The sequence below is a fragment of the Ochotona princeps genome, chromosome X (genome assembly GCF_030435755.1).
Source record: "Ochotona princeps isolate mOchPri1 chromosome X, mOchPri1.hap1, whole genome shotgun sequence".
NCBI lineage: Eukaryota > Metazoa > Chordata > Mammalia > Lagomorpha > Ochotonidae > Ochotona > Ochotona princeps.
The window spans coordinates 35,741,693-35,813,781 of NC_080865.1; the positions used below are offsets into that span (position 1 = coordinate 35,741,693).

Below are 72,089 nucleotides of genomic sequence, written 5' to 3' on the forward strand. Positions count from 1 at the left end.
AAAGATCTCATTCGTATTTGAGAACGAAACCAAATACTTCCACAGCAAAGAGAAATTAGAAGAATATGCCAGCACAAAACCAGCTCTACAAAATCTCCTTAGAAATGCACTAAATCCAGAAAAAAAGGAGGTGAATCATAAGCAAAGATGGCAAACAGGAAGATCTCCCCACTAAAGTCCACACAAGGAAGGGCAATAACACAGATATCAACACCCACAAAAACAAGTATGGCAGGGCATAATCACAACCTCTCAATTTTAACTCTTAACACAAATGGCCTGAACTCACCAATCAAAAGGCATAGATTAACAGAATGGATTATCAAACAGCACCCAACTATCTGTTGCCTACAAGAGACACATCTAACCAGAAGAGATTCGAAGAAGCTGAAAGTGAAAGGTTGGAAACAGATATTTCATGCCAATGGACGAGAAAAAAAGGCTGGGGTAGCTGTCTTAATTTCAGATGATGTGGTCTTCAATCTGACACACATCAAAAAGGACAGGGAAGGACATTATATATTGGTGAAGGGACTGATCCATCAGGAAGTAATTGCCATTGTGAACATATATGCACCAAATTCAAACGCACCTAGCTACGTGAAGCAATTACTCACGGACTTAAGGGGAGACATAGATATGCACACAATAATAGTGGGCGATCTTAACACCCCACTAACAACTATAGACAGATCAACAAAACAAAAACTCAACAAAGAAACAACAGAACTCATACAAACAATAGAACAACTGGACTTGGTAGACATTTATAGAATTTTTTATCCTAAGACCACAAATTATACATTTTTTTCAGCAGTGCATGGCACCTTCTCCAGGATCGACCACATGATAGGACACAGAGCAAATCTAAATAACTTCAAAAAGATAGGAATCATACCATGTACCCTCTCAGACCACCACGGAATGAAACTGGAAATCAGCAATTGAAAATGCCCCAGGAAATACAGAAACTCTTGGAGGCTGAATAATATGCTACTAAACGAACAATGGATCAGAGAAGAAATTAAAGATGAGATCAAAAAATTTATGGAAACCAATGAAAACTCTGACACAACATTCCAAAATTTGTGGGACACTGCCAAAGCAGTGCTACGGGGTAAACTCATCGCAATTGGAGCTCATGTCAAGGCCCAAGAGAGACGCCAAATACAGGAACTAAACACACACCTCCAGGAATTGGAAAAACAACAGCAGAAGAGCCCCACACACAATAGAAAACAAGAAATCATCAAAACAAGGGAGGAAATCAACCAGATAGAAATAAAAAAAACCATACACAAAATCAATGAATCAAAAAGCTGGTTTTTTGAGAAGATAAACAAGATAGACACCCCACTGGCCCGACTGACAAAGAAAAAACAAGAGAAGGCAAGAATTAACAGCATCAAAGATGAAAAAGGCAACATAACAACAGACACCGCATCCATTAAGGCCATAATTAGAAATTACTACAAAGCACTGTACTCCAACAAATCAGAAGATCACCAAGAAATGGAAAAGTTCTTAGACTTCTACCACTTGCCAAAACTTAGCCCAGAGGCAACAAACGACCTGAACAAACCCATAACTGAAGTAGAGATTGAATCAGTGATTAAAGACCTCCCAACAAAGAAAAGCCCAGGCCCAGACGGCTTCACTCCAGAATTCTACAAAACATTCCTAACAGAGCTGACCCCAATCCTCTACAAACTCTTCAAAACAATAGAAAAAGAGGCAACCCTTCCGAACTCATTCTATGAAGCCAACATTACCTTAATCCCAAAACCAGACAGAGAACTAACAGAGAAGGAAAACTACAGACCTATCTCTTTGATGAACATTGATGCTAAGATTCTCAACAAAATCCTAGCCAACAGAATTCAAAAACACATCAGACAGATCATTCATCCAGATCAAGTAGGATTCATCCCTGGAATGCAGGGATGGTTCAACATTCGAAAATCTATAAATGTGATACACCACATCCAAAAACTGAAAAACAAGAATCACATGATAGTATCAATAGATGCAGAAAAAGCTTTCGACAAAATCCAACATCACTTCCTACTAAAAACCCTAATCAAGGTAGGCATAGATGGAAAAATCCACAACATAATTAAAGCCATATATGAAAAACCCAACGCCAGCATCATACTGAATGGAGAAAAGCTGGAACCCTTCCCACTGAGATCTGGAACAAGACAGGGATGTCCACTTTCTCCACTACTATTCAACATAGTCCTAGAGGTACTCGCTGAGGCCATAAGACAAGAAAAAGAAATCAGAGGAATCCAAATGGGAAACGAAGAAGTTAAACTCTCACTATATGCAGATGATATGATTCTTTATGTAGAAGAGCCAAGAGACTCAATACAGAGACTGTTAGAACTTGTACGAGAGTTTGGTAGAGTGGCAGGGTACAAAATTAATGAACAAAAATCAACAGCCATAGTGTATGCGAACAGCCCCAAGATGGAAAAAGACTTAACCAGCAAGATACCATTCAAAATAACAGAGAAAAGTATGAAATATCTGGGAATAAATCTAACCAAAAATGTAGAAGACTTATTTGAAGAAAACTACAAACCACTTAAAAAAGAAATTGAACAAGACCTCAAAAGATGGAGTAACATCCCATGCTCCTGGATAGGTAAAATCAATATCATTAAAATGTCTATACTGCCAAAAGCAATATATACATTCAACGCAATCCCAATCAAATTGCCCAAAACATTCTTCATGGAACTGGAAACAATGATCCAAAGGTTCATCTGGAAGCACAAAAAACCACGGATAGCTAGAACTATCCTGAAGAACAGGAAGTTAGCAGGGGGAATCACAGTTCCGGACCTCTGGACATACTATAGGGCAGTGGTTATCAAAACAGCGTGGTACTGGCACAAAGATAGAGAGGAAGATCAATGGAGCAGAATAGAAACGCCAGAAGGAAACCCACACAGATACAGCCAAATAATCTTTGACAAAAAGACAAACGACAATCCAGGCAAATGGGAAGGTCTGTTCAATAAATGCTGTTGGGACAACTGGTTGATAGCCTGCAGAAACAAAAAAATAGATCCACATCTCTCACCATACACTAAGATCAGATCTAAATGGATAACAGATCTAAACCTACATCCAGAAAGCTTCAAACGTTTGGAAGAAAATGTTGGAAACACACTGGAACATTTAGGGGTAGGCCCTCACTTCCTAAAAAAGACTCCAGATGCAGTAGAAATCAAGACCAAAATAAACAATTGGGACCTCATCAAACTAAGAAGCTTCTGTACAGCTAGAGAAACAATCAACAAAGTAAAAAGGCAACCCACAGAATGGGAGAAGATCTTCGCACACGACATAGGTGATAGAGGGCTGATCTCCAGAATATACAAAGAGCTACAAAACAACCAAAATGTCAAAACAAACAAGCCACTCAAGAAATGGGCACGGGAAATGGGCAAACACTTCACAAAGGAACAAACCCAACTGGCAAATAAGCATATGAAAAAATGCTCAAGTTCCCTGGCAATAAGGGAAATCCAAATTAAAACATCAATGAGGTACCACCTAATGCCAGTAAGACTGGCCCACATGAATAAAAGCACCAACGACACTTGTTGGCGAGGTTGCGGGGAAAAGGGAACCCTACTCCACTGCTGGTGGGGCTGCAGGCTGGTACAGCCTCTATGGAAATCAGTATGGAGAATATTCAAACAACTCAAATTCAACATACCGTATGATCCAGCAATAGCACTCCTAGGAATATATCCAGAACACTTGTTCTATGAGAAACCAACATGCACTCCTATGCTCATAGCAGCACAATCAGTAATTGCAAAAACATGGAAACAACCAAAATGCCCATCAACAGAGGATTGGATAAGAAAGCTATGGTTCATCTACTCCATGGAATACTACTCAGCTATTAAAAAAAAACAAAATGCAGTTCTTTGTGGCCAAATGGGCCAAACTGGAAACCATAATGCTAAGGGAAATGAGCCAATCCCAAAAGGTTAAATACCACATGTTTGCCTTGATTTAAGATGATATGATGTTATGTATAACATGTTATGTTTTGAATGTTATATGTTGTGTATAAACTAAAATTGAAGTATAGGTGAGGTGGTCACAGAAGGTGGCTGGGAACTCGCATTTACTTTTAACATATTGGTTACTCATTACTATGTCAATTAATTCCATAATGATGTAAATTTTTGCTGATGGTATGTTGGAGCTTTCAATTGACTGGGATGATACTCTGCTGGCTCTGTCTTCAGACCAGAGAGGGTATACCTAAGAAGCCGTTGAACTTGACGGGACAATAAGATACTGGACTCTATGTTTGGTATATGCTTGCAATGGGGAAATCTCAACTGAACTTGAGCTGTGGTTATGCAACAAGGTGGAGGAATCCACCATGGTGGGAGGGTTTGGGGAGGGGTGGGGAGAACCCAAGTATCTATGTAACTGTGTCACATAATACAATGTAATTACTGAAGTTAAATAATAAATAATTAAAAAAAAATACGCCCAACAGTAAAATATGGAAATAGTAGGGGCCGGTCAAGAAAGGTCACCGTTCCTAATAGAACAGAAGGTGAACTAAGCAGGGCTGCCCCATGGACTTGCCAGTGTGTGCGAGATCTGGCATTGAGAGAGGTTCTGATGGAGGAGCTTGGCAACTCCTCTGTTGGGACACAGTCTCTGAAGGTAAGCCCAAGAACCAAGATAGGGAGCAGCCCAGACCAGGCCAGGGAATGGTACCCACCAGCATACATTTGACTCAGATCTGGGGCAAACCAGGCCCTGGCAAATCTGAGAGCCAGAATGGTGTGTGGGTCAGGCCGGTCAGGGCGCAATACGAGCCCACTTAAATTAGGGCTGGGACTGGGGGCTGCCTGGGCTGGGCTGGGCTAGGCTGTAGTCTCCAGCAGTGTGAGCTGGAATTGGGGGCGGCGTCTGACCCGGCCAAGCTACAGCACCCACTAACTAATGCCAAGGTGAGGCAGGCCATGCAAGAATGGGCCGCAGCACTCAAATCAGCATGTGTAAGACTGGGAATGAACACAGTAGGAGGGATGCATGAGACTCCCCTGCTGGACCACTACTGCCACTGGTGAGTGTGAGAGCTGGGATTGGGGGCAGACCAGGCTGGGCAGTGCTGCAACACCTGTTAGCCTTATGTGAGCTAGATCAGGGGAAAGCCAGAATTGGTTGACTGTACCGGTGCATGCATAAGCAGAGTGGGTGTGGATTGGTTGAGCTTTGCTGCAGCATCAGCTGGCAGAGGCTGGCACGGGGGGCAAATTCTGTCAAGTTAAACTACAGAACCACCCAGATAGTGCAAGATCTGGGAGTAAGAGTGGGCCCAGTAAGGAAATAATGGGCACCTCTCTTTAGGGTTGCCACTCCGACTGGTGAGCTTAAGAACCAGGACTGTGACAGTCATAGCTAGACAGAGAGTGGCACCTGCTGGCATTTGTGTAGACTGGATATTGGAGCTAGTTTTGTTGGACTAGGCTTCAATGCCTATTGACATGTACAAGAGCTGAATGGGATGTGGGACAGACTGCACCAGTCTGCTGTACATATTGGCAAGCATGGAAACCAGGGCAGGGGTGGGTCTAGTGGGAGTTATTGGGAGTTACCCCAACTAGGCTGCAGCTCCTACTGGTTTACACGGCCAAGTGTGTGCTGGGCAGAACCGGGCTGGGCTACAACATCCATTAGTTTATGTAGAGGACAGGGCTGGAGACAGAACTGACTCAACAATCACAACCACCAGTGTGTGTGTAGGCTGATTTGGTTGACAGACTGTGCCGGACCATGTATTGGCAAGCACACAGAAGAATCAGGTCTGGGATCACCTCAGATGAAGTTTCTTTAGGGATCCCCCAACTGAATCGCTGGATTCAGAACTTCAGCCATGGAGAAAATTGCAGGGTCCATGGTCTGACCATGGAATGCTTGTGTCAGAGCTGGGTCTCCTCAGTAGCTTAGACGAAACAGTGGACAGCATAACCAGTTGCACATGGAGGATACGTTGGTACATTAGAACCTGCAGGGGACACCTGGTACCATAACAAAGGCCAGAGGCCAGAACAAATCTATCAAGTACCCCAGCCAAGGATTGGTGGTAGTGAAAATCTAGTCAAACGGAGACTCTAAGGTGGACTATGTCAGCCAGTGGATTCTGGAGAGATTTCATTGTGCTTGGAATGGCGAGATTGGCAGCAATTCAGAACTGTTGAAATATCAAAACCTCTTGAGTAGAGCCCTTGGAGCATGCCCCACATTGGGGACCCTGGGCTGGTTGACAGGATGGGCGTGGCTTCTCCCTTGATCTCTCCCCTTCCCCCAGATACAGGAAGGAAAAGAGAGAATGTGAAAACAATGGTCTTACCCACTTTTCTCTAGCCCTGGATGGTTTGTGCCCTAATGAACTACGTAAAGATTATCAACAAAACAAAAATAAAGAGGAAAACATGGATACTACACACATTTTATATTAATGTGGAAGAAATATCATAGGCTTTGATGTATGTCTTTTAAGTAGTTTACTTTTAGGAATTGTCAGCATCTTGTTGAAGTATGCAGTGTAACTGTGTGTAATATGCACTTAAATGCTGCACTATTGCAAAACAAGTGTATTAGCGAGTTATTTGCCCTTACCTTATGCCATTATGCTGATATCTAAGAATATCTCTGTGACATCTGTTCTCCAAGGGGCATTAGTAATTCCACCTGGAACTCTTTTTTAAAAAGATTTTTTTATTTATTTTTATTACAAAGTCAGATATACAGAGAGGAGAGACAGAGAGGAAGATCTTCTGTCCGATGATTCACTCCCCAAGTGAGCCGCAACGGGCCGGTGCGCACAGATCCGAAGCCGGGAACCAGGAACCTCTTCCAGGTCTCCCACGCGGGCTGCAGGGTCCCAAAGCTTTGGGCCGTCCTCGACTGCTTTCCCAGGCCACAAGCAGGGAGCTGGATGGGAAGTGGAGCTGCCGGGATTAGAACCGGCGCTCTCCTCCTCTCTGTATATCCGGCTTTCCAATAATAATAAATCTTAAAAAAAAAAAAAAAAAAGAATTGCATAGCAGACTGTGAGGGCCCTAACCTGCTAGTTAACTTCTGGCTTTCCTGTAAAGGATAAATTTGCAATTCACTGAAACATAGCCAAACTTCGCAAAACCTCCAGAGGAGAGGTCTTAAGTCTTCAACACAGGCTACAGTGGGATCTGAAGACTAAACTCTTCCCTAGAGTAATCATCCTAAATTTAGACCAGCTGGAAGCAGACACTGAGGAGAAAGACATTGGTTGCCTGACTCTACACTGGTAAATGTCACATTTGTGAAGATAAATGGAAAAGACTCATCTGGAGTCCTGGGGAATGATCCGTTCCTTAATTCCATTTGTTAGAAAACTAGTCCTAATATTGAGCACAAATTTATCTGCTCGTACCTTCTACCAACAGGTCAATACGTTACCCTGTTAAATCACAAAAACTCATTTATTTCATCCACCATGTGATAGCTCCTCAGATACTGGCAGAAAATGACCAAGTCTTCCTGAGTTTTCTCAGACTAAACACAGTGGGAGCAGGTGTATTACATCAACACTAAACAGAATTAGATTTTAGTAGCTGCCTTCTGCATACTAGATAAATCTATTACATGAGTATGTATCTTGTATGTAATTACGTCTCTTATTGTTATCACTTTCTAGATCTTTATCCTTTCTTTCTCTTCTATTTCATTTATTTATTGATGTGTGTGTGTGTGTGTGCCAGCCATATCATGTTGGAGCTTTTTTTTTTAAAGATTTTATTATTTTTATTGGAAAGCCGGATATACAGAGAGAAGGAGAGACAGAGAGGAAGATCTTCCATCCGTTGTTTCACTCCCCAAGTGAGCCGCAACGGGCCGGTACACGCCAATCCGATGCGGGACCAGGAACCTCTTCCGGGTCTCCCACGCGGGTGCAGTGTCCCAAAGCCTTGGGCCATCCTCGACTGCTTTCCCAGGCCACAAGCAGGGAGCTGGATGGGAAGTGGAGCCGCCGGGATTAGAACCGGCGCCCATATGGGATCCCGGGGCGTTCAAGGGGAGGACTTTAGCCGCTAGGCCATGCTGCCAGGCCCGATGTTGGAGCTTTTTTTAACAATTGAAGTGAGAGGGGATAGTGTTGTGGTATAGTGAGTTAGCCTGCTACCTATAATGCTGACATTTGATGGACACAGGTTCTAGCAAGCTGTTGTTGGTACACTTCTGATACAGCTCCCTGCTAATGCACCCAGGAAAACAGTAGAATATGGCTCAGGTGGTTGCATCCCTGCCACTCAAGTGAGAGACTCAGATGGAGCACGAAGTTTCCAGATTTGGCATGCTTGGACCAGCCCAGACCAAATATTATTTCAACTATTAGGGAAATTGACGCATGGGCAGAAGACTTCTATCTCTGTAACTCTGCCTTTCCAATATTAATAAATAAAATTTTAATATTTTTAATCTATTTTTACTGAGAAGGCAACGTTTTAGAGGGAGAAGGAGAGACCGAGTAAAAGGTGTTTCATCTGCTGAATCGCTGCCCAAATGGCCACAATGGCCAGAACTGAGCCGATCTGAAACCAGGAGCCTCTTCTGGGTCTCCTACTTTGGTGCAGAGTCTTCGGGCCATCCTCTACTGCTTTCCCAGACCCCAGAGTACTGCATCAGAAGTACAGCAGTTGGGATGTGAACTGGCGCCCATATGGCATGCTGAGCTTGGAGGTAGAGAATTAGCCCCAGGCCCTTTAATTTTGTTGTTGTTGTTGTTGATGTGTGCTACAAAAAAAAAAAAAAAAAAAAAAAAAAACAACCCTAACATTATGCACAAATGCAGACTCCTGTGACATCTGGCTTAAAAGTTTCATTTTAGAGTGAAGTACCTAAAACTCTTTCTACAACCCTAGTGAGTTGCAGACTTCTGCAGGCTGTCTGTAGGGGAGAAGCGGTATGGTGCAGTAAGCAGAACTTTGAGGATTGCCTTAGGAAATTTGAATTGTCAACACCTCAGCTCTTTTTCTTTGGATGTCAGTTAATGGTTTTGGTTTTATTTAATTTTATATGCTTTGTTAATTGACAAATTATTTGCTTTGTACAGTGTGATCCTATTGTTTTAATATACAGACTTTATAAAATAATCAAACTAAGCTAATTAGCATATCGACAATTAGCATGTTTATAATAATCTATTATTTTTTACATTTTAAATGATGTTCACATAGTTGATCATACTGGGAAGGATCCAGGGTTAGAGAAAAAGTGGGTGTGATCATTGTTTCCAAACATTCTATTTCTTCTTCCCATTTCTGGGGGGATGGGGTAGGCAAGGGGAGAGGCTGTTACTCAGCCCTCCAACCATCCCAATACCTGAAGATGAGCAATGGCCACCCGATATCAAACCAGGATCATTATGTGGCACACATCCAAGGGTTCTACCCACGTGGATGTGATAATTCTGAAATGTTGTCCATCTCGCCGATCTATGGATGAGGAGACCCTTCCACTTTCCAGTGGCTGACAGAATCGACCTCATAGTCTCCATTCACCCAGATATTGCTGTCATCATGTGGCTGGGGTAGTTGTCCATGTGTTCTGTTCTCTGTTCTCTGCTATGGTACCAAATGTCCTCTGCAGGCCCCAATGGGCTACCATATCCTCTATATGCACCATGGTCTGCCATCAACCACTCTACCCTTTACACTGAGGAGGACCAGTTCCCGCAGGTGAGTCCATGGACCCAGGCCAGGTTACCCTGGCCCTTCCAGACCTCCCACCGCCGAGGCTCACAGATTCAGCACCAACCCTCACAGGTGAGCCCAAGGACTCGGCCAAATGGTCAAGGACTCACCAGACCCATCGCCTCTGGGGCTCAAGTGTCTCCTACCCACCATGCAGGCAGACCCAGTGACCCAGGCTAGGATATCCGAGCCCCACCAGACCCCCATCCCTGGAACTCATGAACCCAGCACCTAACTTAGAGGTTGGCCGAAGGACCCAGGCCAGGTGATCCAGACCCTACTGGACCTTCCACACCCAGGGCTCATGGACCTGACACCTGCCGCCATACAGGCAGGCCTAAGGACCCAGGCCAGGTGACCTGTAACTCATTGGACCCCCCCACCCCCACCCCTGAGGTTCATGGATCCAGCACTCATCTCACTGGCAGGTCAAAGGGCCCAGGCCAAATGACCCAGGCCCCACCGGACCCCCACCCCCAGGTCTCACGGACCTGCCATCCACCTCCCCCAGACTGGTATGACTCATCTTACCTCAGCATTCACCAGTGGGTGCTTCAGCCTGGCTCAGTCCAGCCTTCCCCCCAGTTGCAGCTCATGCTGCTGGGCACTGCAGCCTGGCCTGGCCCAGCCAGCCCCAGTCCTGGCTCCAGTGTGAACTGGCTGGTGTTGTGACCCTACCTGGCACCTCCTGCACCCTGTCCTGTTTCTCAGGTCTATCAGTGGGATGTTATGATATGATATTAGCATATCAATAACTAATATTTATAATGATTTTATGGTAAGCATTTAAGGCCGATTTATTTAGCATTGTTCAAGTGTTAACTGTAGTCACCCTGGTGTTCACTAGATCGTCAGATCTTACTCATATAAAGTGAAACTTTGTATCGTTTGACCTAAGTATCCTCATTGATCTCCTTACTCCAACCACTCCTCTAATCCCTGCTTCTGTTAGTTCAGTTTTTCTCGGTACAAAATATATGTGAGATTGTGAAACACTTGTCTTTCCATACCAGGGCCCACACTGTTGGTCCTATCAATTAGATGCACAAGCACAAGATTGGAACCTGCATCAATTTGAAAGATGTGGAGACTGAGTCTGAAAAATACTTTCCTGGATGCCAAGTCCATAGTGAACTTGGAGCCTGCATCATTGGGGAGTAACCTGGTAGCCATGTAGGGCTGAAAGCTGGGGTCTTGAGGCAGGCCTGACTCCTGGGGCTGTAAGGACCATCTTGGTAGCTTGAACCGTGAGGTGGCCAGTCCCAGATCCTGTGGTCATTGGGCTGTCTTGGCCCTGGGGTCTGCTGAAGAAGTCTTTGTCACTTGCTACCAGGACTAAGGGACCATGGGGATGAGCTTGGAGTCTGGGTCTTTTAGTGCTAGCCTCATGCTGGGGCAGCAGATAGTAACTTGGAGTCTCAGGCTGTGTAAGTTGACCTGACTCTGGAATGTTCCTGAAGCCTGGAGTGATGGGAGCTAACCTGGGGCCTGGGGCTATAGAAGTAGTCCTGGCATTGTCATAGGTATAGAATCTCATCCTGGAGAGTGCTAACCTGGTGCCATGGGGGTGAGTCTGGTTCTGTAACCTTCACAAGGTTGAGTGGGTACTTCCTTCTCTGTCTTGCACACAGGAAATATCCTTGCACACTGCCATCAGAGCTTAGAAGAGCAGTGTTGCGATTAATGTAGAACTTTCTTTTCTAGCCCTCTTTAATGTACCCTTCCTTATGTCTTTGCTACAGATTGGTACTGTAATCTCTCATTGTATTCCTTGGCTCTTGTAAAGGTATTTTTACGCTTGGAATGCTGGCAAGCCCTATTCCACCATCTTTCTGAACCTACTCCCACTGAATGTTTTGTATATGTTGATTGTTTTCATTCTTAAAATGAAGCTAATCATGTAAGGGTTCCAGAAGCGTTAGTGAAATAGCATTTACATTGCTTAGCACAGGCCCTAGGTATAGTATGAATCCAACAAATGGCAATTCTGTCTCTTTCAATTAAAGGATTGGCGTAATAGTAACACCACCTTGTTACCGTAAACGATGAAAGAGGTTTATGTGTACAGAACTCTAAAGGCCTGTGCCCCATGCTATTTGAAGGTGACAGTGTAAAAGAGTGAAAAGGATTGCAGAGCTTTATGGTCAGTGCTGTGTGCTGCATTTCTGAATCGGGTCTGATGAGGTAGTGTGTAGAAATAACAGTGGGATTGGCTGCATCACTTAACGGAAAGTACATTTTCTCGGAGGAGGTCTGAGTCAGGCAAAGCCAAGAAATAGTAACAAGGAAGTAGACTTAAAGTTACACTAAGGAATGGGAAATTAGTTGGGGATGCTGCTCTCAGTTTGGACTGCTGTATAAAATACTATCAACTAGATGGTGTATAAACATCAGAAATTTAATTCCTACAGTTCTGGAGGTGAGTTCAAATTAAGGTGCCTGCAGAGTTGATGTCTATTGAGGGCCTGCTTCCTGTAGATAGATGGCTGTCTTCTTGTGTCCTTACATAGTGCAAGGGGGGAGGGACCTCTACTTACGTGAAATTTTTGAAAAGGGCCCTAGTCTGACAAGGTCTTTGCTCTTACGACCTAATCACCTCAGTAGGGATGATCTTCAAATACCCTCCCATTTGGCATTAGATTTTAATATATAAATTTTGGGGAAAGCATATATTTAGACCATAGTAGGTGGCAAAGGAAAACTGTTAGTTATTTAAAACAGTTAAAGTTCTAGTTCTTACAATATTATTACGATATTATTATGATATTATTATGCACAGCTAATTCCTGCAACCTGGTTCTTTACCGTGAGCTGAAAACACCAGACGCAATGAGGTATCTTAGGAGGTTTATTCAAGTGGGGCAGGAAGGGGACGGGGTGGTGGGGAGGTGAGGAGGAAGGGGCAGGAAGGGGGAGGAAGGGGTGCCAAGCTGGAAGGAGAAGAGAGAGAGAGCGCCACACCTGGGGGCCATTTTGTCACTCAGGTGAGCAAGCAAGGTGTGGGGGCAGGGATTGGGAGGGATTGAGGACAGGCCCCAGGAGATTGGTGCCTGAGACTGTCACAGGTGATTGCCTAAGAATGATTGGTAAGCTGGCGGAGTTGGATATGGGGCTGGGAGATTGGGGGTGGGATTCTCAGGTGAAATGCCTGATTGGTGGATGGCTGGACTGGCTGGAATTTCATGAACTGTGAGGAAGAGGAAATGGCACCAGGTCCAGGGTGGGATATTCGAATAACTCCTTACAAGAACAAGGCAAACAAACAAGAACAACAGCCAAAAAAAAAAAAAAAAAAAAAAAAAAAAAAACCCTCAGTATTACCATCACAGTCCTATCAGATCTCAGGTATTGAGTTTCTCAGGTTTTGAGGATGTGTCTTCAAACATTCATCTTGAATCTCCCCAGAAACCTTGTTCTTTTCTCTGCATATAGTTGAGGGTGCTTGAGATTCAAAGAGGTTAAATTACTTGTCCGAGGTCACACAGCACCTAAACTAGTGCATGACAAATCCAAGATCCCAATTCAGAATCCAAAACCATTTTACTCAACGAAGAAAAAAATGTGATGTGGCGTGCCTAGATACACACTGACTGTCCTGATGGATTGAGCTTATACTTCTTCGGTGTCCTTGAGGAGTTCCGGGCAAATCCTCTGAGTTGCTCTCATGTGGATGATAATGAATATGTACTTTGAATGAGTATTTTATGAATGAGTCCATGTGTATAAATTGTCATGAGGACCTCAACCAAATATTGAGAAAGAGACAAAACTGTCCAGTGACACAATCTGAGAAGGAGTTAAAGAATTAAATGGGAACTAGGAGACTGTTCCCCCGCCCCAACACAACAGTGTTCCTAAAGAGAAGACTCATGGACACTGGAAAAAAGCTACAGAAAAATAAGACAGCAGGTGCAAATGTTCCCTAAAATTTTGGCACTAAAGAGGTCTCCTGTGGCCTCAGGGAGAGCACGTGGGGCTAAAAGCCAGATTGCAATAGATTAGGGAGCTAATGGAAAGTTAAGACATGGAAATTGTGCGTGGAGGCTCCTCTGGCTAGAAATTTGGCGGAGAAAAGAAATGAGACTGCTAGTTTGGGAGGAGGCAACCCAGAAATCGGTTTGCTTTTTATTCTGCCATTGGAGGGATTTGAATATGTTTAGAGGTGGAGGGGCTGAGCACCAAAGGGGCAGAATTGAATGCCACCGAGCGTGATGGTTGATGGAGTGTAGTCCACAGGGGACCCAGGAGGGAGAAGAGGTTTGTTCTCTTCCTGTGAGAGGAAGGGATAGTGTGGGTAGAGAGAGAAATAGGGGCAAAGAAAGGACGCAGAGGGGAGACTAACTGCCTAACAGCCTCTATTTCCTTTCTGAGGAAAAAAGAAGTCTGTTTTTTGTATTGTTTTGTTTTGTTTTATTTTTGGCAGAAGTGCCAGAGTTTCAGGTTGGAGCTTTTAATTGATCGGGATGATACTCTGCTGGCTCTGTCTTCAGACCAGAGAGGGTATACCTAAGAAGCCGTTGAACTTGACTGGACAATAAGATGCTGGACTCTATGTTTGGTATACGCTTGCAATGGGGGAATCTCAACTGAACTTGAGCTGTGGTTATGCAACAAGGTGAAGGAATCCACCATGGGGGGAGGGTTTGGGGAGGGGTGGGGAGAACCCAAGTACCTATGAAACTGTGTCACATAATACAATGTAATTAATGAAGTAAAAATAATAAAGAAATAAATAAAAAAGAAAAAAAAGATGGAAGTTCGAATGGCTCTCTAGGAAGCGCTTCTGATTGGGAAGGAAAGAAAGAATTGTATTTTTGAGTGTAACAGTGACTAATTGAGACAGAAGCTCTTATGAAAATTCTGGGTCTGTTGCCACTTATGGTCACCGCACGTTACCACGAACAAGTCACCTACTGTTTCTGTGCCTAAATGTTCTCATCTGTAAGATAGGAGTGCTATCTTTAACCTCATATGGTTATCGTGATGATTAAATGATATATAGCATTTCGAATATAGGGACAAAATATAGAATTGGTCAAGCACAGGTCAGGCGTGAGCTATAATTACACTGTATGTAGGCTCCAATTTTTGCTTTCATGTCATCATCTTGGCAGGGTAGCCCATTGAAGCCTAAGAGTCAAGAATGAATGGAGCCAAATAATTCTAGATGTTCTTTTTTTCCTCCATTTTTAAAGATTTCTTTATTTTTATTGCAAAGTCAGATATACAAAGAGGAGGAGAGACAGAGAGGAAGATCTTCCTTCCAATGATTCACTCCCCAAGTGAGCATAACAGCCTGTGCTGAGCCCATCTGAAGCCAGGAGCCAGGAGTTCTTCCAGGTTTCCCACGTGGGTGCAGGGTCCCAAGGCTTTGGGCCGTCTTCAACTGCTTTCCCAGGCCACAAGCAGGGAGCTGGATGGGAAGCAGGGTTGCCGGGATTAGAACCAGAACCCATATGGGATCCTGGCACATTCAAGGTGAGGACTTTGACCGCTAGGCCGCCGCACCGGACTCTCTGTCTCTCTCTCTTCTCTTTTTTTCTTTTTTAAGGATTTATTTATTTTTATTGGAAGGCACATACACAGAGAGAAATATCTTCCATCGATGGTTCACTCCCCAAGTGACTGCAACGGCCAGAGCTGAGCCAATCTGAAGCCAGGAGCTTCTTCCGGGTCTCCCACGCAGGTGCAGGGTCCCAAGGTATTGGGCTGTCCTCGACTGCTTTCCCAGGGCACAGGCAGGGAGCTGGATGGGAAGCGGGGCTGCTGAGATGAGAACTGGTGCCTATATGGGATCCCGGAGTGTTCAAAGTGAGGACTTTAGCCACTAGGCTACTGTACGAGACCCATCCTTTAGCTTTCTAAATCAGAAAAAAATAATAAAATAAAATGAAATAAGTCTGTATGTGTCAGTCCATCATTTATTTATGGCTAAGGTTAGCTCCCACATTGCTCATGGGCTCCAGAAGCTGATCTGGTGTTCAGGGATATCCCTACAGATGCTGGAATTGATAGGGGAGGTTTCATGGGCCTCGGCTTCAGCCTCATATCTGCTCCTGTTCTCAGGCCATGTAACAAAGCCAGCTTTTTGTTACAATATGTATGAACACATTTTCAGGTATATACTCCAGTAGTGAGATTGACGAATCATGGCAATTCTATTTCTAGCCTTTAAAGAAATCGTCCATGTGGCACAGTGGCTATGTGGACTATTATTCAACTATGAGAAAGGATTGCATTCTACAGTTTGCATGAAAATGGTTACAACTGGTGGGCATCAGGTTGATTGAAATAAATCAGACATAGAAGCACAATGTCCTCCTTTATTTGTGGAGGCTAACTTTTTAAAATCAAAACAAAACATGAAAAAGAAAGAAATGCCAATGTGTAACAGCATTGCTGCAAATATAGGTTTGTCATAGTTTGATTTAGATCTTTGTCCAATTTTTTCTAAGAATCATATACTACTACTGCTACAGTTTTAATGATCTGTGATTATTTTACAAGTTATTGTATATGAGTGAAAAAAGAAAAAGGAAAAGGAAAAGAAAAGATGATTTCAGTGGTTTTGGTCTCATAGGTTGTTGAGAGAATGAAATTAATTAGCTCATGTACAACATTTTGAACAAGGCCCACTAATGTTCAGCCAGTAATTTTTTTTATTAATTACGCTGCATTATGTGACACAGTTTTATAGGCTCTGGATTCCCCCAGTCCCTCCCCAATCCCTCCCCGTGCCCTCCCCCTCATGGTGGATTCCTCCACCTTGTTGCAGTATTACAGGTCAGCTTAAGTCATGATTCTTTCTTTGCAAGCATATACCAAACATAGAGTCCAGCATCTTATTGTCCAGATAAATTCAACCTTTTCTTGGGGAAACCATCTCTGGTCTGAAGGTAGAGCTGGCAGAATATCATCCTGATCAATTGAAAACCCCAACACAGCATCAACAACAATTCACAACATTATGGCATTAATTGACATGGTATTGAGTAATCAGTATGTTTAAAAAAATGCAAGTTCTTAACTACATCCTGTGACTACTTCATTGACATTTCAATTTTAGTTTATGACACAGAACTGGCTGCTATCCACCTTAAAATGACTATAAGGGTACTAGTCAGCTGTCTCGTGTCTATTTTCATTTTAGTATTTAGCAGTTTATAGTGTTGAAGCATAATTTTGCTGAATTTGGCAGATTTTCGGATAGTCTAAACTGGCTTATAACTCTAACAAGGCATATGTCAACAGTTGAGGCACAGAACAGTTTTAGGAGGGGTGTGCAGAGAAATCTTCAATACCCTAGTGAGGAGTAACTAATCTTTGTGTCCTACCTAGTAAGGTATATGGCAGTCCAAGCTGACCATTTCCTGTTTGTCTCTAAGCTTTCCTTGTTGATCTCTATCTGTTCTAATTTTTTTGTTTGTTTGCTTTCTTTTGGGGGGGTGGGTGGCTCCGGAGCGACCATTGATGGTCATTGCAAGATAGGGTGGGGACCCAAAGTTGGAACTAAGTAAGGACCAGAGAAAGCTGCTCTCCCTAGTCCCGAAGGAAGTTTACTGTTCTTCTGTTTCTGCGGACCGCTCAGGCCTCCTAGCTCTTGTTCCGATGACCTTGGATCCTGTGAGGAAGGATTTGGTCAGCCACTAATTTAATGTTACTAGACAAGTCACAATGAAGGGCGGTAGCTTTTTATAGTCATTTTTCTAGAGCAACAGCCTGCGGGTGCTGATCCCCCGGTACCTTTATCTTAGTGTTTTTTCTATATTTCCAGGATGCATCGTGGAGTTCAAAGAACCTCTTCCTTTGTGAGATGGAAATAGTATTTCCTGCCTCATGGGACTAGTGGCAGGTATAAATGGGCACATTGGCATGATTTTCAGATTCTCAGTAAATGTTGCTCCTGGCCACATGCTAGATAGACCCTTGCTACAAAAACGAATTCTGGAAAATAATAAAAAATATTTGTAAAAAATTCAGTAAAGTATAATTGTGGCCCCGTAGCATCAGCCTTGAAACTTTGTCAGAAAATCAGTCTCAGCCTAGCACTAGATTGTGAGATCAGAATCTTTGTTAACTGGATCCCTTGGTGATCTGTGTGCACATTAACATGTGAGAAGAATAAGTCTGTGGCTTCCAGGCTATCTAGTTCCACAAACTTTTTTTTTAAGATTTATTTATTTATATTGCAAAGTAATATACAGAGAGCAGGAGAGACAGAGAGAAAGATCTTCCATCTGATGATTCACTCCCCAAGTGAGTGCAACGGCCAGAGCTGGGCTGATCTGAAGTCAGGGGCCAGAAGCTTCCTCCAGGTCTCCCACACGCGGGTGCAGGGTCCCAAGGCTTTGGGCTGTCCTGGACTGCTTTCCCAGGCCACAAGCAGGGAGGGAGCTGGATGGGAAGCGGGGTTGCTGGGATTAGAACTGGCACTGATATGGGATCCTGGCACTTACAAGGCAAGGACTTTAGCTGCTAGGTTACCATGCTGGGCCCTACTTCCCCAAACTTGTAACACTACTACTAGAGAGGAAGAAACTCACTTATTTTATGCTTTAGTTTTCCCAGGACTCGTAAATCTATCTCTAGGCTCTTTCCGCTATATAAGGATCTGCAGCTCAGCCTCTCTTGGTATAATACAGGATGGAGAAAAAGCAAAAGGCTCTTCCTTTGCCTCCTTAGAGAAGAGTTACATTGGGTAGCTATTTTCATACTAATATTATGGCTAACAGGGATTAGAACAGGTGCCCATTTGGGATGAATTGGAAGCATGCTTGCATTTCACTATTCGTATTATTTAATAAATAATTGTAAATTATTATGTTTCCGATCTTCTAAGGCCCTTATACATTTTAACACTATTTTGTATGTTAATGTCATGCAATCCTCCCAAACATTCTATGAGGAAGAGATTATTATGGCCCCTATTTTTGCCCCCATTTTATAGATGAGAACACTGAGCTACAGAATCCTGAAGGCATTTGTCCAAAGTCACACAGTGAGTCTGGGGCAGGTGTGGGATTCCAACTCAAGTGGTTTCCCCTCCTGCTGTGTTTGAATCCACAGTAAGTCTATTTGGTCATATTCTAGCTTCAGCCACAACCAGGGGACAGATAGGGAGTTCATTGAGGACGTTTTCAATGTCACATCAGAATTTATTCAGTCCTTTTCCACTAAAGGCATTGCAGACTCTGTACTAAGAATTTCCCCTCAATTTCTAAAATACAGTTTCTGCTTAGGACAACTTCTTATACCTTGATTCTTGAGCGTTCCTTTTTATTTTTCTGTAATGCTATGTACTTCTCCACCTCTTTTGCGTAGTCCCAATCCACTGAAAATCATCTGCCTTCCGTGACCGTAGATTCTATTACTCTTTCTTCCTGCCTTCTCCTTGGTCCTTCATCCTATATTGGGTGCTGTTATCTGTTCACTTCTCTGTAAATTCTTCAAGGTCAGACACTGGTAACATTTCAGGACTTCCCCACTGCTGCCTCTGAGATCATAGCTTCATAAATTCCCTGAGTGTCATTGCTTGGAAGGCCCTTAGAGACTGTGTAGTAAACCCCTCCTTATATAGGCAAAGATCCGGAGCCCCAGAGACTTGAGTCCAGAATCCAGCTTTCTTTCACTTTTAGTGGTTTCCCCCCTGGTTAATTTCTCCTCTCCTCCTTCATTAAAATCCCACCTCCCTTCTGATTGGAGGATTATAAAACAGAACAAAAGAAAACAATCAATCAACAACAACAGGACCAGAGCTGGGAAGTGGTTTTCCCATGTGTCTGAAATTCCTGTTTTCCAACATTAACTTTTTTTTTTTGTCAAAGTACAAGTCTGCTAACTCATGCACAAAATTTGATGAGCTGAGCTGCATTCAACTGTGAAAGACTCAAGAAACGAAATGTGTACTGTGCTTCCAACCACTTGACACTCCCTCTGTTCCCACAGACTGGGCTGGACTCAATTCCCTGGCTTTCTGCCCTCTCGCCTCCGCTTCAGTCCCCAGAGCCTTGGGGCTCCTGCCTTACCAGCGGCAGGATCGCTGTTAACCCCCCAGACTCACAGTGTCCCTTTCAGGGGCGGGGTTTCTTTGCATAACCACGCCTAGATAAACAGAGTAGGCCAATAATGGTTCTAGGATTCTCACGGGGGCGGGAAAGTAGGCGTAGCTTGCTAGCAATTAGAGGGGCTGGTTTAGGGGCCGTTGTCACTACACGTGGATGGAAGTGAAATGAGTCAAACACACTTCTAACTGCGGCGGATTTCTTCGAGTGTGAGTATGATGTGCAGGCTGGCTGCTGAGTGGGAGGGGGCTGAGAGATGAGACTTGGGTGGCATTTCTTATCTGTGTTGAGGTGCTTTGGTTTCAGAATTTCGTTGTGGCAAAATCCACCTGAGCATCCAATACCGGCAAGTCTGGGAATACTTCTTGGGAAGCTGAGACCATAGAGAGGACGTACAGAATTTCAGCAGGCTGTCCCTGCTAGGGTGTTAGAGAGAGGCTGGGAAGGTACCCCACGGGCATCTATCAGTCTGTCTGTGTGTCCAGAGAGCGCTGAGATGTCAGGAACAGAGCAAGATATCCTTAGTGCCTTGGAATGTTAGTTCCTGCCTGTAAAGGCTATTACTGACTGGTGGCGTCTGGGAACATGCCCGGACGTGTCCCACTACCTTGAGCATCTGGTGTTGGGAGATAAGAAAGAGAAAGAGCCTGAAGTTGGGTGTGGGTCAGACATGCGGAGCAGGCAAGGGAAGCTGAACTGCATGCAGGCCCACCCACGTGGCTCTTGGGCAAGTCAGGGCTTGTATGAAGAGCCCTCTGGCTGCCTCTGTATGGGGGCTTTCAATCCACCCCCTCACAAGCCAGGCTGGGTTTCACTTGATCCCTCACTCCTGGAAGCTGAGCACAGGGCAGTGATATTTTGATCCTGCCTCACCCAAACACTGGCCAAGACCCAGGCAGCTGTGAGAACTGAGGGACAAGAAGAGACCCGCCAGAATCCTGACTGGGAAAACAGGCTGCAGCCTCTGGTTTGGACAGGTGCTGACGGCGCGGGCCAATGTCGTGCAGAGTGGCTGAAATGGGAAAGTATGGAGCATCTCCCATAGATAATAACTCTCCTTCACCTCCAAAATACCTTCAACGAAATACGGGAGACTCAGAGAGCACCTGCCAGGGCCATCATGTGTGAAACAATGAGATACCTAAAATAGGCTGTGCTCATTGGAGGGAGGCAGAGTCAACATGGGTATGTAAGAATGCAGATAAATATCATATGAAAGAGGCTTTACAGGTGCAATCAAAATGCTCTGAGGTTGCCCAGTAAAATCTATCAAATTGAGCAAAAGAAAAGCAGAAAAGGTTTTTTAAATTTTTTTTTCTGTTGAAATGATCACATTTACCAGAGTTCCAGAGCCCAACTTCTTGAGTTCAGATCCTATTATCAATTTGCATGACCTTGGACAAATTGGAATTACTTCCTTCTTGCTGAGCTTCAGTTAACTTCTCGGCCAAAGTGGAGATAATAATAGCCCTTACCTCATCGGGCTGTTGTGAGGATTACATGAGATAATCCACGAGAAATATTTGCACATGCTTAGCACAGGGGTTGACCCAAAATAAGCACTCAATAAATGTTAACTATTATTATTTGAGATGGACGACGGGCACAGATAAGATTTCAACAGGTGGAGATGGGAGAGGAGGCAATTTAAGTGTAGAAAACAACAGGAACAACTGCTGGAAGGCAGGGAAGCTCCAAACATGTGAGAAGAATACCAGCTGAACTGGATTTTAGAGTACGATTAGGGGGAAGGAGGAAGTCAGACTTGCCCTTGTTGATTGGTGGTAATCACAGAGGACTTTGGAGTCCCCAGTTTTGATTTGATTTTGCGGTGGAAGCTGTTGAGAATTTCTGAACTGAAGAAAAGGTCAGATCTGTGCTTTAGGAAAAAGAATCTGGTAAGTGTGAGTCAGGCAGAACGGAACAAGAAAACACCAGAAGTGGATAAACTAGACGCAGCAACGGGACAAGGCCCTGAAATTGAGGCGTGGTCAGGGCAATAGGAAGAGGCAGCTGGTTTAATAAAAACATCACACAAGTTGAATCTGTTGAAAGTATTTTATTGGAAAAGAGAATGAGAATTAGAATCTGGGGATTGGCTCCAACTTCTGGAAATGATGCAACAGAAGTGATGGTTACTTTCTGAATTCGACTTAACTGTCTTAGGTCCTAGGTCTGTTAGTTGCCTGCTTCCTGTAATTCTAAACACAGTATGCATCTGGTATTCCCAACTGAGATCGGTATTTCCATAGAGCATTTAGAAGCAAAGGTTGAGGTGATGCTGCAGTTAGTGCCAAGCAGCTTAATAACATAGAACTTTTCTTCCTAGCCAACTACCTGTAGCATCAGTAGTAAATCCAACGAGAAATCTTTAATTTGTTTGGGCCTCAGTTTTTGACTCTGATAAAAAGGAAGGATAGTGGATAGTAGTAGTGTTCTTGGGAAGATTAAAAGGGAAGGGAGGAAAGGGAATGAGGGAAGTATGATTGATTGTTGTGAATGGTACATATGCAATGCATAAAATATATTCTCTATATTAAACATTTAAATTTAAAAAAGAATGTGAAAAGCAACTAGATATCAGTTACTTTGAGAAAAAGAGAGTCAGAGAGAGAGAATCCCTGTAGAGGATCTAGCAGTGTCCCTGACACAGAGTAAACACTTATGAATCGTGTTTTTCTTTTCCCCTAGTTGATTCTACCTGAAGGCGTCCTTGCTGGCCTCTGTATAAACACTTGTAGAGGGAATGTCCTTAGTATTAGAAAACCCACCCCCTTCAGGCAAAACTTTTACTGTTGAAAGTTTTTTTTTTCCTTCTGTTTAAACTAAATTTCATTCCCGTAGAGTTTGCCCTGGTCAATTTTCCTGGGGGCACCCAAAGCAATCTACTTCTTTGTCTTCCATAGTATTTCTTCAGGGTTCTTAAGGCCAGAGACCAGACACATTGTGTTCCTAGGTCAAGTGGCTCAGTTATTTCCATTTCCGATAATGACACACTGTTAAATCAAATCTGACTCTAAGGTTTTAAAACTCTATAATGGAGGTTGATGGTGGCAACTTCACAGCGAGGGAGAACACTGCCAAAGGCATAGATTAAGTAAATGTGAGCACTTGTAATTTGTCTTCTGTTACTTTGTACTTTTATTGTTTTTGTCCACCAGGTGCCAAGTGTTTTCAAATCTGTCATCCCACTGACTCTTCATCCAAACTAGGAGAGGCACAGATCTTTTTGTCTCAAGTGTACAGGTGGCCAAACAGCTCCAGAGAAAATGAAAGGTGCCAGAGATCATTGAATTCGTGTGTTTCAGAGCTAAAAATGAAAGCTAGCTTTTTCTTATTTCAAGTTTTGTGTGTTTTTCATTTTTCCACAGCTGTTTGGCTTTAAGGTGATGGCTGAGCAATTTGACTCACTGTGGAACTAGAGAAGGAGGCAAGAAGGAGGTCCATCTTCTTTTACTAGGTCTTTGAAAGATTTCAAAAAGGAAAATGTTGAGTGGGACAAAAGCTCTTAATTTAAGGGAGGAAGAAATAATGCCTCTTCCAAGGAATACCTGGTGGGCCACAAAGCCCTCCTTTTGATATGTTCTTGACCTGCTCCACCTGAATTTCTCCCACAGAGCATGAGCCATATTTTGGAGCCTCAGAAATGAAGCTTGATTTTCAAAGCAGAAGCTGGTCTTTGTTTCTGTTTTCTCATTGGAGACTGGTAGCGTGTGTGTGCTTTCTCCTTGACAGCTTAACAGGAACAAAAAATCAGGATAGTTTCACCATCGGTCTACGAAATAGGCCCATTCATCTTCAGTCTTCACAGGAAATATCAGGCTAATTAAAGTCAAAACTGGAATATAATTAATTCCATCTGTTTTGTGTATTTCACACCAGACTATGGTTTCTTAAAGGTGGAGAATATTTTTACTTTGATTTCATCGTTACTTAGTCATTAGAGAATGCTTAGCATAAAGTACTAATAAAGTGGGTTTTGAAGGACCAATATTCAGCCTTCCCACCCTGAGCTGACTACAAATATGGTACTCCCCAATACCCCAAAAGATATCACACAATCCTCAAAAATAAAGGCATTGCCATGTAATATGTGGTGTCATCAAACAATAAGATGTTGTTACTTGCAGGAGGCTGTGAATCATCACTGCGAATAGGCCCAAAAGAGTGGGCAGTACTTCTTCCCTTCCAAGAGGCACCTCTCCCTGACCCAGCCCAACCTCTGGAATAGCTCCTTTTCATGGTAAAATGAGTCAATATTGGACTGAGTGTATGAGGAACAAAGAAGCTGGAACCTTTGTAGCGTAGTCACTGAGTCATCAGTCTTGTAGCTGGGCCCAGTTCTCTCTTTATATACGGAAATAGAAAAGCCTGAATAGGGAACTTGGATTTCGTACTGGAAAATTTCTATCCCTTCTCTGGTCTTTGCTTTCCTTTCCTGATTTGGATCATCAGGTAGTGGGGTCAAGTGATGAGAAAGAATATTTTAGTGATTTCTTGGCCACAGATTTCCAATTCTCTTGGTGTTTGAAGTTTATCCAGTTGCCAAAGAGGAGAAGAAAATAAGCAATGTTGTGATATGTTGTCTTGTAAGCACAAAGGTGCCTATTTGGTGATTCAGTTAGATTTGGACAGTATATCTTTACTGTGAAACAGGCATCTGGGCCTAAGATCAGTTTAAGCTGTATTTACATATAAGACCAAAGGCAGCTGGTTAAACAGGGGTACCTTCTTCCTACAACCTCGACCAGGTCCTTTATCTTTCTTCCTTTTCTTGGGCATTCTAACCGGGCAAGGAATATCTCATTCTGGACAAGCAGGCCTCATTCTCCAGGCTGCTTCTCCCAGTTCTGTTGTAAGGGTGGGACGCTACATTTTGCTCGCATATGCCCATTAGTTTGTAAATGCTTACTCTTTTAGAATAGTTCTTTACCTGGCAAGGGAGGAATCCATTACTAGGTAAAAAAAAAAAAAAAAAAAGATTATTTTAATTGACATATTTACTGTGATATAGCTATTCCACATTAATTGATCAACAGGACAGGGTGGAAGAGAATGTGAACAAGACCAAAAAAAGAAAAAAAAAAAGAAAAAAACCCCGAAGAAATCAAAATCACTTGATTGAGTTTTATCCAGTGGCCAGCCCTGCAAAGAAATCACACAATGAATTCTATTTCCCCAGCTGGGACAACTCAGCCAAAAGCCTCCTTGAGAAATCAGCGACGCTCCACTCCCAGCACTACAAGTGGGATAGCAAAGTTTTGATGATGCCTTCATTTCATAATAGACTGTGGTGGTCCCTAAATAAGTGATTCCCTTTGGCTGGGGCATTGGCAGAGCAAATCAGAGGGTTTGGGTAGCTGGCCTGTGGTTTGACTCCAGTGCCCTTTGCTCTTTAGCTGTGGGTGGGATAACAACAATTTCGGCAATCCCTCAACTGTGTAGCGAGCTGTGGAGTTGCCAGAACACTCTCACATACATTGTCTCATTTTTCCCTTGAACGTCATCCAAGGTTGTTTCTGTGCCTTTGCTCCCACTTGGAAAGATTGTTTCAGCAGTCATTAAAAGGATATTTTCCCCTCGTAATCAGCCCGAAGTTTGCTGGTCTTAATGTCATCCTATTTATTTTATTAATTATCCCTGTGTCCTTGGCTACACGGTTCCTCCTCCCTTCCTTTAACAATTCTTTTTTTTTTACTAGTTGCCAGACACTAACAAAATATTTATAATTTTTAGCTTTTTCTTCTACTCAGTTCACAGCTTGCTTCACTTGTACTGGTATTTTCAAGTTGGTGCTTTAATTCTTGTGTGTGTCCATGCATACACATGTTTTGAAGAGAAAGAATTTGGCTCATATGGTTAGATTTTGCTTTTGGCTGAGTGGAAATAACCCAGTACAACTGGCTCAATGTAATTTTTTGCCTCTTTTTTTGTTTAAACTCCAACTTGGGCATTTCCTCATGCTTTCTGCACTCAATTGAAGAACAATAGGTGAGGTTTCACTAAGTTTTTACAACTCCCTTCCCCCTCTCTTTAGTTGATGTGCTCCTGCTGACATTGGTGGACTAGGTACTGCTATAACAGTTCAATTCTTCAGCCACTTTGTAAATGGAGAGAGAAACAAGTTAAAACTGTGGTAACCACCTGTGGTCTCTGAGTTACTTCTATTTCAGACATATTCGAACGCCCTTGAACAAAAAAAGAATTTTTAAAAACTATTTATTTATTTATTTATTTATTGGCAAATCAGATACAGAGAGGAGAGACAGAGAAGATCTTCTGTCTGATGATTCACTCGCTAAGAGGCTGCAATGGCCAGAGCTGAGCTCATCCGAAGCCAGGAGCCAGGAGTCTCTTCCGGGTCTCCCACGTGGGTGCAGGATCCCAAGACTTTGGGCCATCCTCAACTGCTTTCCCAGGCCACAAGCAGGGAGCTGGATGGGAAGCGGAGCCACCGGGATTTAGACCCAGAAGCCATTTGGGATTCCAGCGCTTGCAAGGTGAGGACTTTAGCTATCCATGCTGGGCCTGATAATGTAATTTTTAATCTACCACCATGAGATAAGATAAAATAAAAATTATACTGTACCAGTCTTGGCCCTTAACCCTCCCTATGCTAATGGCATTTATTTTTCTTGAAATGTAGTCACATACTATCCCATCTAATTTCTTTTTTAAAAAAGATTTATTTATTTATTTATTTTATTGGAAAGGCAGATTTACAAAGAAAAGGAGAGACAGATCTTCCATCCGCTGGTTCACTTCCCACATGTCTGCAGCATCCTTCAGCTGAGCTGAAGCCAGGGACCAGGAGCTTCTTCCAGGTCTCCCACATGGGTGCAGGGTCCCAAGGCTTTGGGCCGTCTTCCTCTGCTTTCCCAGGTCACAGGCAGGGAGCTGCATGGGAAGTGGAGCAGCTGGGACAGGAATATCAGATCCCAGTGCTTGCTAGGGGAGGATTTGTCAATTGAGTCATCACGCTGGGCCCCGTTTCTGTTCTTTCATTCTTGGGCGTTCTTTCCAGGCTTTTGCTGACTAGCTTAAGATTTACATCTCTTTCAATGTTTTGTTGTTTGCACTTTTCTTTACTTAAACCTGTGACATTATTTACCTAGGCTAGTGGTTCTTAGCTCCCAAAATGTTTTGCTTTAATTACTCAAGGTCCTAGATGTTTCATCAGAACTCTCACAAATGATTGTAATGTGCAGTCATGAGCAAGAACTGCTGTTGTTTTTAACCTCAAAAAATATTTACCTGTGGGCCTGCTGCAGTAGCCTAGTGGCTAAAGTCCTCGCCTTGCATGTGCCGGGATCCCATATGGGCACCTGTTCTAATCCCGGCAGCCCCACTTCCCATCCAGCTCCCTGCTTGTGACCTGGAAAAGCAGTCGAGGATGGCCCAAAGCCTTGGGATCCTGCACCCACATAGGAGACCCAGAAGAGCTTCTGTCTCCTGGCTCCGGATCTGTGCAGCACCAGGCGTTGCGCTCACTTGGGGAGTGAATCATCGGACGGAAGATCTTCCTCTCTGTCTCTCCTCCTCTCTGTATATCTGACTTTGTAATAAAAAATAAATGTTTTAGAAAGATTTACTTCTGTATCTATTTGAAAAGCAAAAGTTTGGGAGAGGAAAAGAAAGAGAGTGGGAGCGAAAAAGAGAGAGGGAGAGAGATCTTGTGTCCCACTGGTTTATTTCTGAAACAGCCACAACACCCTGGTCTGGCACAGGCCAAAACTGTAACCTCCATTCTGGTTTCCCATGTGCGTGACAGGGACCCAAACATTTGAGCCATCTTCCACAGCTTTGCCAGGAGCATTAGTAAGAAGCTGATTTAGAAGTGAAAGAGCTGCTGAAACTAGAACCAGGACTCCTGTATGGCATGCTGGCAACTCAGGTGGTCACTTAACGCACTTAACCGCATTCAATTCACCCTTAACCTCACCTGTATTTTAATCGCCTACTGAATGATCCTCTGTCCTTTCTAACTTTACACGCTGAACATAGTTGAATAATAGTGTATCATATTTTTGTACTCAACAGCTCCCATTTCACACATTTCATGTTCCTGGGATTCTCCTGGTTTCCCAGGCCATAATTCGCAGCATTTTCTGTGACTTGTTTCTTTCTGTTGCTGCTCATGTTCTAAGGTCAGTATCTCCAAGTATTTCATCCTCTTCTACTACTACCTCTCTCTCCCTGGTCTCCCTGGTGAATTCCAGATGCTCAGGCTACACAGCTGACTAAATGGATCAGCATCTCAGTGGGGGAAAGGGGTGCTTGTATCAATACTGCTTCGAGCTAACACTGTGCAGCCAAGACAGAACTAACTGTTTTAAGAGGTTGGCCTCATGACATAAATGGGTTGAGTAGAGCATTGGTGGTAGAGCTGGACCTGGGACCATTCACCATGTTGAGCTGAAACATGATAATATATATCAACATTTTATATATATATATGTATATATATATATATATAATGCACAGTTCTCAGAAAATAACATGCTTCATAATTTGGAAGCAGGCTATGGACAAGAGAAAGCTCAGTATAGGAGTCGTCTTGGGCTAGACCAGAAAAGTACAGGCTAGCACCAAATGCTGAAGAGATCATGGGGATTATTGGCCAAACGTCTGGGAATGGTGAAAGCAATGTATATACTATGTGCATGGTTTTCAAAGAAAAGCTTTTTCTCAAGGCCATGATAAACAACTGCATTGCTTTTTGACAATGCTGTGGGTGGGCTCATAGTTTAGCGGGCAGGGCATCGACCAGTTGTTGCCTTCCTAACCATTTTTAATCCCAGACCTCCTGCACTATCCAGGCAAAGCAAATATCCTGAAGGCCTTAGTTCTTAATTTAGAACTGTCGTCTGTCTTGCCCGGCCCATCCTAGATAGAGCATGCTTCACTCCACAAGCATGTGTGCAAGTTGAGAAGAACAGCAGCCGCAAGCTGTGGCCAGAGGCAGCTGCGCCACCAGCAGCCTGGGTACCTTGCATCTAGCAGAAACTTGGCCAACATCAATTATTCAGGGCACAATGAGGTAATGCGGGGATTATTATTAATGTCAGCCTCACGCCTCACCGCTTCTCTTCTTCCCTGTTTGGGATGAGCATTTTCACTTTTCTAGGTTTGTTTTTAAATCAAGGTGGGGAGAGTCGCCATCCGACAGAAAGGCTGAATGAGGACACTAATTTTTTTTTTTTTCTTTCTGCCACTTGTCAGTCACTCTCATTAACACAGTCAACATACGCACAGAACTTACTGGCTGTATTTGACATAAAAGTTGAGTGAAACAGACCATAGCTGGAGGCACGTATATGAAATACCTTAGGAGCTTTAGAAAAAGATTTATTTTGAGATTAATGTAGGCAGTCTATATTGGGGCTGTAGGTCAGTTACTGTATTAATAAGAAAGCCAAAGAATCATCCCCTTAAAATGAAGTATAATTCACATTCCACATAATTTCCTCTTTGCTAATGTATAATTCACTGGGTTTTAGTATATTCACATTCTAAGCTATTCACAGTACCTTCCCCCAAAACTCATGTTCATCTGTCTCACCTCCCCACAGCCTCAGGTAACTTCTGAATTCAGTTTCTGTTTCTATAGATTGCCCATTCTAGAATTATTCTTATTTTACAATCATGTGATATTTGCCTTATCAGAATGTTTTCAAGTTTCATTCATTTTTAGATTGACTTATTTTTATTGGAAAGGCAGATTCACAGAGAGAAGAGACAGAGAGATGGATGGAAACATCCACTGATTCACTCCTCAAATGTCAGCAATGACCAGAGCTGAGTGATCCGAAGCCAGGAGCCAGGAGCTTCTTCCGGTTCTCCCACGTGGTGCAGGTACTAAAGCCTTTGGTGGACCATCCTCCACTGCTTGCCCACACCATGACCCAGGAGCTGGATTGGAAGTGGAGCAACTTGGACACGAACCAGCGCCCATATGGGATGCTGTCACTTGCAGGTGGAAGATTAGTCAATTGAGCCATCATGCCATAAGAAAAATAGCTCATTCCTTTTTATTCACACACCAGTTGATGGTCACTTTTTCCCATATTTTTGGCTATGATAAATAATGCTGCTAAGCACATTTATGTACAAGTAGTTGTGTAGACATCTTTCTGTTTCCCTTGAGTATATATCAAACAATATCTATGTTTAATATCTTGAGAAGTCACAGAACCCTTTTTCCAAAGGGTCTATACCATTTTAGATTCCCGTAACAGTATATGAGTAACCCAGTTATTTCTCATCCTCAGCAGTGCTTGACTATGTTTTCTATTTTAATCACACTACTAAGTCTAAAGTGGTATTTCATTGTGGTGGTTTTGATTTGCATTTCCCTATTGCTGATGATAGTAAACATGTTTTTATGTGCTTATTGGCCACTTATACTTCTTGTTCAAAGGCAATAATTGCTTTCCCTATCTGCAATGAGAAATCTGTTCATAAATTTAAATGCAGATTTGAATGAATGAAATAATAGTCCTAGCATTTTCAAATGCTTGACCCATTTTTAAATTGGGTTACTGTCTTTGCATTGTAAGAGTTCTCTATATATTCTAGGTACAAGTGTTTTTTCAAGTATATAGTCTTCCAATTATGTTGTTTGTGCTTTCCTTTTTTTAGTAGTGTGCCTGAAGGTACACATTTTAAAAAGTTTCTGTATTCGTATAAGTTCTATATTTAAGTGTAATTCATCTATTTTTAGTTATTTGTGCTTTTGTACCTGAGAAACTGTAGCTGTACCCAAGACCACGAGGGTTTATGCCTCAAGTTTTCTTATAAGAAATGAAACTATAGAATTTTTATGCTTTGTCATTAAAAAAGCTTTGATAAGGATTTTCTAGTTTTTTTTTTTAAGATTTGTTTATTTATTTTTAAATTGAAAGGCAGAGACACAGAGAAGGAGAGATGGAGAGAAAGACTTCCTATCGTCTGGCTTACTCCCCAAGTGGCCACAGTGGCTGGAGCTGAGCCGATCTGAAGCTTCTTCCGGGCTCCCATGCAGGTGCAAAGTCCCAAGGCTTTGGGCCATCCTGTACTGTTTTCCCAGGCTACAAGTAGGGAGCTGAATGGAAAGTGGAGCAGCCGGGATATGAATAGGTTCCCATATGTGATCCTGGCGGATGCAAGGCAAGGATTTAGCCACTACGGTATTGCACTGGGCCCAAGGATTTTCTAGTTTTAAAGTTGTGATTCATACTGAGTTTTGTTTATGATATGAAGTAGGGAGTCAATTTGATTCCTTATTATGTGGATAGCCATTTGCTCCAACAGCATGCTCTAAAACATTTATTCATTTATTTGAAAGAGTAAGAGAGAAAAAGAAAGTCCTTCTATATGCTAGCTTACTTTCAAATGGTCACAGTTGCCGGAGCCAGACCAAAGTGAAAAACAGGATACAGGAGCTCCATCCTGGTCTCTCACATGGATGAAAGGGGCACAAGTACTTGGACCACCCGCTACTGTCTTCCCAAGAAGATTGGCAGGAAGCTGGATGATAAGTGAAACAACAGGACTTGAACTGTCATTCCCCAAATTGGAAATGGCCCACTATCCATCAAATGAAAAAGAAAAGTATAACAAGTGAGCACTGTGGCACAGTGGGTTAAGACAAGGCTTGGGATGTGCGCATCTCATGTCATAATGCCTTGTTCAAATCCCAACTTCCCGGAGTTTCCAGTTCAGCTTCCTGTTAATGCACTTGGGAGGCAATGGAGTATGACTAGAGGACTTGGGTTTCTGTGCCCTGTGTGGTAGATACCCAGGAGAAATTTGTGGTTCCTGGCTTCAGTATGACTTTGCTCTTGCTATCCTGAACATTTGAGAAATGAACCAGAAGATGGAAGATCTATCTATAGCTCTATTTCTCCCTCTGCCACTTTGCTATTAATTAAATCAATCCTGAAGTGAAGTATAAAGTCCTTGTAGCATAACCATACAGATATATAGTATGCATTATTGGCAATTAACAAATATTAAAAGAAGACAGAAACAAGACGCTTACGTTACTTCTTTTTTATCTGAAGCTTAAGAAGGCAGAACTAATCACAGTGATAGAAACTGGGGTAATAATGAACTAGTGATATGTTATACTGCAGTCAAAAACCAATCAATCCCAGCATGATTCTTTTTTTTTTCTTTCCCAGCATGATTCTTACGTGAGGCTTCAAAAGCATCTGATACCCGTGCTACTTACTCCTAAGAGTCAAAAACATCAAAAGAAGCATCCTCATTTTATAAATGAATAAACTAAGTGAGCTACCTTAATTCCAATGGGAGGAGTCTGTAATTTGTATTTAGGGATCATTGTGGAATCCCCGTCATCAATCACAGACTTCTCTCAACTGTACTCTTTCGTGCTTTGTTCATTGTTCGTCCATTTTCCTTCTGCTTTTCTTTTGTTGGACAAGTTGGAGACAGTATTGCAGCATTTAGCCAGCATAAAATACAGCTTAGTGGGAGTATGATTTTGGCAGAAGCAGAGCCCTAGCATTCGTCATGTATGGGGCACCTGGCATTTTCCCCTCCCTTGCCTGTCATCCACTACTGTAAAGCTATAACAGAAGACAATTCTATGTTAGACTTGATGTGGGAGCATTTTCTTAAGCAGTTCTAGGTATGTGGAGTTCAGAGGGCTTGTTCTGTGCAAAATGAACATTCCTAGTAGCATCCTCACTTATTTGTGAATCTGATTTTATTGCCTTCAATTTTTTTACTTTTTTAAAAAAATTTATTAATTCGAAAGGTAGAGATATACCCGTATAAGAGAGACAGGGAGACGAGACACACACACACACACACACACACACACACACACACACAGAATCTTCTTCTCTCCATAGGTTCACTCCCCAAATGTACACAAGAGCCAGGGCTGGACCACAGTAAATAACAGTAGCCAGAAACTATCCTGAATTCCCACATGAATAGCGTCCCAAATACGAAGACCATCTTTTGCTACCTTTCCAGGTGAATTAGCGGGAAACTGGATCAGAATTTGAGTAGCTGGAACTTGAACCTGTATCTGGATATGGCATATCAGCAAGATAAACAACAGTTAAACCCACATTACCACAACACTAGGCCCTGAACTTTTTATTGAAAGACACTTGTCTCAGGAAAGTTTCCAAGCCTTTATGAGATGTGTTCATTCTACACAGTAATATCTTGAGAAAAACACCCAGTGCACTGGAAACAAGGTGACTTAGATACTGAGAGTATTGTGGGGAATCCTGTCCTTAAGCCTTAGGTAAGTTGTAGCAACAGTTCATAAGCAAGGAGTTGTTGAGGTGACATCCATTCCTTAGACGTATCCTTCACACCCCAGGCCAGGCGGGCAGGTGAAGAAACTTAGTACCTTTCCCCTTCTCCTCCACACATCTCAAGAGTGATCAGTGTGCAAGCCTCTTGAATTCTCAGCCTTTGGAAACAGAAGAGGGAAAGGGCTTTTGTAAACCAAGTGTTTCATATGCAACAAGCCCAAGATCATTTAACTTATATGATCATATTTAATTCTCTAAATTACTGTGCAAGGTAGTTATTATTTAAAAACCTCTTCAGGGAGTAGATTTGTAGGCCAGCTGTTAAGATCCCACTTAAGATACCTGTGTTCTACCTTGGAGTGCCTGGATTGTATTTCGGGTGCTGGTCTCTGACTCCTGACTCTAGCTTCCTGTTAAATGCAGACCTTGGGGACCAGTGGTGAGAACTCTGGTGTTTGGGTTCCTGCCACCCCCTGTGGGGGATTTGGATTGCATTTCTGCTCCTGATATCATTTGCAGCACAGCTCTAGCTTTTCTGGGTGTTTGGGGAGTGAACTTGTGGGTGGGAATTCTCTTCCTCTCTTTGTCACTGCCTCTAAAATAAATACAAATAAATAAAATCCACATTTTGCTGAAGACAAAACTGATACTGAGAAAGGTGAATGTATTTTTATGAATACATAACTAGCTAAGAAGTTGAAATTTTTTGTCTTCCATACATCTATTGTTTCTATGTATATAAAAAGACTGGGTTACATGTATTTCATATATAAAATATTATGCCCATAATGATACTTCTTACTGTTCCTTTTTTTTTCTTTTAAGTTTTGTGATATCCTACTTTCACTGTATAGAAACGGGGTTAATACTCCACTAAACGAATTCAACGAGTAGAAAGTAGAAAACACAACTGTTGTGCAGGAATATAAACTGGGGTTGTAAACTATAATCATGCACATTAGATTTTTTTATACTTTATATATATATATATATATATATATGAGGTACTGCAAATCAAAGAAGATATATGATATTTGTGTTTTGGGGTCTGGCTTATCCTGAGTCCATATGTCCCTCAAATCTTTGCTCCTTCTCTGATGATACTATCTTGTTTGAAAAATCATTATGAAACAAATTTCGTAGTCCAAGTGGCTAGAAATATACTGAGTTAACCATAGTATAGGCAATATCACATGCTGACCAGTTAACAGGGGTGGAGAAACTGTCTACCAAGAGTGATTTGGGTATTTCTAACAACCTTCAGAGGCCATATGAAATTATTATCTTAGAAGTTAGCCTGCCATAGATTTGTCATCCTGCAGTTGCCTTTGGAGGCGGGTGGAGAGGCAGATGAATAATTTCACAGGAGTTAGGCAGGCTACAGTCAGATGCTCCTTATTCCAGCAAGCACTGTTGTTTCCTACTAAGTGTGGAGTTGTGCACTACACACACAGTGATCTCTACTTTTGGGAATTTTGTATCTGTTATGTTGCCAAGTCAGCCAGCACTTTGGAGGATTCAGCCACAATCTCTGGTATCTTGGAAGAGTACCTAGGTGTACTTAAGGTATCCCACAGAATAGCTTGAATTTTATTAAAGCCAGATTAATCTCTCTTGCCTCCTCTTAAAATAAAAAGGCTATATAGCTTCTACAAGATAAGGTTGACTTTAGAGCTCACTATAGGGACAAATGTGATGTAGGGCCTACCTTGTTTCTAAATAATGGCATTTTACCCTAACGAAGAAGTTTTATCCACATGCCTTACCTTGATCTCTTCAGAATAGTCCAAAGTCTATGAGATTGTGTGTTCTCTGACAAAGGCAAGTCATTAAGATACTTGATGTGTTTTGGATAACTTTGAAAAAGAGAGAGAGAAAAAGAGTCATTTTTTATTATTATTAATTATTTTGCATTATGTTACAGTTTCATAGGCTCTGGGAATCCCCCCCACGCCCCTCCCCCCTGGTGGCTTCCTCCACCTTGATGCAGTATTACAGTTCAAATTCAATCAAGATTCTTTCCTTGTAAACATATACCAAGTATAAAGTCCAGCTATTTATTGTCCAGATGGGTTGAACAGTCTCTTGGGGAGACCATTTCTGGTACATTGTTAGAGCTGGCAGAATATCATCCCATTGAACCAAGAGTCCCGACATAACATCAACAGCAATTTGCAACAGTTTTTTATTCTCTAGATCCTGATATGGAAAGTTGGCAATAACCCTGTGTTAGCAAGACTGAGGATCATGTTAGGAAGAAATGCCATATGATATTTATTAGGTGGGTGTGGCTCTGAGAATGAAGCAAAATAGGGTGTCTCAGACACTCGGAGGCCAGCGGTAATTGCCATGGAACTTTCAGATGGCTGTGTCATGAAGTTATCCCAAGGCTATCATTGACTTGTACTAATGTTTTCCTGTTACACAAGATTTGTCCAGACCAGTATGTTAGTCCTGTCCCTATGAAGCTGAAGTCCATTGTCATGGAAACTGTGGGACCACTAATGGTGTTTGTCTTCATGAGAAAGAGCTAGCAAGGAGAAGGGAATTTGCTTACTGAGGCTGACATCAGGAAGAGTAATAAATAATAACAGAACAAAAAATAATGTTTATCTTCCGAGAAAGGTGGATATAATGGTTCAGGTTCCTCTGAAGGAGTGAATTGGGAAGAAAGGTCTAGTTGATGGTACTTTAGGCACGAATGCCAGTCAGGTTGATTTATCCCATCTGTGTTGGGAACTTGTGAGGGAAGGAATGATAGCCTTCAGTGGTACACATAGACATCTCTCTTGACTGCAAGTCACAGTTGGAACTTTGAATACTTTGAGGAGACACCTAAGAGTTTCCCTGATGTGAGTTCAAGAGTGAGCAAAAGTACCCTATCCCTGCTTTCCTCTTGAGCAGCATGATCCCTATGCAATGCTTGCTTGAACCTCTTTCACTGAAGTTCTCATCTGGGCATGCTATAGCTCTCCATGGCCGTCAAAACAGATTGTTTGACCTCACCTCTTTTAATCCCTCCCAGAACCATAGAAGGCAGATGAAGAACAGTTCCTCCTTTTTCTTAGATCAAGTAATTAAGGCCCGAAAACACTAAGTGATTCATCCATAAACTGAAAGAGGAAGAGCCAGGTAGGAGGACAAGTAATCCTAAATTTGTCCAAGATTATCCCCGCTTCTACACTGAAAATTCCATGCTGTGGGAAATATCTTTGTCCTGAGCAAAGCAGGAAGATTGTTTCCCAGAATCAGAACACATAGTAGCCCATTCCTGATCCAATGTTAATGATATTTTTGTCTCAAGTATGTTTCCCCTTTTCTATACCTTAGTACACCAGGACATTTCTGCACTCTGGATTATCCTTCCTTGTCATTCTGCCTAGGGCTGAAGCAATGGCAGCTAGCAGTACTCAGACATATCAAAGACCACTCTTGGGAAATGGGAAGCATGCTGATGATACTTACACCACTTACTTTTAAGGATATTATATAAACCAAATAATATAGGATGTGAAAATGCTTTCTAAACCATTGAGAGGTGATCACATATGAATGGATTGGTGCTTTTCTGCACCCTGTGGGCAGAAGCCAACTATTTGTCATTCTCCTTACCAGTTATTATTAGCTCCATTTTTCAGATGAAGAAATTGAGATGCATAGGCCAAGAAATTTGCCCAGATTCACACAGCTGATGTCTATCCCAATACTTGGAGCTAATAATAATCCCAGATATGAATGTAGTAACAATTGGATGAGTTATGGAGTGTAAAGCATTTTAAAGAGTTCTTGTCACATCTTCAGAGCATAGGAAATAAACATTTTATATTGGTTTCCCTGTTCTCTGTAACTCAGAGCCAGAGACTAGATTAAGAAGACCCATAAGCTAAATGTCATGGAAGCCACGATTTATTGTGTATCTACTATCACCGGCTACCTCGTTTCTGTTTTCTTTACCTACAGCTTTTCCACCATGGATTGCCAAGAAAATGAGTACTGGGACCAATGGGGACGGTGTGTCACCTGCCTACAGTGTGGTCCTGGACAGGAACTCTCCAAGGTAAGACACTAGTCAGTGTAGTGATTTTATTCCCACAGTTTAGGAACCAGCCTGGAAACTGAGGTCAGACAAGTTTAGGTTAGTCAGCGTTAGCTATGACTGATCCTTGCAAAACATGAAATTTGAACCGTAGACACCAGCAGTCACAGTTCCAGCTACATGCCAGTCCTGAAGGATCAGAGTCGGGAGCAGGGTCAAAGGAAGATTTCAGGAAATGATGAGGTATTGCAAAAGGAGATGTGGGATGCTTATATCCTAGAGGACTGTTTTGTATGAGGAAGTTCTGTCAACTGAAACAAGGCCTACTGTTGAATACCAGGTTTGGGGAATGAGAATGAGAGAACAAATGAGAAGGTTAAAATTTGTCCTTTATCCAGGAAAATGTGGATTACAGAACTGTCTGTGTAAAGCAAAGAATTAGAGGAAAGAATCAACTGCAAATGACCAGCAAGTTAGGCAGGAGTGAGGTTGCAACTGCTTAATTGCTCCTGCCTCAGAGACTTCATTGGCGGCTTAGTACGAACGTGGTTTTAAATTTGAGATGCAGCTGTGACTGAAAGAAATTAGCCAGAAGATGGTCTCTGTATAGTCACACTGTTTTTTAGGTTATTTTTTTTTATTTGAAAGGCACAAAGAGAAGGCACAGAGCGAAGACACAGAGAGATCTCCCATCTACCAGCTCACTCCCTAAATGGTTGTAACAGCCAGAGCTAGGTCAGTCTGAAGCCAGGAACTACTTCCTGGTCTCCTGTGAGGGTGCAGTGGCCCAGGCACTTGGCCCACCCTGCATTGCTTTCTCAGGCACATTAGCAGGGAAATAGACCTGAGGTGGTATACCCAGGATGTGAGCCAGCACCTGTATGGGATGCTGGTGCTATAAGAGGCTGCTTTATCTGCGATACCACAGTACCAGCCCATCACATCTTATTTTATGTATTCAGTCATGTCCTCATTCATTACTTACTCAATACCTGAAAAGTGTCAACACATGGCTGTACACCCCATGGATATGGCAAAACAGACCAAAACCATTATCCTCATTGACTTTACATTTTGAATATTGAAATAAATAGTAAATAAGATACATAGATGAGTGAGGAATCTAAATATGAAGCTACCACAAGAATTTAACTAAGGTCAAATACAAAGGGGACATAGAGGCTAGATTAGGAAGAAGGAGTGGATCTCTTGAACAAGATTCCCTCCGGGGAAAGGATACAGTAAATGCAAAATTCCTACGTGAAAATGAGCTAGGAATGTTCAGGGCAGAGAAAGAAAGTTAGTGAAAGTGTGGTTTTATAATTGAGAAGGAATGGTACTTAAGGGAAACATGCACTGGAATATGTGGAGGATGAAAGTCTACGATAACAAACTTTCCTTTTTTTTTTTTTTTTCTAAGTATGGTAGGAACACTTTGGGGGGGTTTGGGTAAGAGAGTGACATGACTAAGTACCTGGAAGAAAATATAGCAATCATTCAGTCTACATGTGTGCGCACGCACACGCACACACACACACACACACACACACACACATCGCTGTTCCATCTGCTGGTTCACTATGCAAATAACCTCAACAGCCATGTCTGGGCCAGGCCAAAGTCAGGTGCCAGGAACTCCATCCTGATCTTCTACTTGAGCAGCAAAGGCCCCAGTACTTGGATCACCTTATTTTCCTTCCCAGGTGCATTAACAGGAGAAAGCTGAGTGAGAAGCAGAGTAGCTGGGACTTGGACCATCCCTTCAGTAAGGGAGGCCACATCACAAGTAGTGGTTTAACTTGCTACACCACAACACCTATCCCACAAAATCTGTTAGCTATCATGTCAATCTTCATGATAAAAAGTGTCACAATATTTCGTGTGCAATGCCAATTATTTTAAATGATCCATATTTACAAAGCTGAACTTCTTTCTTCAAGGGGGGAAAAATCTGCCAAACTGTTGCTACTGAATTCTTAAAAAGAAGCCTGTGATGGTGTACACATTTGTCCAGTGCGTCTTAGACTGCTATTTACTTCAGCACCACTATAAATCTTTGAGAAAATAAACGAATTGGAATCTTTATAATTCAGAAACAGCCTTACACACACATTATATAATATATAATTATATAATATATAACATGTGTGATATATAACATATATAACATATATAACATCATATGTAACATATATATTATATATGTGTGTGTTAGTCAAATAGTCTGCGCTTTGTAAGGAGCTCTTAGTAACAGCCACATCATGAAGGTATTCAGAGGCCCCTTTTATGTTTGAGGCAACTGAAGCTCAAAGATCATATGTGACTTGCTCAAAGTTAAAGTGGTACAGTAAAAATAGATACAAGAGCTTCGGAGCCAGATACATCTAGATGGTTTCAATGCACATTATTTTGTCTTTGAATCAATTAAGATGTGCTAAGTTGAAAGTGACATAAAATTTAATAGTGGCTTCCACCATAAATGAAGTCTAGAGATGGATGGCCCTGTTATTTGTTGGGCAAGTCAAAAGTGTCATCAAGGACCCCAGGGCTCCTTCATGCATCTCACCCACCTTGTTGCTTTTTTCCTCAAAACTGCCACAGTTCAAGACATCTTGTATTCCCACTGTGATCAAAGAAGCAGACTGTTTCCAAAAAAGCTTCTCAGCAGCTTTCCCCGTGCGCTTTATGGCACACAACTGGGTGATGTAGCAATGGTATCTAGAAAGGAGGCTAGGAAATGAACATCTGACAGGTCAGAACGGGATTGGCATGATTAAACAAGATCAATCAAGAATCCACCCTTGAGGGTGGTCATCATGCCGCCTTGAATGAAATCGCTATTCTGTCAGTAAGAAAAAAGTCATTTGCATAAGCAGCTAACAGCATCTGGGACATCAGGGTTTTTTTTTTGTTGTTGTTACCTGTGTTTATTTTAAAAGTTTACTCATGAATTATAAATTACAGCTGCAAACAAATCACTGCAGAAATTAATGCTATCATTAGGCAGTATACAGTATAACAGTATAATTACCTTGCTAAATAATACATATGTTAAGATTCTTGAGATCTGTTAATTAGGATAACACTTTGGAAAATTCTTTTCTATTTTCCATTGCCATTACATGTGTTTTCAAGATGCCACAGAATTCCCATATCCCAGCAACTCAGCTGTAAATGAATAATACATGTTTATTGTTTATTCATTTTATGCCTTCCTTTGTAATATTAACTAACCAATTTAAGATGGCTGTATGAGGGATTTTGTTTTCACTTTTTAAAATTTGATAAGGTATGGACCACTGTTTTCTGCTTATTTATCTACTTGCATTCCTAATTTTGTTGTATATTTCAGACTTTTTCTTCTATTCTAGTCATTGTTTATTGTTTATTCTGTTTGTGTAACGCACCTGGATAGACAAAAATGACAAAATGTAGAGTATTTAAAGATCATTTACATATGTGTACATATGTGTACAGTTTAAGGTCAGAGATGTTGACTTTAGTTTTAAAAGTTTCTTAGTCGTTGATATCAGAAATGTATGTTTTCCTCAGTTTGTCCTTTATCTTCTGTTTTGTATATGAATGTGTTACCTGGCAAAGGTTTCTTTGGATTTTTATGTAATTAAATGTTTGTATCTTTTTTTTTTTGCCTACCAACTCTGAAATATAATTAGGAAAGATTTCTCTACTTCCACATTACTGAAAAAAACCGCTTTATATTTCATCTCAGTTGTTGCAAATTTTCATTTTTTGTATCTAAATATCTGACGCATTTGTAATTTATTCTGGTGTGTAGTGTGTGAGGAATGAATCAAATTTTATGATTTTTTTCACGTGGCAGTCCAGTTCTATCTAACACAGTTATGCAGGGGTCATACTATTCTCTGTGTCATTTAGATTTTGTTTATATGTGCTGCCAAAGTGAGCAAATCTAACACAACTTATAAAACAGGACAGACTTTCCCTATGCATTTGACATACTCAGTTTGCTCATTTGATCAGTTCATGTGGTCTTAACAAACATATAAGTTAGTATTATTTCTGAATTGATTGACAAGATTCATGTCTAGTGAATTGCCCAAAGCCACATGGCTTGTTAGTGGTAGAGGTGGGAGTTAAAGTTAGGTTTCCCTGGCACTGGGTGGATCAGTGAGTTTCATTACTACACTGTATTTCCTATTACTTCATCCTTAGACAATCCTGTCAAGCAGAGATGGACCCTGTTACTTTTCTGATGTTGTAGAAAGCAGAGACTCCAAGAAGCCTTTTGCTTTCCCAAGAAAGCCAGAGTATAAAGTAAGACAGAAGGCACCCATATCAAACCCTTCACGTGTATTGGTGCAGGATGTGGCAGAAGAGCTGTTTTAAGTACAGCTACGAGGTGTTGGGTAAGACCAGAGACTGGCTGATATTTAATCTCACCCCCGTGAAGGCATAACTTACCTAGTGTATTAATTCAGGTTATTCTAGCTGCTGTCACAAATAAATATTAAATGTTGTGATGTAACAGATCAAGGGTTTATTTCTGACTAACTTCAGTAGGAGTTGACAAGTGGGAGGATTATTCTCATTCATTTAGGGACTCAATCTTTTAGATGCTCTGTCACTGCTTCATGATTTTATTGACTGCAGTTTACATACCATATAATTCACTCAAAGTACAGAATTCAGTGTCACTTGGTATATAGCATTATTTTTAAAGTTGTTAATAATAATTATACATATCAGTGGGGCACAGTGTTACATTTCAATATATAAATATATATAACATCTGTAATGATGAAATAAACATGATCCGCATTTCTCTGTCTTTGACCTCCTTTCTTTCATTTGTTGTTACAATATATGTTACTGTGAGCAATAATCACCTCTCTGTGCTGTATACCAGTAGAATCTTACTACCTCTATTGAGTTGTGTTTTCGTTCCTGTTATTGAACCTCACTCTCCCACCAAATCCTCTCAGTCTCTAGTAATAACTCCAAGGTTCACATTAAGGGTTTTTTTTTTCTTTTTTGGGGGAGAGGAGTGTTTTAGTTATTTGAAAGCAGAGTGACAGAGAGAGAGAGAGAGAAACTTCCATGCACCAGTATATCCCCCCAAATGGCTATAACAGTCTGGCTTGAGCCAGACCAAAGCCAAGAAATTCCATCTTGGTCTCCCAGACTGGTGGCAATGGGCCAGGTCTCAAGTGCTTGGTCCACCTGCTGCTTCCCCCCAGGTACAATAACAGGAAGCAGGATTGGAAACAGAAAAACCAGATTTTGAACTTGTACTCTGATTTGATATGCCAGCTTTCAAACAGTGATTTTTTTCTTTATAAGATTTATTTATTTTTATTACAAAGTCAGATATACAGAGAGGAGGAGAGACAGAGAGAAATATCTTCCATCCGATGATTCACTCCCCAAGTGAGCGCAACGCCTGGTGCTGCACAGATCCGGAGCCAGGAACTTCCTCCAGGTCTCCCACACAGGTGCAGGATCCCAAGGCTTTGGGCTGTCCTCGACTGCTTTCTCAGGCCACAAGCAGGGAGCTGGATGGGAAGTGGAGCTGCCGGGACTAGAACAAGCACCCATATGGGATCCTGGCGTGTTCAAGGTAAGGACTTTAGCCGCTAGGCCACACCGCCAGGCCCTCAAACAGTGATTTAATCTATTTGGCAACAATGCTGGCTCCTGTTTATACTTTTTAAAAGGACTCTTCCCACTATTTTCTTTTCTTTTTAAAGATTTATTTATTTTTATTGGAAAGGCAGATATACAGAGAGGAGGAGAGACAGAGAGGAAGATCTTCCGTCCGATGATTCACTCCCCAAGTGGCTGCAATGGCTGGAGCTGAGCCAATCTGAAGCCAGGAGCCAGGACCTCTTCCGGGTCTCCCACGCAGGTGCAGGGTCCCAAAGCTTTGGGTCATCCTCGACTGCTTTCCCAGGCCACAGGCATGGATCTGGATGGGAAGCGGGGCAGCCGGAATTAGAACCGGCACCCATGTGGGATCCCGGGCATGCAACGGGAGTACTTTAACCACTACGCTATCACACAGGGCCCTCCACTGTTTTCCATAATGGCTCTACTTATTTCCGTTTGCATCTACAGTTTCCAAGACCACCACCCCCCCCATCATTATTGATAATTCTTACTGTCTTTTTGATAATAGATATTTTATCTGGGATGAGGTGATATTTTGTTGTGGTTTAGATTTACATTTTCCTGTTGGGAAATGATGGTGGGAATTTCTTCATAGATTTGTTGACCATTTTTTTTTTATTTGAAAGAGAGAGAGAGAGAAGGAGAGAGAAATTATTCATCTGCTTGTTTACTTCCCAGACTTCTGCAGCAGCCAGGTCAAAGCCAGGACCCAGGAGCTCTATCTGGTCTTAAATGTAGGCGACTCAGACCCAAGTATGTAGTTATCTGCTGCCTCTTAAGATGCTCATTAGCAGGGAGTGTATTGGCAAACAAATGAGACTTAACTCCAGGCACTCTAAGGAATACTAAGTGGTTGCTTAACCCACTACGCCACAATGCCCCCTCCATGTTCTGTTCTTCTCTGTGAAGTGCATATTTAATTCCTTTGTCCATTTCTAAACTGGATTAGTTGTTTTATTGTTATTGGGTGTTTTGAATTCCTTATATATTCTGGATATCAATCCATCGTCAGACAAGTGGCTTACAAACCTTTTCTCTCATTCTGTCTGATGTCTCTTTATTGTTTCCTTAGCTTAGCAGAAACTTCTGAGTTTGATGTAATCCCATTTGTCTAGGCTTGCATTGTTGCCTATACTTCTGAGATCTTAACCAAAAAGCCATTGCCTACTCCAATGTCTTCAAGAGTCTCTTTTAGCAATGTCATGGTTTCTGGTCGTATTTTAGGTCTTTGATCCATCTTAAGTTGCTTTTTTGCATATACTGAGAGGTAGTGATCTAATTTCATATCTGTGTCTGTATACATACATAAACAGGTAGATAGGTAGATAGATAGGTATAGATATAGATATACATGGGAAACACACATGCGCACAGAAATACGCATACACACACATCATTTTACCAGCATTGCTTACTAAAAACAAAAAAAAACCTGTCCTTTCTCCAGTGAATGTTCTCAGCATCTTTGTTAAAACTCAGTTGGCTTTATGTATTCGTGTTAATTTCTGTATTTTGTTCTATATTTTGTTTCCTTTATCTATGTGTTGTTTTGTTGTCAGTATTGTACTGCTTTTAATTTCTGTAGCTTTGTAGGATGCTTTGGAGTAAGATATTGTGATGTCTCCAGCCTCCAAGTTTGGCATGAAATGTAACCTGAATTTGTTATTTTAAAAATTCTAAGTATATAATTCAATGACATAAATCATATTCACAATGTTGTAAAACCATTGCCATGATCTATTTGCCCAACTTTGAATAAAATCCTTTTATTTGTATTGGACAGATGCATTTATATGAAGAAGGAGACAATGAGATAGAGAGAGAGAAAGAGAGAGATCTATTTGATCGTTCACTCCCTAGATGGCCTCAATGGCTGGAGCTGAGCCATTCTGAGGCCAGGAACCAGGAGCTTCTTCCAGGTCTCGCATGTGGGTGCAGAGGCTCAGGCACTTGCTTCATCTTCTGCTGCTTTCCCAGACCATAAGCAAGGAGCTAGATTGAAGTGCAGCAGCTGGGATACAAACCACAGCCCATGGGGGATTCTGGCACCTCAAGTGAAGACTTGGCCTACTACACCCCGGCACAAATCTCACTGGACTTCTTTTTTAATCACCCGAAATAAAAACTCTGTATGCATCAAAAATTTGAGAAAAAACCTCTGGTTAATATCAGGCAGTGCTTACTCTAAGGAGGTTAGGCTGCAAAGCTGGATGACCATCAGTTCCAATCCATTCAGGGTTTGGAGTCTCTGATGATCTAAAAATGATGTGGAGTATCTGGTTCAAAGTTATACTGAGTTCATATCAGACCTGAGATAAAGGATCAGATGCAACTCAAACATATCTGAACATGATCTAGAAAAAGAAATACATTTTGAAGTACAACCCAACATGATCACCTGTATTTCATTGCTAAAATGTATAAAAACAAGACTGCTGTGGGTAGTAATTATAGCTGCTTGACAAATATTTCCAACTCCTGGGGTTTGGGTACATGGCAGAATTGCGCTATTGTGGAACTTTTGAAATTGCTAATCACAAGGCAGTATGTATAACCAAGGACATATGAGCAAAATGAAAAGAGTCATTTCTGCAGGCAAACAAAGATATCAAGGTTTGGATTTTTTTTTCTGCCATAGTATCACCTACCTAAGCTATGCTGACTGTTACAGACATTTAGTTATACTGCATGCTATATACTGATTTGATAGCATTATCCTATTTTGTTCTATTCCAATTTCAACGCTGACTCTAACCTAGTAAATTGAGTTTATGGGCCAAGAATAGGGTTACAACTTTACATAATGTTCACTTGTCCCGTAGCTTCTGCTCGTCCCAAGCTCCTGTAGAGTAATGCTAACGACTCCCATCTCTCTGCAGGACTGTGGCTATGGAGAGGGGGGAGATGCCTACTGCACAGCCTGCCCTCCTCGCAGGTACAAAAGTAGCTGGGGCCACCACAGATGTCAGAGCTGTATCAACTGTGCGGTTATCAATCGTGTGCAAAAGGCCAACTGCACACCTACCTCTAATGCTGTCTGTGGGGACTGTCTGCCCAGGTGAGCCCGCTGTATTCAGCCATGCTATTCTGGGATGTTTTTTAGTTATTTACTGTTGATTTATTATTTGTTTTTACTTTGAAATGTAGAGGGAGATAGAGACAGGCTGACAGAGTTAGACAAAGAAAGATGGAAATGGAGACCTAGACCAATGTATAGACAGAGATAGTTCATCAAATGCTTTACTCCCTAAATTCCTTCCACAGACAGGCCTAGGTTAAGCTGAAGCTAGGAGCCCAGAACTTAATCTAGGGCTCTTATGTGGGTGGTAGGAACCAATTATTTGAAATATCTAACCTGCCTTCCAGGATGTACATTGGCAGGAAGCTAGAATTGGAAGTGTGTCTGCGACTCAAACCATGGTCTGATATGGGTGCAGGCATCTCGAGTGGTTTCTTAATCCTCGCACCAGTTGGTCATCCCAGGAATTTTTTTGTCCCTCAAATGTCTCTCATCATTACCCCCCAGACCATAGTTGACATATTCTCACTGTCTACATCATATTCATCTGAACTACTGGAAATGAGAAGCAGTATCTTCCCAAGACCTCCCCCGTAATGTTTCTGGCAAATGATAAGTCATAGATGAGTAGCAAACAGCTTTTTCATGGCAGTGACTCTATAAACGCCAGCTCTGAAATTCAAGCTAAATTTTACTGTCAAGTTAAAAAAAACACTATGACATGGTAGATATAAAGCAATGTTTCTCTTTGGAACTAGCTTTCCATTTAGTTTTAGAGTATGGTGAATGGGAAAAGAGGTTGAATGTCCAGGCCTCTGACATGGTACCAGAAATGGGACCAGAGAGCTGCTGGCTTCCTGGAGGGCAAGTTTCATAGAAGTTTAGGAGTGATCTCAGGAAGGACTGGTCCAAGTGCATCGCTCGTTTGGTCACCCTTCCATTCCTTATTGCTTTGACTGCAGGTTCTACCGAAAGACACGCATTGGAGGCCTACAGGACCAAGAGTGCATCCCATGCACGAAGCAGACCCCCACCTCTGAGGTTCAGTGTGTGTATCCAGTTCCCTTCTCTCATTTCCTTCCTCATCCAGTACATAGGCTAGTAAAGACTTCCCCTTTCCTGAGGAATGCAGTATGTCTCGTAGTGCTTATTATATACAGTAGCAAGGGAATCAGAATGGAATCCTAATTTCAAGTCATAATATGTATGTAACGTCCTACAAATAATTCAAACTCACTGAACCTCATTTTCGTCATGTGAAAAGCATGTGATTTACAATGACTCTTTTTCATACTTTATGCAATAGTTGTCTAGGCCTAATGAAACAAATGAGGTTTAAAAGCACTTATGCATTTCAACATTTGAACACTTAGGAATTAGTTGTGATAGATTTATTTATTTTTATTTGAAAGGAAGAATTACAGGGAGACAAAGAGATCTTCCGTTCTCTGGTTCACTCTCCAATTGGCTGCAGTAGCCAGAGCTGGGCCATGCTGATGCCTGGGCTCAGGAGGCAGGAGTTTCCTCTGTGTTTCTCATGTGGGTTTTCCCTCCTCCACTGCCTTCCCAGGTTTATCAGCAGGGAGCTGGATCAGAAGTGGAGCCACTGGTTCTCAAACTAGCACCCACATGGGATTTTGGTGCCATTGGTGAAGGCTTAGAGTGCTACACCACGACACTGGCTCCTGAATTATTAGCATACGAGATTTATGAGAAGCCCTAAGTTTTAGGAATTATGAAAGACTGATTTAAAAACTAGGGTTTAGTAAATAGCTTTCTTATTCTGTATTTGTCATCTTTGTCTCATATCTTTTTAAAAATTATTTTTGTTTTTAAAATCATGAGGTAATTAAAAGCTATAGAATATTTTAAAATGCAGAAAATAGAAAAAATGAAAATACTCAGTTACTGAGCATGAAGTTAATAAGTCTTAATATTTTGCATATTTGCTTTAGACTTGTTTTAAGTCATGAAGGCTCCATAAGCCTAATGGGATTCTTTTTTTTTTTTTTAATCCTTTCTGAATTCCATTCTGTATTTCCTACCTGTCCTCAGATACCACTATTGTTGATAGGCTATGCTACAGTAACAAATCCAGGTCTTTGTGACCTAATGACAATAGAAGACTTTTCTCTATTATGTGGCTGTGCCGTCTGGACCATGTGGCTTGCAGTTGCCAGTTAAGAGAAAGAAGTAGAAGAGATACAGTAGTTCTTAATTCCCTCAATGTGGAAATGACACATGTTATTTGCACTCAAAATGCATTGGCCAGAAGAATTCTGATGGCTTTACTGCAAGGGTGTAAGAGGAACAAAAGGGAGCATGTGACTAATCAGCAAGCGCGATAGGTCTCTGCTGTACTTTCCACTAACGTCTTAGTATTTATATGCTTTTGTGACATTTATGTATATTCATGAGCAATAAGTTCTAATATTGTAATTTTTTATGTTTCTATACATAGTATCACTGTATATACTTTTTCCCACCATTTTTTTCCCATCTGGATTATTTACATTGATATGTAAAGATTTATTACCTTGTATAATAATATCAAATCTTGGGGTTATATCATGATTTATTTGTCTTCTAGGCTACTGATGAGCATTTTAGCTTGTTTCCACTTTCTAAGGTATATAACTAGATGGAGAAAACATAGCTTATGTACCTGTCTGATTAATTATACTAATTTATACCATATCAGCAGCATAGGCAAGTACCTCTGCTTTATTCTCAATACTTTTGACTGTTCTATAGAAACTCCAAACTAGCATACAGCCTTCATTAAGGAAGGCCCCACAGAGGGGCTGATGGCTTGAGAAACTCCGGGTCCAGCATTACGATAGCTATTGATAGTGACTACTACCTCCTCCACTTTTTTTTTTTTTTGTCTCACAGGTGCCTTCCAACTGAGCTTAGTGAAGGCAGACGCACCCACAGTGCCCCCTCAGGAGGCTCCACTTGTTGCACTGGTGAGCAGTCTGCTAGTGCTGTTTACCCTGGCCTTCCTGGGGCTCTTCTTCCTCTACTGCAAGCAGTTCTTCAACAGACATTGCCAGCGTGGTAAGGGTGGCTGCTTCACGTTTTATATGAATGGGAAGCAAACTCTTATTGACAGAAAAATGGGCATTTTCAGGGATTGAAAGTTAACGGGCGTTTCCTATCATCCGGGGTGTTGATTTGGGCTCAGAGATATATATCCGGGGCAGCAGTGGAAAATATGGGACTTCAAAGATGACTGAGACAAACTTTATGAGAGCTAAGGATACTTAGTTCTTTGACGTTTCAGTGTTTCAAAATTCACTCCTTGGGAGAAGAACCTGGAGACATGAGATTGAAATCTACCTACAATGCGAATTTAACTGCTGCACAAAGGTAGACATATAGTTTAGTTCGATGAGCTCCTTTCTCTCTATTCTTTCCAATGAGAGATAAAATATTAGTTTTTTAATAAGTTGTTTTCCGAGTCTTCTATCTATATTAATGGATACAGGTTCTGGAACATGTCAGGAATGAAAAAATGCTTGACTATCTGAGATCTAACTATGATAAAAATGTGTGAGTTCTGCCAACCTATTTTCAGTATACTCATGTTTCAAATGGACATCATTGAAAACCTAGGGTCCAGAGGAATTAAAAACAAACAAATAACAACAACAACAACAAAAAACTTAGGGTTCTTTGTATTGTCAGTTTTGATGCTCCAAGAAGCATGGCCCAGCCCATAGGAAGTAGCCAAGTGAAATTCCAAATGGATGGTTTTATTTGCGGTTACAGTAATACTGTGATCTGTTTTCAGTAAAAGTTCACCAATTAACCGAATCTGGGAAAGAAAGTTTAGGTCACTGACAAAGATGAAGGATGTGGGATAATGATTGATCAGGACCAGACAGAATTAGAACTCCAGCCTACAATATTGAGATTCAGTGCAACATCAGTGAAGCTTAGGCAAAGGTACCAAAACAGACACTTGAATTAGTGAATGAAATTTCTTCAATAAGAATATAAAGTTTACTAGATTAATTAAAAGCTTAATCAGGATTCTGGCTGAGCCTACTAAGGCCAAAGCACTACCATATTTTTGTTTTGTTTTTAGAGATTTATTTATTTTGGGGGCCAGGACCATGGCATAGTAGGCCAAGCCGCCGCCTGTGGTGATAGCATCCCACAGGGGCACTGGTTCATGTCTTGGCTGTTCCACTTTCGAGTCAGATGTCTGCCTGGATAAACAATGGAGGATGACGCAACTCCTTAGGCCCCTGCACCCATGTGGGAGATCCAAAAAATCCTGGATTTGGATTGACTTAGTTTTGGCTGTTGCTGCATTTGAGGAGTGAACCAGCAGATGGACAATCCCTCTTTCTCTTTGTGTGTCTCTCCTTCTCTCTGTAACTCTGCCTTTCAAATAAAGAAAAATAATGAACGTGTATTTCTACTTGAAGGAGTTACACACATACAAAAAAAAAAAAAAAAAAAAAAACAGACTAGAGGGAGAAATCCTTCATCTGGTGGATTCACTCCCCAAATGGCCATGACAGCCAGAACTGGGTAGTCTGAAGCCAGGAACCAGCAACTTCTTCCTAGTCTACCATGTGGATGCAGGGGGCCATGCCCCTGGGTACTCCTGCAACTTTCCAGGACATTAGCAGGGAGCTGGATCAAAAGTGGAGAGGATGGGATGCCAGAGCTATATGTAGAGGATTAGCATGATATGCTACCTTACTGACCCTGTAACACTGATTTTAAAGATTTTGTTTATATATTCGTTTGGAAGGCCGAGTGACAGAGGTATCTGTCATCTGCTGATACACTCTTTAAATGGCTGTAATAGTCAGGTTTCGGCCAGCCCAAGGCCAGAGCCAAGGACTAGATCTTGTCCTCCCACATGAGTGGCATGGACCCAAGTACTTGGGCCATCATCTTTTACCTTCGCTGACACATTAGTAGGAAGCAAAGTAACCAGGACTCACAGGCACTCTGATATGGGATGCCGGTGTTATAGGCTGAGGCTTAACCTGCTATGTCTAAACACTAGCTCTACAACACTACTTTGTAAAACTTCATTTTATTTGTATGGGAAGATGTCCATTATAAACATTTTCTTGATCAGTTTGGGCTCTGGAGCCTCCCAGATGACTTTGAAAAAAAAGTTATTTGATATATTTGACTATGCTTGTGGCTTAAGTAGAGATGAATCTGGCATATCATGGGGTGTAGGACAAAAGAAATACTATTGTCCCTTTATGACCCTTCGCAGACTTCCTTTCCTTTACTCTTAGATAGCTCCTAGAATGTTGTGGCTCTGGGTGAACCATCCTGTTTCTGACTTGGAAACCCAGTGTTTCAGATAAGGGCGTGGGTATATAGCACAGACAGTGAAGCATTTGGGACCTAGGGCTCAGCAAGACAGATATGAAGGAATGTCTCAGAACACGTCTTCTTCCTCTCAGGAAGAAATAGAAATGGGTAACACATCTCTTCCCCACTTCTTTCATCAAATATTGAGAAAATTGACTGCCCCAGGAGTATGAGGGCAGTCAACTTCCTCATGGTCTCTACAGAGACTTGGAGAAGGTGCTGTGTAGCTGAGAGTAACATGCAAATTTGATCCAGTGAAAAGTACAAGAGAGAGAATTGGGCCCTATGGCTAGCTAGAGGGTATGTACCTTGTCTGAAGGAGAACCTTTTGTTACCATGAGGGAGTAGTCAGGGCTGAAAGATCTTTAAAATTCTCAAGAGAACCAGGAATACAAACTGTTGTATGAAGTAATGTAAAACACTGGCAAAGAGTGATTAAAGGGTCAAACCTGCGATAACGATGGTAAAGATCAAATACACACACGTCCAGTAGGTTCCCAGTTTGTAACTTGCCAATGGATCAGACTCATTCATTAAGGGTGTATTATTTTTCTGTCATTGCTGTAATAAATTGTTACACATGTAATAGCTTATCTTACAAGTTCCATAGTTCAAAAGTTCAGTATGCTCAGCAGGATGTCTGTTTAGTTTCACAAGGCTGAAGTCAGGATGTTGGCAGAACTGCATTCCTCGCAGGAGGCCTTTGGAGATAATCTCTTTAATTGATCACCTGGGCAAATGGCAAAATTTAGTTTCATTCTGTTGTAGAACTGGGATCCCAGTTTCTTACTGGCTATGAGCTTAAAATTGGTCCCATCTTCTGGAAGCACCCCTAATTTTTGGCACATGGGCTCTGTTTTCAAAAGTATCAATGGTGGGTTGAATTCTTCCCATGCCACAGCCCACTGCCACTTTCTCTGTCTCATTTGCCCTCCATTTCCATTTTTAAATGTTTATTTTTATTTTTCATAAAGATTTATTCATTTTTTTTTTTTACTTGAAAGCCGGTTAGAGAGAGGCAAGGGAAAACAGAGATCTTCCAGCTGCTGGTTCACTCCTCACATGGCTGCAATGACCAGAGTTGATCTGGTCCAAAGTAGGGAACCAGAAGCTTCTTCCAGGTCTCCCACATGAGTGCAGAAGTCCAAGGTCTTGGGTCATTCTCTATTTCTTTTCCAGGCCATTAGCAGGGAGCAGGCTTGGAGGTAGAGCAACTGGGACTCAAACCTGCACCCATGTGAGATACCAGTGCCGCACATTTAGGATGAGCCTGTTACATCACTCTGCCATCCCCAAATGCTTATTTTAACTTGCTTGAAAGGTAGTGACAGTCACACTCACACACACACACACACACACACACAAATGGATCTTCCGAGAGAAAGAGATCTTTGATCTACTGGCTCACTCCCCGAATGTCAAATGGCCACCATAGCCATAGCTGGCCCAGGCAGAAGCCATGAGCTGGTTGGTAACTCCATCTGGGTCTCTGATTGGATGCCAGGGGCCCAAGAACTTGAGTCATCTTCCATGGCCTTTCTAGGTACAATAACAGGGAGACAGAATGGAAGAAGAATTGCCAACACCCAGATCATCACGCTGACATGGAATGCAGCAGTTTAGCTTGCTGTGTCACAATGTCCATATATCCCTTTTCTGCTTTCATGGGGATGTGATTACACTGGACTTATCTGGATAAATCAGTATAATAACTGCCCTATTTTTAGAATTAGTCCTATTAATTCCATCTGTGGAATCCTTTTCACCATTGAACATAATATACTCTGATGTGACACCAGGGAATGAAGATCATGGTACTAGTAGGAGTGTCATAATCCTGTTTCCAACAAAGAATGAATGTCTTTTTCCTTTGTCTTGATAAATTATTTCCTGATCCAGAACCAAATTAGCCTCAATCTGATGTTGGAAAGTGAGTATTTTCTCAAACGTGTTATGTCAGCCTAGAGCTAGGTACTTTGGTTCCTAGAAGAGTGGAAGGGGAGTGGCTGTTGGAAGATGCCTCCCCATCTTGTGCTCAGGACCAGGTGCCCTACTGAGTAAAGTCCCTGCCTTTGGGTGACCTAGTGGCTTTCTGCTTTGAGTTGCAGGAGTTTCGGTGCAGTTTGAGGCTGACGAGGCAGCAGAAGAGTCATTCTTCCCCAAGCCACCTGGCCAGGAGACCAGCCCAGAGTCCCCAGTGAGTGAAAACATCTCTGAGAGCCAGCCACTTAACCCCATCCTGGATGACGACTGCAGCTCGACTCGTGGCTTCCCCACACAGGAGTCCTTTACCATGGCCTCTTGCGCTTCAGAGAGCCACTCCCAATGGGTCCACACCCCCATTGAATGCACAGAGTTGGACCTGCAAAAGTTTTCCAGCTCTGCTTCCTATACTGGAGCTGAGACGTTGGGGGGGAACGCAAACGAAAGCTCTGGAGACAGGCTGCAGCTCAATGTGCCCTTTGAAGTTGCCAGCCCTTAACTCTACTGAGGTGAGCTGGAGAGGTTGGGGTAGAAATTAGGGTTAACCCTCAAAAAATTTCCCTCAGAAGCCGTATTGTGAAGTTTGCTGGGGATGGCGAAACAACAAGCTAGGAACACTGGTGGTGGGTTGAGGGGCAACAGTAATAATGCTGATTTTCTGATCCACTCAGGCATCACGCTTCCGGGCCTAGAATTGTCAGGGAACTGACCAAGGTGCCATGACATGAATCTCTCCATCCTGGCCTATTGAAAACTCATTCAGGGCTTCAGGATACTCAGTTACGTTCTCTCACGTATACAAGTAGAATGGTATAGTAGGGAAAATAGCAACCATTGTCAGCTAGATATCCTGTATTTCAAACCAAACTCCATTACCTGATAGCTATTGAACCTTGTGTAAATCTCTCTATTTCCCTGAGCCTCAGATCCTTCACATAGAAAAAGGAAAAAGCATTACACATCTCGTAAGGTGTTGGGATGACTGAATGGAAAACATACGTGCAAGTGACTGTTATAATAACTCATGCATTCGAGGTGTTCAAACCATGCTAGATTTTCTGCCTTTCCCTTGCCTGCAGTCAAAATTTATACATCCTTTCCACATCTACTGCATTCGTATGACTTTCATAACACCTCTTTATGGTGAGCAGGTCAGGGTACATTAGCCTCATTTTATAGAGGCAAGAACTGAGAAGCAGAGAGGAAAAGAGATTTGCTCAAAATTGTAAATAAAATCAGTGGTGAAACTGGGCTAGAGCCCAGATTTGGAGTTTTTATTTTAGAACTCATTCAGTCTCACTATTGCAATTATTCCATAGCCAACACTGCTTTCTCATGGCTTGGGCAGTGTGCAATGGTATGACACAAAGTGGATAGAATTGTAATTTTCAACTAACCAGCTACTTTTCACCTCCCATTGCGATAGGTAGATGGGTAGATAGATACATAGATATTTTGCTAATGCCATGACTGCCTTAGTTTCCCAATTTCTACATCTCCTGTAAGAAAAGGTGACTAATGTCAAATCAGTCAGTGTACGCAACTTCAAGGTCATCTGACATAATCCCCCTTCCAAGGCCTTTAATTCATCTATGGTCCCTTTTATCTGAAATGCTTGGGACTGAAAGTATTTCAAATTTCAGATTTTGGAAGATTTGAATAAACATAATGAAGTGTCTTGGGGTAAAACCCAAACTTAAACACAAAATTAATACTCCTTACACTTATACCTAAAGGTAATTTCATGCAATATTTTAGTACAGCTTTATGTCAATTGCAACCCATCCATATGAGGTCAACTGTGGAGTTTTCCATGTGTGACATCACATCAGTGCTAAAAAAAATTTCAGATTTTAGAGCACTTTGGATGTTTACATTTGAGATGTTCAACCTGTATTCTCACTGGAGTTTGTATAGTCTTTAGTCATACTTGAAATGATAGAGAGCTCCCTATTGCCCAAAGTATAGTATGATTTGTGGATTTGAGTTTAGCATAAAGAAAAACAAAACTTTGTCTCCCAATAGCACTCATGTGTGAGTCCTGGCTTTATTCCTTGGACCATACTGACCTCATTCTCATCCTCTGCCTTGTGATATGCCTTTGGAGACTTGAGAAGAGCATCTCCCCGCTGTGAAGTATTTAGGTTTCTCTAAATGTGTGGAGCATGTAGCCAGACCCAACTTCATGATGTTCTCACCAATTTACAATAGAGTAAAATTTGTCATTTCCCTAGCTAGGTGGTGGAATTTTGGTTTTACATCGTAAATCATTGGTCTAACCCATGTGTTTGTTGGTGGTGGGAGCAAGGAGAGGAGGGGGCTGATGAGATTGTTTACATATTTATAACTTGTTCTACTCCCTCTCTAGGTCTCTTGGGCTCCTGGAAGCCTTGTCCCATCATTCTCTTTGGACTCTCCTGCCATGTTCCTGTAGCACAACAGCATCAGGGTGACTGTAACGTGCAGCGCGCTATGAATGGGTCACCTCTTAGCCCATTTTACCAGTGGACTCATACTCCACCATTTATTTCCCCAGAGTTGACCTACATCATTTCTTGATTCCCTGGACTAACCTGGAGAGCCAGATTTATCAACCATATTCCTACCTCGACTTCATTATAAAGAAAAGAGGAGGGAATGACAATGAATGGGGTAAGATGTTCCTGCCTGCCTTTTGTCAGGTGGACCTGGAGGAAAGGACTCTCAGAAATCTGCTGATACATCTATCTAGCACTTCAGGGAAAAAAAATTGTACCCTTCTGGGTTTAGCTCCTCTGTACCACTTTCTTCCTCAACACACACACACCCTTTGTGGTGGACCAGCTGGCATAATCATCTGACTCATGCTTTTGTGGCTGTGACAGCTCTGGAGCCAGTGCATTTGCCAAGGTCTTCCTCCCTGCAAATATTTTTCTTTAGTGGGGAGTCAAATCAGTGTGTTTTTACCTTTAACATAGTTCTGCCTAAAGTACCTTTAATTTGTATCACTCTTCTATTCTTGTCTCTTTTATGTCTTCCTATTGCCAAATCTTCCAAAGCTCCAAAGGAAGTCTGTAAATCCCAAGGGCCAAAACGGAGCTCAGAGCATGTGTCTTTGGGGTGGCAGTGAGCATCCTGCGGCTTCAGGAGCTGAAGTTCTCATTGGGGCCTAGCCCTGCAGCAGCTCAGGGACCATTTGGTGCTTTTTGGGTAGAAATGAAAACCAATCATTTTATCCTGAGCTCTTGCCACTAATTTCACTTTTTTTTTTTTCAAGTAAGAAATGGTTCTCTGGTAGAACAGGACAGTTGAGACACTAAAGGCTCAGATATGATTCATGGGTTGTTTTTAAATCTTCCCTTAAGTCCGTATGGGCCACTGGGATGGTGTTCCTTTCATAGTGTCAGATTAGGAATAAACCAAGGTTCAGACGAGTAAATCAGCTAGCTCCTTTGTTTGGGAGCAGTTTAATTCAGGATTACTGGCAATGATTCAGTTTGTAAAATCCAAGAATGTTAATAGGGTTAAGCTTTCCTGGGTTGAGAATGCTGGGGTCTGTTATGTAGATTGCACATGTGCACACACCTGTGTACCACATTTCTCATTTCGTGATATGCTTTCACAGCCTTGGATCTTTACATAGACCCTCAAGTGGCCAATGGAGATGATTCTCCCCAGCTTACAGATGAGGAAACTGAGTTCCAGTGATGGGAAACAGTGACTGACCTTAAAGTATTGATACAGGAATAAATAGCAAGGCCAGAATGTTTTCAAAAACTTCAACATAATGACATTTTCTGGAAGAGAGTGTTTTGGGGTAGAAGGATATTGATTTTTCTTAGCATATCTGTTCCAAACAGAAAATCTGTTTTGAAGGAAAAGGGGTGGATAGAAAAATAAGGCCTTTATTCCTACAGGTCAATGAGGTAATGTTCTTACCCATCATATGACACCTATCCTCGCTCCTTACCACCTAATTCACCTTGCGCCTACTCCAAGCCTGGGGTAATCTTTATCAGGTCTGACAGTATTAGGAAGCTAAGACTTTCCATTCAGCCTTGTTCCGCTAGAGGTCAGAAAATGAGAGGGCTTACAAGGCCAGGCCGACTTTCTTTTTTCTTCTGTGTATCTTCTTTTGCCCCTAGCTTGTAAAATTGGGCAGTAAAGACTTGTGTCAGTAACAGCAACCATCCTACTTGTCCCCCATTTTTTGTGCAATTTAAGAGTTTCTGGTTTTGGTAGGGGTGACTGAGGCTCTAATTTTAATTCAAAGAGGAGAGAGAGAGTTAGTCCCTCATCTTTAAAACCTGCGGGTAGGTTGTAGATGTTTGAGCAAAAATGTCAGTTTCACTTCAGTGCTTTACAGCTTAAAAGGTTCATTCACACACTCTTCCTATGTCAAAGATGAGGAAATGCAGGCCAAATAGTAGTGTCATGCTCAGAGTAATTAATACATAGGAAAAAAATACCCTTATCTCGCACGAACACCTGCATATGCATGTGTGGATTTCATCACTTAGAGACCAAGGAAGGTGGTACATAGGGCAGAAGCTGCTCTTGTGTATGGTATGGAGACAAGAGTGTTGATGGCCCTTTTCTGTTGTTTATTTTTAGTACACACTGCCGAAAATGACCCTGAAAAGATTATGGAGAACAGGGAGAGATTTAGGAGATGAAATCAGCCCTTCCCCACTACCAGCTTAAAAGCAACAAGTTCCATAGTCTAAGTCCTTCGAAGGCATGAATGTGGTGTTCATTTGAAATGTGGCCATGATTTCCTTTGCACGTTAATCTAACTGGAGTGGAATGCAGGGGTGTTTTGCTTTTCTCTCTCTGTAATTCCACCTTCTGTGACCTATACAGTTTCCAGGTGTCTCTGGACTCACCGCTCTCCCTTACCCAGCTGGAGGGTCTTGTGCGTATTTGAGGAATAATGGTGTTGAGTGTCAGCATATCACAGGGCAAACAATTTTGCTCTTGAATCTCCTAGGCCCAACTTATATTTGATGTGCTGTAACTCTACCCCTCTAGCAGGGAGCGGGGCTGGAGTTTGTCTTCTTGGAAATTTACAGAGCATTTCTGAGCCGACATAGAGGTGCCAACTTCTCTCTGGAGTCTGGGTTCCCCAGGATACCACAGAGTCCTCCAAAAACAATCATTTGAGAATAGCTAAGGGAAGCGAGGGAAGGGCCCGTTGCTTCTTTTATCAGCATGTCAGTTTCATCCCAACTCTCCCACCATCTCCTCCCCTTTGATTCTTTATGAAGTGTCTTTCTGCCCTTTTTGCGCTTACCTATCTACCTGTATGACCAGATAAAACGAAGTTCCTTTGAGACTGCATTCCTTTTTATTATTTGAGGTTCTTTATGAAGTTTGTATACTGAATTATCTCACACAGAACTAGTCTAACTGGTGTTTCATTTAGTACCTTAGGAGGAACGTGTCCTTCACCACCAGGTCCTACTCTGAGAAAAGGAGCATTCTCTACACAAAGACTTCTGCTTATAGAATTTTCTTAATTGCATCTTAGAAAATAATCTATGTGCAAACATTGATAAAGGGCCCTTGGGGCAACCCATTACTCACGGTGCTTAAAGCACCTGGGAAAAAGCAGAAAGGTACCATTGTGCTGGACTTGGGGTTAGAAACATTTGAATTAAAAGTCTGCAACAAACAGCCTGGTCTCACACAGGTATTAGCAAATAAGTGTGAGCCAAGATTTAGGCCTTGGCCTTGAGGTTCTCTGTTCTTTTCCCTCTGGGACAGTTTATTCTTTTTTTGTTTTAAAGATTTATTTATTTTTATTACAAAGTCAGATATACAGAGAGGAGAGACAGAGAGGAAGACCTTCCGTCCGATGATTCACTCCCCAGCAATGGCCGGTCCGCGCCGATCCAATGCCGGGAACCAGGAACGTATTCCAGGTCTCCCACGCGAGTGCAGGGTCCCAAAGCTTTGGGCTGTCCTCGACTGCTTTCCCAGGCCACAAGCAGGGAGCTGGATGGGAAGTGGAGCAGCCAGGATTAGAACCGGCGCCCATATGGGATCCCGGGGTGTTCAAGGTGAGGACCTTAGCCGCTAGGCCACACTGCCGGGCCCGGGACAGTTTATTCTTCAACTTTAATTAATCATGTCTACACTTTGGGGCAGGGGAAGAATTAGTATCCAAACAGGATGATTCAGTTTGAGCAAACCCCAGGTATTTAAAAGTCATCATGTGCCTAGCTGCGGTTGAAACCCACATCTAGTCTCATGCTGCTGCTCTGTGGGAAAGGTAGTGATTTTAACACAGTAATAACAATATGATAAAACTGCACTCAGCCTCCTTCACTGCACTTAGATCACAGTGTGAACATTGTGTTACCATCTCAAGTCATACCCAAAATATCTTGATTCCAAGGTCTAATGTTCAGCGATTGGAGTTGGCAATTGGAATAGGGCAAGTAAGTTTTGTTTTCCTTTGTCTTGATTTTTAAGGTCTATGGGGTAAAGGTGAAGTGAAGGATGCTTTTCCTTTTAATCATTGTTGTTTGGCCATGGCCAATGTCTTATTTAACTGTTTTCTCCAGGACAGTCCTTTTAAAGATCTTTTTTTTTTTTTTTTTTGCTTTTAAAGCAGGAAATCTTTGAGCATTGTATTTTCTTTCTTTTTTTTTTTTTTTTTTTTTTTTTTTTTGAGGTTATTGGTCACTTGAAACACAGTAACACATTTGCTAGGAATGTTTTCAATATACCCTCAAGCCTAGGAAAGAGTGAAATTTTCTATATTTGAATTAGCAACAGAAAAATTGTTTGTCAAGGAGAGAGGGTGTATTTGTTGGGGATGAACTGAGTTTCCCGGTATGTATTTTTTTCTGTCTACACACCTTGACTTGGTTTTTGACAGGAGTCTGGGAGAGCAACTTTCCACTTCAAGGTTTTCAGATCCAGACTAGGTAACGGTGTTGATACTAAAGCAGCCCTTTTCCCCCATCCCCCACAACACACAGCCCTGCCACATTGGAGTCATCATTCTTGTCTCCCACCTATCCTCTCTTCCACTCATGATCAAGGTCATTGGTATTTTACATTGAATGTAGGTACATTTTATTACTTCTTCCTCGTAGTGAGTTTATTTATGGAGATTTTGTTAAATCTTGAGCCATATGCATGTGTGGGTAATGGCAGGGTTGTGTTTAGTTTATAATGCTTTGCAAATATCTCATATTAGCTAATAAACAGAATTGCACTCAAATATCTTGTTTAGTCCTCTATTTTCAGAGAACCAGGGTTCCTCATTTGGCTAATGTGTCTTTGATCAGTGAACGTAGATGTGCTCACTGGATGGAAGTACTTGAGGTTCACTGACTTGGCCCGCCCGAGACCTTGGTTATAGCTCTTGTCCTCCTAGGATTTTTGTTTGTTTGTTTATTTGTTTTAAGATTCTCATCTGGGCTACAAATATTTGTCAAGGCTCCCATAGCCCTAAGAGGAGCATACACATTTCTTACATTTCTTTTGAGCTCTGCAAAATCTCTCTCTCTCTCTCTCTCTGTATAGTTTCATTTTTATTTGAATATATTTTAAAAAATACAAATATTTTCTTGCTACACCATCTGGATAATTAAATCTAAAGAGTACCTTTTTGCTATTTCAGGGTTTATAACTATGTTTACAATCTCATTGAATACTAGGGACCACCTAAAGAGATATCATTTAACTTTTGAATGATGTGATTCCCTGCAGTTTTATCTAAGGGCTATAGGGAAATAAAGCTTTTCCCATTTTTAATATTCTGTGATCCTGACAGCAACCTGTGTTGGCAAAAGTTGTAGAAATGAGAACCATCACACATTGATGGCGAGATTGTGAAGTGGCATAGCCACTTTTGAAAATAATCTGGTGCTTCCTCTACAATTTGAATTTATCATATAATCCAGAAATTCTACTGCTACTTATATGCCCAAAATATTTTTTGTAATCTGTGAACGCAATACTCATACAGAAATATTCATAGAAACATCCATGAACTGATGAATGGCTAAAAAAAGGGGGGTGTGATATATGCATAATGGAATACTGTTAAGCAAAACAAAGAATTGGACTTGTAAATACTGTTAAGCAAAATGAAGAATTGGCCTTGTGACACATGGTGCATCATAGATGAACTTTAGTATATGTTAAGTAAAAGAAGCAAAATATGAAACTACATGTTGTATGATTCCATTTATTTAAAATGCTTGTAAAAGGCTAATAGAGGCAGAGGTAGTTTAGTGGTGTCCTGGAACTAGGAATAAAGAAAAAAGATGAAATGTTAACAGGAATGATGGATCTTAGTTACAGAAAGAAAATGTTTTAAAATTCAGTTATGGTGGCTGCATCACGCAGTGATGCTAGGTAAAAAGTTTTGACTTGTACATTTGAAATGGTTGACTCTTAAAATATGTAAAATATAACTGAATAAAGTATTTTTTAAAAAGTCTACGGTTGCTGATATCTGAGTAGAACATTCTGGTTTGCCGATTTAATTATTTTTCCAACATTTTTGTTATCGAGGCTGATTCCATAAGCTATCTCTCTTACTGTCACACACACATGCGCACACACACACTCAATTCAGTGAAAGAAGAAGAATCTGAGACCCAGTCAGTTATCTTCTCTTTGAGCTCTTGACATAGCATGGAAGAAATAGGGAGAAGAACCCCTGTAGCCTCCGTGGTCAGTATAGGAACATTGAGACTCAGAAGAGGAAGTGTCATCATGCCTACAAAAGGGCATTTTGAGGGAGCTACACAGAATGTAGAAAGGATGATTGGGAATTACCTGCAGGTAAGAGGCCAGGATCTGTGCTACATCTACATGGCCACTTTGTGAAAAGAAGGTCATTTGTAAGGTCCAAGCATGCCTTTGCATTATCGCTCATAATGACTTATGAACACTAGTACAGTAGAAGAGATTGAGTCCTCTGATATCTAGGTGGTTAACAACGCCAAAGGCAGAGCTAACACGCGAGGAGCTCCTGTCTGCTTTGGAGTCAGTTTGCACCTGTGGATCAGTGAATTCCCTTTCTGTACCTCAGAAGGACATGGAAAAACCAGATCTTTTTAAACAGATGGATCAAAACAGCAGAGAGGTCATCAGACTGTCAAACAGGACATTCTGATGTGGCTGTTAATATTCTTTTTCATTATGAACTAGGGACATCTGCATATTTCTGGGATGCAATGGCAGTTTTACTTTGCTTATAGTGAGTCGCTTCTCGGCCTTTTGGCTAAGATCAGGTGTACTTTGCTTCTAGTGTGAGTGGCAAGTTTTTTGTGTAGATGTCAAGAATTCTTTGAAGATCTCAGAAGCTGTTCAGATATTGCTGCCTAGTTAGACAAAACAGATCTTTGAGAACAGCTGTAAAGTCATTTGGGTATCATCCAGAAAACATTTTTCTTTGGTTTCTTTTAAAATAGAAGAAACTGAGGTTCAGACAGTCTTAATGATTTTTCTGTAATTTTACAAGGGTAAGTAAGTGATGTACCAACAGAATTTCAGCCCAAATCTGTGAGATTCTAATGCCGGGGTGCTTTGTTAAACCAAAGATGCTACATGAATAAAGAGGATGTTACCTCCCACTTATTCTAGTGGCCAGTGTGTAAAGCTGCACCAGAGGGTCTAAGGAATTTCTAAGCTCTACATGCTAGTGTTACTGTCATCACCTTATACTATAGCAGTAATTCTTTTTTTTTTTTTTTTTTTTATTATTATTGGAAAGCCGGATATACGGAGAGGAGGAGAGACAGAGAGGAAGATCTTCCATCCGATGTTTCACTCCCCAAGTGAGCCGCAACTGGCCGGTACGCGCCAATCCGATGCCGGGAACCAGGAACCTCTTCCGGGTCTCCCACGCGGGTGCAGGGTCCCAAAGCTTTGGGCCGTCCTGGACTGCTTTCCCAGGCCACAAGCAAGGAGCTGGATGGGAAGTGGAGCTGCCGGGATTAGAACCGGCGCCCATATGGGATCCCGGGGCTTTCAAGGTGAGGACTTTTAGCCGCTAGGCCACGCCGCCGGGCCCTATAGCAGTAATTCTTATACTGTGATTATTTATTATGCTTTGTCCTTGCTCCAATAGTATTGTTAAAAGAGCATGCTGAAAATCTGAAATCTTGTTCCACTTCTTCCGTTTCCTAGCTGGAGTGAGGGCCTTTTCCCTTTTCCTGGAACTCAGTTTCTCAGTCGGGGTATAAAGGCTAATAGACTCATGAAACTAGGAGTTTTTCCAACACTGACGTACAATGAATGAGAGCTAGCTTTGCTTTAGTTCACTCTTGGTTCAGAGGTCCTGAAGGAAAAAGCAGCAGAGAAGACGCCCACAAAATGTGGCTAGAAGACAGCTAAGAAAATAACAAGAGTTTGATTCATTTTGTTTGTTTTTATCTATGCGCTGTGCTGATACTTTCCATCCTCTTTTGGACTAAGTTCTTTTGAGTTCTGACATTAAAATGTGATTAAATTTTCCCTTGGGAATTACTTTCAGACCTTTAAAACATATTTGAAAAGTGGTATTTTTTTCCTACTCTATTGTAACTAGTCTATAAAACCAGATCTTGTGTTTAAAGCAGTAAACCAGTGATAATATTATATACCATAGGGTTTAGTTTTATATTGAGCAGTGTAAAGCTTGTACTAGTCTCTCCTTTATCCAAAGGAGATTGATTCTGAAATCCCCAGTGGACAACTTGAAACTATGGATACTGCTGGACACCATTTCCTTATATACCATGTGTTTTTCTGTGCTTATCACCTACTGTGGCCAGAAATTAGCCAGTATGAGGAACAACAGCCAAACTAATAGACTTTTCTTTTTCTTTCTTCACAATTTTGTGGATAGAAGTTTTAACTATTACTCATAGAAACAGCATAAAACCTTTTTTTCTTAATTCAACAACTCCCACTTTTTCACTTAATAGGAGAACTTTCCAGCTTCGTTTTGGCGTATCCACATTGGTGGCATCACTAGTCTGGCATTTCGCTTACTTCAAAGACAGCACTGTCACATTTCAGTAGTCAATCTAAAAACCCGGAGGTCTACTAAATGACTAACAACTGAGTAGCATATGCATAATTAATATGCAGTATAAAAGATGATTCATTCCAAGATGGAATGACATGGAATTTTATCATGTAATTTAAAGTTTACAAATGGTTTAATCTCTAAAATAGTCTATTTAATGTTTTCAGACTGCGGTTGACTCCAGGAAAGTGAAAGTGTGTATAAACATTAGATCTGCCTTTAGTTAGAAACTCTTTTTCCATAAAGTCTTACTTGCCAGTCGCTTTTATTTTCCTTGATTTTACCTTCTCATCATCTTTTATAGGATCTGTTTCTAATTCACATTTATTGACCCTTCTAGCTCTTTAAAAAAATGCCAGTTAAAAATTATTTTATAGCATTTATTTATTTGGAGGAGGGAAGGAGGGGAAAAAGAGAGAAAGACTGAGATTTTCCATCCTCTGCTCTGGTTAACCTCACAGCCAGTTCACATGGAAGCCAAGAGCCAGGAACTCAATACAAATTTCCCATGTGGGTGCCAGGGGACTAACTACTTCACCCATCACTGCTGCCTCTCGGGGTGTGAATTATCAGCAAGTAGGAATGGAAATTAGAGCCAGGGTGTAAACCAGGCACTCTGGCATGGGGTGTGGGCATCCCATCTGGCATCTGAAAAACTGGACCAAGCCCCTGGCCCAGAAGTGATTCTTAACTTTGCATTTATACTGGAACAACCTTTGGGAGTTATAAAAATTGTGAGGCTTCCGCCTCAGTGCTAGAGGTCCTGATTTAATTTTTAGGGTTATAAGCTGAATATAGAAGATAAAAAAAAAAACTCCCCTGGTGATTCTAATTAATAGTCACCATTAAGAGTCACTTCTCCGTGGATAATATTTCCCTTAACGGATTTCCTTACCGTGCTACAGGTAATCTGTCTACTCTATCAAGTGTCCTTTAAATTTTTTCTAACTGCCTTTTTCCTGCCACCCCATTTGCAAGAAGCTTATGGATGAGCCTCTATAGGACTATTGGTTTTCCTTCTCTTAAATTTACCTCTCTGCCTTTTTAGGATGGGTCTGTATCAAATACTCCCTTATAAATAACCCAAGTTATTGGATCTGGCATAAATTTAAATCAAATACGTATGGCTTATTCTGCGTCTGCTTCCTGGATTGGATCAGCAGGCTGTCAAATCAGGCTACATCCAAATTGACCTCATAGCAAAGCCTTCGAAGTATTCGGGTTCCAGACCAAACATGAAAGAAGCACCTATATCATTTTTTGTTACGTACAACTAAAATTCCTTGTTATTATATTCAAAACAAATAATACTAAGAATGACCTGAAACAGAGGTAGACCATCTAGGGGCCATGCAACTTGATAAACAACATATAGGTTCCCTGGAATTTGTCTTAGCTCCATAGACCTCTGGTTAGGTGAAAAAAAAAATCCAGCCAAGAAAGAAATGTCAAGGAACACAGAAGAAGTAAATCTTCAAGGAAAGATTGCCAAACACAAGGGAAGGGGCAGCCGGGCAAGATGGAAACGTTTTGAACAATAACTGATCTAATCCAGCCAATCATCAAAAACGAAATAATAAAAATTGAACTTCTCTCCATGTTTCTTATTAAAGATAATGTGGGAAGCCAAGACTCCCACCTCTACCCTATACCCAAAAAATGGGTCGATGAAATCGACTTTTTCCATTAGCTTTATTTTTTCAATTAAAACTGTATTTCAGCGATAGAGGAATAGACAAACAGCAAGAGGCAGAGACAGTGTGCAAACTGATTTCTGGTTCACTGCCTCAGTTGTCTGTGATGGCTGAGGAAGGGATGGGGTGGTTAAAGCCAGGATCTGGGAACTCAGTTCAAGTCTCACAAATGGTGATAAGAATGCAACAACTTGAGTCATCCCAGGTTCTAGATTTTCGGGAAGCTGAAATCAGAAGCTGGAGCAGGGACTCAAAAAAAGAAACTATGATGTGGGGCCCGGCGGCGTGGCCTAGCAGCTAAAGACCTCGCCTTGAATGCGCCAGGATCCCATATGGGTGCTGGTTCTAATCCCGGCAGCTCCACTTCCCATCCAGCTCCCTGCTTGTGGCCTGGGAAAGCAGTTGAGGATGGCCCAAAGCCTTGGGACCCTGCATCCGTGTGGAAGACCCGGAAGAGGTTCCTGGTTCCACTTTCTCAGCCTGATCCTTGTCTTCCAAAAGACACTTCTGTAACAAAGACCCTTAATTAGACAAAAGATACATTCTAAATCTGTTGTGTATCATCGTAATTTGAGTCCCTTCAAACACATTAAAGGAGAAACCTTTGAAAGCAGCATCCTTTTGAAGTTATTAAAATGGAAGGATATATCCTATGTTTATATGGATTGCAAATCAAAAACTATCCTTCACAGTTAGGTGGTATGTAACCTGTTACTAAGAACTCTCCTCGGGCCCTACGGCGTGGCCTAGCGGCTAAATTCCTCGCCTTGAACGCCCCGGGATCCCATATGGACACCGGTTCTAATCCCGGCAGCTCCACTTCCCATCCAGCTCCCTGCTTGTGGCCTGGGAAAGCGGTCGAGGACGGCCCAATGCTTTGGGACCCTGCACCCGCGTGGGAGACCTGGAGAAGGTTCCAGGTTCCCTGCATTGGATTGGCGCGTACCGGCCCGTTGCGGCTCACTTGGGGAGTGAATCATCGGACGGAAGATCTTCCTCTCTGTCTCTCCTCCTCTCTGTATATCTGACTGTAATAAAATGAATAAATCTTAAAAAAAAAAAAGAACTCTTCTCCTCCACTTGCTCTCCTTGCATTTTGTAGCAATCACGTGAGAGTTTTCCTACTGTCCACTTGAAAAGTGCCAAATTTAGATTGCTGTCCCATGTTTTTCATTGCTCCTAATTCCTTACCCTCTAGGGACAATGAGTTCTTCATCTTTGTGTATTTGGTTACTTTATGAGTGTGCTGTCTTTTCTTTATCTCTCTCAGACCCCAGAGGCTATTTTGGATCTCAGGACACTAATTTATGACTTCTTGCTAAACAGTACTCAGTTTTCCTGCCTGTGTCCATTCTTGGCCCTGCCAGGAGCTCTTGGGTAGCCTGTGACTGTCCCCTGTCTCTTTCATTCATACAGAGTTTTCTCTTTCTAGAATACCAGGGAGTCCAATTCCTGGCATTTTGTGAGGCTCAAAAGTTCTGCCTCTTGCCACTTCCTCAGTGTAACATTTCTTCTTTTTCTCTGAGAGCAGAGCCAATGGCTGCTGTGAATCCACACCAAGATCTCAGAGCTGTTTTGTTTTTGTTTTTGTTTTTGTTTTTGACATATTGGCTGATCATTGACTTCTTCTGGCTTTTACACATATGAATGCAGAGCTGCCTCTGCAATTTGCTAGTTCAGTCGAGTACTAAACTCATCCTCGCCTCTCTCCCAGGAGACTTGGCCCAAGCATGCCTATGGGAATTTATTTTGTGTGTTTTCTGTTACGACACCTGCAGTGTACTTTCTTGGGGCTTATACAGACAAGTAGAATACGAACTTCCTGTGTAATGTTTGTCAAGTCTTTTATTGTCTAAGGGCCTTTGTGTCCTTAAGTGCAAAAATGGATTAACCTTCCTTCCATCTGAAATTGTTACAAATGTCACACGTGTGTTTTTAAAATGTATTTATTTTTGTTTGAAAGGCAGATTTACAGACAGAAGGAGAGACAGACAGAAACATCTTTCATCCAATGTTTCACTTCCCAAATGGCCGCAATGGCCGGAGCTGAGCTGATCTGAAACCAGGAGCTCCCTCCAGATATCCCACATGGGTACAGGGGCAGAAGCACTTGAGTTATCTTCTGTTGCTTTTCCCAGGTCATTATTAGGGAGCTGGATCAGAAATGGAATAACCAGGACATAAACCAGTACCCATATGGGATGCTGGCACTTTCAATTGTAGGATTAGCCGATCGAATCATCCTACCGACCCTAAATGAGATGTTTCCATATGTAAATTTACTAGCATTCTACCTAACACAGAATACATACTCAAATAAGTAGAACTGATTTAGAGTCAGTCTGTCAGTCATTTTACTTGGGTTTTAGAAAGAGATACCCTCTCTGTATTTCTCCAATTCCCAGGTATGTAGGGGTTTTCACCCATACAGAGAGAAGTACACAGATATTTGTGCACCTTTCCCCACCACAGATACAAAAATATTTCTTCTAAAAACTTTTCACTTACAGTGGGTGTCCATTGGAAATCTGCCACCTGTATCAGTATGGAGAATGCTCGGAGAACTCAAAATTGGTCTACCATATGACCCAGCCATCCCACTCCTGCGGATACATCCAAATCAGTTGAAATCTGCACATGAGAAAGCAAAATGCAACCATATCGTTATAGCAATATAATCCACAATAACAAAGACATAGAAAGAACCCAGATACCATCGGAAGAGGAATGGATAAAGAAGCTGAGGCATATATGCTCCGTGGAATACTACACAACCATTAAAAAGATGACATCCTACCATTTGCAACAAAATGGTCTCCACTAGAGACCATTATGCTCCTTGAAATAAGCCAATTTGAAAAAGACAAATATGTTTTCTCTGATATAAAGAAAGATTCAATAAAAATTAAACACACACGCACACACACACACACACACATATATATATATATTCTCATAGATGAAGATGTACTAGGAAGTGAAGATGTTTTGTAGTAGGCATTTCCAGTCCATAATAAAAGGAGGACTCCCAGTGAAACAGTTAAATATACCTTGACATTGGTATATTCTCTATCTTTGCCTATACCCAGAATTCCATAATGTATTTAAACCGCATAATGTTTAACTTGTAGCTGTTACTTAAAGGACTATACTAATGCAATAGTGTCAAGAAAAATGAAAAGGGAAGTGGGGAGACAGAAAGGGAAGAGTAGGAGAGAATACCTATACCTTAGACATATGTATCGTGGAAAATAATAAAAATAATTTAAATTGTCATATAATGTTAAATTTCAGTACAAAGGTGAAAAAGAGATGGAAAAGAACACTGAATTTGGAATTAGATGCCTTTAGTATGATTTCAAACTTCATCAAGTATTAGTAGTGTGACCTTAACCTAGAAAGTCTCTGGATCCTGATTTTCTCTTTCTCCACAGGAGTACTTTTGTTAGAGGCACTGAATATTAGCTTCATGTTATTTTCTGAACAATTTTAGGAATACTATTAGTCTTTGGTCACTATCACCTGGATATCTGCTGAGTTGTTAATCAAGAAAACTACTAGTAATTTATGATCAAGCAGCACAGTAACAATGGACATAATTGACAATACTACTGTGTAGAAATTTCCGTTTACTTCTGACTGAAAGTGACAAGGTAATTTATATAACCTTAGACAAAGTGAAATGGAAACCCTCCAGGACTGGGAATCTAAGTGACTTTGATTCTTTTTGCCTCCATTCCCAGGGAATGACTAAACAAGTCTCTCTCAACTTCCTAGATTGTTTCATTGAGATGGGTGAGGTGAAGCTGAGATTTTTGAACCTTTACTATCGCTTCTAAACTCTTTAAGAACATACTTAGCCCCATTCTGAGTTGAGAATGTGATGATAAAAAGAACTCATCAAAATCCAATTTTGACTCATGAATGTCCCCCCCCCCCCGCCCCCCGCAATCTTTAACACCTCCTTCTTTGTTCCCCAGTCAGACAACCTGGAAACGAGAGTCATAAAGAATGGAATGTTTCCTGGCGTTACCCACATGATATTAACTTATATTAGCGGTTTCCTGAATTAAAAGATCTTCCCTTTAAGGAGCTAAAGCCAAAGTGTATAAATCTGGAGATACGGGGCTCCTAGGCCAATACTGACTTTGTTTCAATAGCTTTTTGCCTTAATATTGCTTGGGACATTGTTCCAAGTTTTATAGTTTGTACCAGTATGTAAAATGAGAGAATGATTTGACATTTACAAAAAATCTCCAGTAATGTTTATTTTGCAACTCAGTGACATATTAATCATGTACACACATACACATATATATGTGCATGTCTGAATTATTACCATTCACTCCTTCAGCTGTAAGCCGTTACCAGGCATTGTGTTGGGTGCTAGTAGGAGGGTGAATTGTATTATATGATAGTAATACAGAGTAACAAAAGAACAACTATGTAGTGAGGATTTTTCTAGGGTCTGTCAGGGTGTTGTGTACTTCATGCTTATTAGAGACTTGCAATGTTGAGATTCAAATCACTGTCATTTTACAGATGAAGAAACTTAAATTCAGAAAAATAAATTGGCATTGTCGAGTTAGACTGAATTACAAATTTCACCAATTACAAATCCATCATGCTTTCCAATAAGACCTTAATGTTTCCCAAGAGAAAAAAGTATCCTTTTGTTCTTTCTGTTCATTAGGCATCTCATTTCTGCTTTCAAGACTTTGTAAAATGCCTGGAGAAATTTCTCTATTTCTTATTCTAATTCTGTTCATTAAAATGTTTCAACCGCATGGAACCATTTTGCTCCCTACTCAAACACTTTTTAATATTAATTGTCAGTGTCATATCTTGGAAGAACCAATTCCTTGCTGCCTGGTGTTTTTCTTAGGGAACTCAGCACATTTTGCCTGAAAATGCATACAGAATGTCAAAACTATTCAACAACACACCCCAAGCCGCTTACTTACTTATATGTGAAGATTAAAGCTCAAAGAAAGATATGAACTCCAGATCCCACAGTTGCTCAGCAACAAAGCCTGAATTATACACCAGGATTGATGCCTCTTTAGCGTGTGCTAGCAATGTATATGCCAGAAGACAGGTCAGAAGACAGGTGGTCTAATAGTGACACCGTAGTAACAGCCTAAAGAACAGACTTATTTGAAAATCCAAAATGCTCTCCTATTTTAATTTATATATCACTTTTAGTCAGATTTGATGTTTCTACATGTAGCAGCATTACTCATATAGCTTTAAACTCAAATTCCTAATGTCTTTTATTCACTGCACCCGTTTTATCAGAAAATCACATCAAAATCTGTCAAATTTTGGCAGATTCTGTTAAATCATTTAATTAAAATATATCTTGCTCCAATTTGGCTGCTATCAGCCAATATTGAATGACCATTATCTCTCACTTGAACTACACCAAAACCTCGTATCTGGTCTCTTTCTTTTCCATCCTTGCTCTTCTAAATTTATTCTCCACCTGCATACCTTTAAAAGACATACAGAAGATCACTCGTGAAATCTCAAGTCACTCCCAATTCCAACAGAATTGATCTGACCCTTTTACCATAACCTCCAAGTCTCACATGATTTGCTTCCTTGCATCTTATTGCCTCACCTTCTTTACTCCCTCTGCATTAACCACTCTGACCTCTTTTGGCCAGTTAACAAATATCTCAGGCAGGCTAGCATTTCAGGACCTTTGCAATTACCATTCCCTCTGCATAGCATGATTCTCCCCCATTACATGCCAGCGGCACAAGTCCTCATTTTGGGTTTTTGCTCAAATGTTACCTCCTCAGAGAGGTCTTCTCTGTTTAACCCAAAAACAACATTCAATTCTCTCTTTTGTTTCTATCTTATTTTGTTCTGTAGTATTTCCTGCTGCCTGACGTTAAGTTATAGCACATATATTTCTGTCTTACTTTTCCCTTAACCCCCACCAGTAAATTATAAGCCTCACGAAATCAGAGGTTTTGTGTTATTATTTTTATTTCTATAGCCCCAGAACCTAGAAGAACGCCTGGAGCAAAGTCATTCCCTCGGTAAACATTTGTGGAGTGCCTTTGTTGAGTACCTGAGTCAGCAACATCACTGCTGATCGTGACCACATTATCCTCATAGCAGTTCAGAGCGAACTCAGGAAAAGTTTTCATTAAATCTACTGAATGGGATAGATTCAAAAGTGGTGGTGAGGGGACG

General features: G+C 41.5%; 1 protein-coding gene across 4 annotated transcripts; it reads left to right on the plus strand.

The window, feature by feature from the left end:
• The first annotated feature begins 19,935 nt into the window (after window positions 1–19,935).
• Window positions 19,936–55,944, plus strand: EDA2R (ectodysplasin A2 receptor). Of its 4 annotated transcripts, none has more exons than XM_058658493.1 (7): window positions 19,936–20,055; window positions 37,087–37,183; window positions 45,691–45,869; window positions 46,793–46,878; window positions 48,726–48,890; window positions 53,288–53,677; window positions 55,705–55,944. In XM_058658493.1, exons 2-6 carry the CDS (start codon window positions 37,097–37,099, stop codon window positions 53,665–53,667), a joined length of 897 nt encoding a protein of 298 aa, XP_058514476.1. In that variant the 5' UTR covers window positions 19,936–20,055; window positions 37,087–37,096; the 3' UTR covers window positions 53,668–53,677; window positions 55,705–55,944. The 4 variants fall into 4 exon arrangements, with proteins under 4 accessions (XP_058514476.1, XP_004595260.1, XP_058514478.1 ...); XM_004595203.3 differs by having other exon boundaries at window positions 53,294–53,677; XM_058658495.1 differs by having other exon boundaries at window positions 46,793–46,871; window positions 48,726–48,799; window positions 53,294–53,677.
• Window positions 55,945–72,089: the final 16,145 nt, after the last annotated feature.

Bases quoted from the DNA above. Each gene is read 5' to 3' on its own strand.
- EDA2R (XM_058658493.1), top strand. From the start codon at position 37,097: ATGGATTGCCAAGAAAATGAGTACTGGGACCAATGGGGACGGTGTGTC. The intron at 46,879-48,725 runs GTGTGTATCCAG...TTTGTCTCACAG, and splicing joins CCCCACCTCTGAGGTTCAGT to GTGCCTTCCAACTGAGCTTA. The intron at 48,891-53,287 runs GTAAGGGTGGCT...TTCTGCTTTGAG, and splicing joins CAACAGACATTGCCAGCGTG to TTGCAGGAGTTTCGGTGCAG.